Below are 72089 nucleotides of genomic sequence, written 5' to 3'. Positions count from 1 at the left end.
TGTTCCATGATTCTCTGCTCTGTTGTTCATTTATCTTTTTGAGTCACTTTTCTCTTATTTTTAATAGTTTCAATTACTAGGTCTTCAAGATCAGTAGCCATTTCTTTTGGAATGTCTAATCTCTACTTAATCCCATTCAATGCAATTGATTTTTTAAAATCATCAGACACTATGGTTCCAAGCTTATCCTTCACATGTCTACTTGTCTTGTTTGAACATAAGGAAAGTAGTTAGAATAATTGTTTCTATGTCCTTGATGGCTAATTCTGACATTTTTGGCAGTTTTGGTCGGTTTTGACAATTGAATTTTCTTCTCCTTATGGCATGTTTTCCTGATTTTTGGCATGTATGGTAATTCTTTATTAGATAACAGGCATGTGAATTTTAACAAATGTGTTACTAGGTATTTTCATATACTTGTATAAGTATAAAATGTCCTATATATATAAAGTACATATATAAAACTTCATATACTTATAGGTATTTTCATAGACATAGGTATAAGTATAAAATGTACTATATACATAAAGTATATATATAAAATCTCATATACTTGTAGGTATTTTCATAGACTTATAGGTATAAGTATAAAATGTACTATATACATAAACTATATATATAAAATCTCATATGTTTGTAGGTATTTTCATATACTTATATGGTATGAGTATAAAATGTACTGTATAATAAAGTGTGTATGTGTAAGACTTCATATTCTTATAAATATTCTTGAGCTTTGCTCTGGAGCACCATTAAGTTACTTGGAAATTGCTGCCTCCATCTGAGTCTTGCTTTGCAGATTTGCTAGTTGTAACAGGAGCAGGGTTTATTTTAGGGCTACTGAGGCAAGGCCTTTCTGTGTGCGCTACCCAATGCAATGCATCATGAATCTTGAGATTCTCTCATTTGGGTGATGGGAACAGATGGCATTCCCAGCCTTGTGTGAGCTTCAAGCACTGTTATCTATAATTTATTCAGTATTTCTTTCCCTCCCTCAAATTATTTCCTCGTGTGTGTACTGATTAGTTCTCAGCTAAGTAACTGATAGTCTTCCCTGGTGGCTCAAATGGTAAAGAATCCACCAGCTTGTAGGAGATATGGGTTTAATCCTGAGTCAGGAAGATTCCCTGGAGAAGTGAATGGCTACCCACTCCAGTGTTCTTGCCTGGAGAATTCCATGGACTGAGGAACCTGGGGGGCTGCAGTCCCTGGGGTCGCAGAGTTGGACACGACTGAGCAACCAACACTTGCACTTTCACAAGTAACTGAAGAGGGATTTTCTGCAGATCTCGGGGTTCTTTCTCTGTACAACTCACTGTCTTTAGCATTCTATTATGCAAACTTTAGTTGCCTTGCCCTCTCCAAATTTTTAGCTCCATTTCCTTTAGGAAGTCCACTAAACATTTCCTGAGTCTTCCCTTGCTGCACCGTGGTCTAAGAACTTAAAACAGAGAGCTGGGGCAATTTTAGGGCTTATTTGTTTTTAGCTTCTCAGGAACCACTGTCTTTTACTGCCTGACGTAAAGTGTCTTGCAAACTACTATTTCATATATTTTGTCCAGCTTCTCTTGTTTCCGGCAGGAGGATAAATCTAGTTCCTCTCAGTCTATGTCAAGCAGAAGTGGGAGTTTTGGAAGGGACTTTTAACTGGATGAATAAAACCTATGTTCTAAAATTGTCCGAATTATATTCATCCTATTACATTGTATTTAAAGCAACTTTGAGGCTTTATCTTATACTACTTGCAACGAAAAAATGGGTAGGCTTTGAAGCTGGAAAAATCTAGATTTGAATCTTAGAACTGCCATTTAATATTTAATAGATATGTGGTTTAATAGACCTGTAAGTTCCCTCAACCTCAGATTGATAACCTTATTTGATAAAATAAGGTGGAAAAAGTTTACGGGAAACACAAAGATTCTATGCATTACAGTTTTTTTTAATAGCAAAAAATTGGCAATAGATAGGGTGATACTGAAAGAAATCAGAGCTAATTCATGGTTTGTACCTTCATGAAACACCTAATAAGAATGCTGCTGCTGCTGCTGCTAAGCTGCTTCAGTCGGGTCCGACTCTGTGCGATCCCATAGATGGCAGCCCACCAGGCTCCTCTGTCCCTGGGATTCTCCAGGCAAGAACACTGGAGTGGGTTGCCATTTCCTTCTCCAATGCATGAAAGTGAAAAGTGAAAGTGAAGTCACTCAGTCGTGTCTGACTCCTAGCGACTCCGTGGACTGCAGCCTACCAGGTTCCTCCATCCATGGGATTTTCCAGGCAAGAGTATTGGAATGGGGTGCCATTGCCTTCTCCATAATAAGAATAAGAGAGACCTATATTATTCTTGGGGAAAATGTTAATGACATACTGTTAAGTGAGTAAAGCATTTTGCTGAAAAACAAGTAGAGTGTGAGCTGATTTTTAATTTAAAAATTTCTGTGTGTGTGTTTACATGAGGAGAACACCATCTGGAAGGATATATGAACAATCTAAGTAAGTTGATGAGCTGGAAGTAGGGCTAAGGTTTTTTAACTTTGAAAAAACTTTTGAATACAACTTTTTTTAACCACTTGTATTTAAAAAATAATGAAAAATAGCCATTGGAAATCTGCTATGTAACACAGGGAGCCCAGTCTGGCACTCTGTGATGACCTAGAGGGATGGGATGGGGAGTCTGAAGTGGGCTCAAGTTGGAGGGGATATATATACATATAGTTATGACTAATTTGTGTTGTTGTATGGCAGAAAGTTAAAGTTAGTCACTCAGTCATGTCTGACTCTTTGTGACCCCATGGACTGCAGCCCACCAGGCTCCTCTGTCCATGGAATTCTCCAGGTAAGAATACTGGACTGGTGATCTATTTCACATGTGATAATATACATGTTTCAATGCTATTCTCTCAAATCATCCGACCGTCGCCTTCTCCCACAGTCCAGGTCCCATGTATGAGTCAGGGTGCTCAGGGCTGGTGCACTGGGATTACCCTGAGGGATGGGATGAGGAGGGAGGCGGGAGGGGGCTCAGGATGGGGCACACATGTGCAGCCGTGGCTGATTCATGTGAATGTTGGCAAAAACCACCACAATATTGTAAAGAAATTAGACTCCAATTAGGATAAAAAAAAAGTAGAGAGAAAGCAAACTGTGATGGAGGGAATCAGATCAGAGGCTGTCTGGGGATACGCATATAGGAACGGATTAACTGTAATGGACCAGGAAGGAATTTTTTGGGGTGATATCAATTTTATGTTTTGATTTGGGTGGTGGTCACATAATAATATACATTTCTCATGAATTACTGACTTGTACAAAGTACACATTTTACTGAATGTGAATCATACCTCTATAAAAGTGACTACATTTTTTTAGACAAAACACAAAAAGAATACTGGCGTGGGTTGCCTTGCCCTTCTCCAGGGGATCTTCCTAACCCAGGGCTTGAACCCAGGTCTCCCGCATTGCAGGCAAACTCTTTACCTACTGAGCCACTAGAGAAGCCATACGGCAGAAACCAACACAATATTGTGAAGCAATTATCCTCCAATTAAAAAAAATGGACACATATTAATTTCTTTTTGCAACAAAAACAGATAGCAGGAGTAAAGTTCAAGAGAAATAGTAGACGCGCCTGCCACAGTTCACACTGTCTGTCCACTGGCCAACAAGCCGCAGAAGCACAGACATAGTCCCGGGAGGGACCAGAGTGCTGGATAAGAGGAGCCTGGGAAGGCCTCTTGCAGGTTTAGGCCTGTGCTGGGTGAGTCTAAGAAGGCTTTAGGAAGTTATTTTTAGGAATTCAGTGATTGCATATTTTGGTAATTTGTACCTAAGAGGTGAGAAAATTAAAGTGAGTAAAGAAGGAGCATTTACTCATTTCATTTGGAAAAGGGGGACGTTTAGCTGTTTTTCTGGTTGCTAAGAGTGCTTATCTCACTCTTATTTCAGACAAACTCACAGGGTGGCCCTTGTTTCTGTCTTGGCCCGTCTCAGTCATGGCCTTGTGTGTTTATTGCTCAGATTCTGTGTGGGTTGTTTATGTTCAGTTGGGAACATTTTTAGCTAATATTTTAGCTGTCATCTTCAGGGACATTCTATGATTTATCCATGCCATTAGTAATTTTCTCTCTCCATTTATAGTTTCTTTTGCTGATGATAAGATGGCTCTATTCAATCTTAGGGTTAATTATGCTAGCATATTGGCACTAATCCTTCAGAGTTTACTCTCGTCCTCATATTCCAGAATTATGCAAAGCTAAATAGGAAACATGCAACCTGTTTTTTGATTTTCTTCCCAGACTAGGGCAGGCTGGCTACCCACCAGATGAATTCCCCACAGAGAGAGTTCATAGCTAAAGTCTATGAGATTACTACTTGTTCCCTTGAGTGTCTGTGACTACAGGTGCTGAGACAGGATCAAAGGAAAAAAACCTTTATTAATTAGTTTTCTGCTGAAGGAGAGAGGAGTTTCCCACAGGGGAAAGTTTTCATGTTGCAAATCTTCAGAGAGTTCTTATCGACTCTGAGTGTGTGTGTGTGTGTGTGTGTGTGTGTGTGTGTGTGTGTGTGATGAGTTGTTCTTGTATTATCTGTCATACCCATGTTGAAAGTACTTGTTACTACTCATTGGAGTAGGAAATGGCCACCCATTCCAATATTCTTGCCTGGAAAATTCATGGACAGAGGAACCTGGTGGGCTATATGCTATAGGACCGCAAAGAACCAGACATAACTGAGCAACTGAACACACACACACACACATCACTTATTACTTTGAACATTTATCTAGAATTTATGAGTGCCAGGAACTACAATTTCTATGCATTATCTTTTCTGTTCTTAACAAAGAAGTGAACAAGCACATTGAAAAATCTCATGAGATACGTGTTACTAGGAGAAAGAAGGCTTGAAAAATCAGCTAACTTCCAAAAAAACACTTCTGGGGAACAGCATGGTTGGGACATAAACCACATTCCAAAAGATTCTAAATCCTGTCCTCTTAAATTAAAATAAATAAATTTAAATTAAAAAAAAAACTTGCTTTCTAGTTCAGTTCAGTTCAGTTCAGTCGCTCAGTCGTGTCCAACTCTTTGTGACCCCATGAATCGCAGCATGCCAGGCCTCCCTGTCCATCATCAACTACCGGAGTTCACTCAGACCCACGCCCATCGAGTCAGTGATGGCATCAAGCCACCTCATCCTCTGTCGTCCCCTTCTCCTCCTGACCCCAATCCCTCCCAGCATCAGAGTCTTTTCCAATGAGTCAACTCTTCACATGAGGTGGCCAAAGTACTGGAGTTTCAGCTCTAGAATCATTCCTTCCAAAGAAATCCCAGGGTTAATCTCCTTCAGAATGGACTAGTTGGATCTCCCTGCAGTCTAAGGGACTCTCAAGAGTCTTCTCCAACACCACAGTTCAAAAGCATCAATTCTTCGGTGCTCAGCCGTCTTCACAGTCCAACTCTCACATCCATACAGGACCACAGACTAGACGGACCTTAGTTGGCAAAGTAATGTCTCTGCTTTTGAATATGCTATCTAGGTTGGTCATAACTTTTCTTCCAGGGAGTAAGTCACTTTTAATTTCATGGCTGCAATCACCATCTGCAGTGATTTTGGAGCCCCCAAAAATAAAGTCTGACACTGTTTCCACTGTTTCTCCATCCATTTCCCATGAAGTGATGGGATCAGATGCCATGATCTTCGTTTTCTGAATGTTGAGCTTTAGGCCAACTTTTTCACTCTCCACTTTCACTTTCATCAAGAGGCTTTTTAGTTCCTCTTCACTTTCTGCCATAAGGGTGGTGTCCTCTGCATATGTGAGGTTATTGATATTTCTCCCGGCAATCTTGATTCCACCTTGTGCTTCTTCCAGTCCAGCGTTTCTCATGATGTACTCTGCATAGAAGTTAAATAAGCAGGGTGACAATATACAGCCTTGACATACTCCTTTTCCTATTTGGAACCAGTCTGTTGTTCCATGTCCAGTTCTAACTGTTGCTTCCTGACCTGCATACAGATTTCTCAAGAGGCAGCTCAGGTGGTCTGGTATTCCCATCTCTTTCAGAATTTTCCACAGTTTATTGTGATCCACACAGTCCAAGGCTTTGGCATAGTCAATCAAGCAGAAATAGATGCTTTTCTGGAACTCTCTTGCTTTTTCCATGATCCAGCAGATGTTGGCAATTTGATCTCTGGTTCCTCTGCCTTTTCTAAAACCAGCTTGAACATCACGAAGTTCACGGTTCACGTATTGCTGAAGCCTGGCTTGGAGAATTTTGAGCATTACTTTACTAGCATGTGAGATGAGTGCAATTGTGTGGTAGTATGAGCATTCTTTGTCATTGCCTTTCTTTGGAATTGGAATGAAAACTGACCTTTTCCAGTCCTGTGGCCACTGCTGAGTTTTCCAAATTTGCTGGCATATTGAGTGCAGCACTTTCACAGCATCATATTTCAGGATTTGAAACAGCTCAACTGGAGTTCTATCACCTCCACTAGCTTTGTTCGTAGTGATGCTTCCTAAGGCCCACTTGACTTCACATTCCAGGATGTCTGGCTCTAGATTAGTGATCACACCATCATGATTATCTGGGTCATGAAGATCTTTTTTATACAGTTCTTCTGTGTATTCTTCCCACCTCTTCTTAATATCTTCTGCTTCTGTTAGGTCCAGACCATTTCTGACCTTTATTGAGCCCATCTTTGCATGAAACGTTCCCTTGGTATCTCTAATTTTCTTGAAGAAATCTCTAGTCTTTCCCATTCTGTTCCTTTCCTCCATTTCTTTGCATTGATCACTGAAAAAGGCTTTCTTATCTCTTCTTGCTGTTCTCTGGAACTCTGCATTCAAATGCTTATATCTTTCCTTTTATCCTTTGCTTTTCACTTCTCTTCTTTTCTCAGCTATTTGTAAGGCCTCCCCAGACAGCCATTGTGCTTTTTTGCATTTCTTTTCCATGGGGATGGTCTTGATCCCTGTCTCCTGTACAATGTCACAAACCTCATTCCATAGTTCATCAGGCACTCTATCTGTCAGATCTAGGCCCTTAAATCTATTTCTCACTTCCACTGTATAATCATAAAGGATTTGATTTAGGTCATACCTGAATGGTCTAGCGGTTTTCCCTACTTTCTTCAATTTCAGTCTGAATTTGGTAATAAGGAGTTCATGATCTGAGCCACAGTCAACTCCTGGTCTTGTTTTTGTTGACTGTATAGAGCTTCTCCATCTTTGGCTGCCAAGAATATGATCAATCTGATTTCGGTGTTGACCATCTGGTGATGTCCATGTGTAGAGTCTTCTCTTGTGTTGTTGGAAGAGGGTGTTTGCTATGACCAGTGCATTTTCTTGGCAAAACTCTGTTAATCTTTGCCCTGCTTCATTTCTCATTCCAAGGCCAAATTTGCCTGTTACTCCAGGTGTTTCTTGACTTCCTACTTTTGCATTCCAGTCCCCTATAATGTAAAGGACATCTTTTTAAGGTGTTAGTTCTAAAAGGTCTTGTAAGTCTTCATAAAACTGTTCAACTTCAGTTTCCTCAGTGTTACTGATTGGGGCATAGACTTGGATAACTGTGATATTGAAAGGTTTGCCTTGGAGTGAATAGATATCATTCTGTCGTTTATGAGATTGCATCCAAGTACTGCATTTTGGACTCTTTTGTTGACCATGATGGCTACTCCATTTCTTCTGAGGGATTCCTGCCCGCAGTAGTAGATATAATGGTCATCTGAATTAAATTCACCCATTCCAGTCCATTTTAGTTCGCTGATTCCTAGAATGTCGATGTTCACTCTTGCCATCTCTTGTTTGACCACTTCCAATTTGCCTTGATTCATGGACCTGATATTCCAGGTTCCTATGCAATATTGCTCTTTACAGCATCAGACCTTGCTTCTATCACCAGTCACATCCACAGCTGTGTATTGTTTTTGCTTTGGCTCCATCCCTTCCTTCTTTCTGGAGTTATTTCTCCACTGATCTCCAGTAGCATATTGGGCACCTGCTGACCTGGGGAGTTTCTCTTTCAGTATCCTATCATTTTGCCTTTTCATACTGTTCCTGGGGTTCTCAAGGCAAGAATACTGAAGTAGTTTGCAATTCCCTTCTCCAGTGGACCACATTCTGTCAGACCTCTCCACCATGACCCGCCCATCTTGGGTTGCCCCGTGGGCATGGCTTGGTTTCATTGAGTTAGACAAGGCTGTGGTCCTAGTATGATTAGATTGACTAGTTTTCTGTGAGTATGGTGTGTCTACCCTCTGATGCCCTCTTGCAACACCTACCATCTTACTTGGGTTTCTCTTACCTTGGGTGTGGGGTATCTCTTCCCGGCTGCTCCAGCAAAGCACAGCCGCTGCTCCTTACCTTGGACGAGGGGAGCTTTCTAGTGAAGCGTGAAGTTAAAGCATCTACAATTCTAGTATCTACAATTCTACATATGTAGATACTTAAAGATATTGGGCTCCATCTGATATTAGTGAATGATACCTCTAGGACTAGAATGTAGTAATTGATACTTTAAAAGCTTTTCCTGGTCATTGAATGCTGCTAGCCACAGACTACTATTTAGAGACCATAAGGACAGGCTATATCCTCACCTAACTTCCAGTTAGAAAGCTGTTCATAGTAGTTTTTTTAATCATCATTCATCCATCCATCCGGCCATTCAATATTCATAGACTACCTACTGCGTCTAAGGCTCTATACCAGATGTTAAAAGGTCATGAAAGAAAGTGTATTTCAACTGCTTATAAATGACAGTGAAGATCTTATATTTAATAAATAATTTATGTAAGAAGTGATAAATAAATAATATTTATTGATACAAGAGAAGCGCTATGGGTTCAATGGAAGGAGAAATTACTCCCAGGGCAGAAATTGGCAGGAAATGGTGGTGAGATAATGGTATGTGGGAGCATCCTTTTTCCTTACATCACAGCAATTAATAGGCATTGTTATTCTTTTTCAGTTTTTGCCAGTCATATTGGGGTAAGGCGGCTATCTTACTGTCACCTTAAATTTCAGTTCCATGTTAATAAGTTGAGCAACTTTATGTTGTTTGGCTCTTTGTTTTGATTTCTTAAAAACTGGCACTGTTCGTGTGGTGTAGAGAACCTGAAATCAAGGATTAAACCTGAAGTATTTTTTTCCTATCCCTTTTAGGGCTTCTCTCACCTCTTGGTTCCTCAGGCTGTAGATGAGGGGGTTTAACATGGGGATCACAACCCCATAAAACACAGAAGCCATTTTTTCTTGCTCTTGAGACTTTGCGGTGCGATGGTGCAGATACATGTAAGAGAGCGTCCCACAGAAGATGGTGACAGTGGTCAGGTGGGAGGCACAGGTGGAGAAGGCTTTCTTCCGCCCTGCAGCAGAAGCGATCTTCAGGATGGCAGCCAAGATAAACACGTAGGAAAAGATGACGACGGACACGGTGAACGTCAAGTTAAACCCCACAAAGGCTGCTAGCACCATGACGTTGAAATAAGTGTCGGAGCATGAGAGGGCCAGAATTGGGGGCTCATCACAGAAAAAGTGGTTAATTTTATTGGATTTGCAAAAGTCCAGTGAGAAAGTAAAACCTACATTTACAGAGGCATTTAGGAAACCCATTAAGTAGGAACCAATCAAGAGTTGAATGCAGACCCTCCAGGACATGAGTGCTGGGTAGTGAAGAGGGTCGCAGATGGCCACGTAACGGTCCACTGCCATCGCCGCCAGGATGTAGCTGTCGCTTGTTATAAAAGCCCCATAGACCAGTAACTGCACCAAACATCCCACGAATGAGATGGATTGTTTTGTGCCCGCAAAATTCTGCAACATTTTGGGCGTGATAGCAGAGGCATAACAAAGATCAACAAAAGCCAAATTTTGGAGGAAAAAGTACATGGGGGTGTGAAGGGAAGAGTCAGTCTTGATGAGCAGGATCATGCCAATGTTACCCACCAGGGTGGCTGCATAGATCACCAGAAATACTGTGAAGAGGACGTGCCAAGATGTGCGCTGACCAGCGAATCCCAGGAGAAGGAATTCAGTCACTCTGGTGCCATTGTTCTGCTCCATGGCTGGCAAAATTAAATATCAGTTGAAAAGTGGCAAAGAAAGAAAAACAGAGAAAGGGAAGGCCATTGTGATTCTTAGACTAATTTTGCAACTGGAAATGCCATAATGCTTGGTTTTTCAGTGGAATCAAAGCATATTTCCCGTGGCATAATTTACTTGGACTTTAAAGGCTAACATACAGGTGGCCGAAGCTAGCTCCCCGACTTCGAGAAGTTGACACACCATTTTGGGAAACGGCCATGGACCCGAAGCTGTGTTCTCAGCTTCTGGTTCATAAATACATCTTCAAAAGATCATATAGAAACATTTTTATTTATTTTTGCTTCCTTTTACTCACCATATAATTTTATTAAAAGACTACAATATACCAAAAGACAAACTCTTTTATCCAAAAATCTTGATGCATCCGTAGAATTCTGTGCAGTTTCGCTCCACTTTCCTCCCTGTCTGCATCTTACATCTCTCGTTTCCTTGCTATTACTCACCCAGCACCCCCGACTCCTCTTGTTCCTGCTCTCCTCCATTTCTGGCTCCTCCAGCCTGGCACATTCCTCCTCCTGCCTTAAATACTCTGCGGTCCATTTTCTATTTCTATCAGCATTTCCACTGCCAGCTCTTACTTTTCTGGTGGTCTCAGTTTGAATGACTCTTCCTCCAGGATTGTTTTCACGCAAATGTATCATTTCCTCCTGCCACGGGTCTTGTTCCTTAGGATCTATATCAGTTTTAGTAATTATTTGTAAGATTATTTCTACAGCTTTGCTTGATTTCTATTTTCCCATAGATTGTAGGTTCCAAGAACACAGCCGTGAGGGAAAGTTCCTACCTCTACAAACGGGTTAACTGGATACGTGAATAAACGAGCGAGTGAGGCGATCAATGAATGAAGAGATTTATGAGATGTAGGAAAATGTAGACGCTGCATTTATTCATTTTTCTTTAGTATGCCTCTTTGATTCAAAGAGCTAAAACACACAGCTAGGATCAAAAAGAAGTCAAACATTCACGCTTTCTTTGGTTTATTTTGCTTTTGAATACTTGCCATGTGTTTCCTCTGGAAGTAGTTGCTGACAAACCAGCTCGGCGCCTGTGCCTTCAGGACTGCCATTGCCCTGGCTCGGTTACCGCAACATAACGTCTCTCACTGTCCTTGGCAGTTTTCTTTGCTGTAAAGTCTACTTTGTGTGATATCAATATAGCCACCCTTTCAATCCTTTGATTAGTGTTTTCACACTAATCTTCCCCTTTCTTTTAACAAACATAGATCATTTCTTTGAAATGATACAGAGCATATAGTTCCATCATGTTTTCCTATCCACTTAACTCTTTCTTTTAATTGAATTAAAAGGAAGAATCTTGGAATATAAAGAAATGAGAGAGAGCGTGGAAAGCGAAGATACAGATAAACACAGTAGACTTACCTTCTCTTAAGTTTTATAAACTATGTTTGACAGCTAAAATAAAAACTTTGACCCTGGATAATGTGGTTCTCAATGTATGTGGAAGGAATATTTATGACAAGTATTAACACATTCCAAATAGAGAGAGTAAAGAGATGCAAAGGGAAATAAGGTTTCCACATTCACTCAAACTGATAAAATGTTTTTGACAAAAGACTCATTTCCAGAGTGTATAAAAAACTGTCAATCTCAACATTAAAAAATAACAAAGCAAAGTAAAAGTGGGTAATGACATAGGTGATTCACCAAAGAGGGCTACAACAGATAGGTAAGCACATGAAAAGATATCCAATATCAGCAGACAAAAGGAAAATGCAAATTTAGAATACAATGAGATATCACTACACATCCGATGGAGTGGCTAAAATAAAAGAGTGATGATACCAAAAACTTGTTTCATAACAGCTTCATTTGTAATAACCCCAAACTGTAAACAACCAAAATGTCCTCCAATAGGTGACTGGTTAAAGAAATGGTGGTACATCCATACTGTGAAATATTGCTCATCAATAAAGAGACGTGGATTGTTGACACTCTCAAGCCACTGGATGAATGCCAAAAGCATTATGCTAAGGGAAAAAGAGCCAATCTTAACGAAGGTCACATAGCATCAGATGTTTCCTTCTATCTAATATTTTCAAAATAACAAAATTATAGGGATGGAGAACAGATTGTCAGAGTGGTATCGGGAGGGGATTGATGTGATTACAAGGTGAAGCATGAGGGAGGTCTATTGGAATCTGACATAGGGTATATACACATCTTGACAGTTGTGGTCGTAGAACAGATCAACAGATGTGATCAAATGGCATAGAGCTGTACACACACAGTCACATATACCAATATAAAAATCCTGGTTTGATGTCATACTATAGTTATGTAAGATACAGCCTTGGAAGGGAAACTTGGTAAAGAACACATGGGACCTCTCGGTACTATCTGTGAAACTTTTTGTAAATGCATGCTTATTTCAAAACAAAACTTCATGAAAATGAAGAAGGGGAAAAAGTAAAGCCTGTTTTACAGTATCGTGAAGATCAATAAGTAAATTTATGTAAACTTCCCAGCAAATGGGCAGGTATTGAATTAGTGTTCATCAAGTAGCCATCATAACACATGCAAATAATACATTAAGGATGTAAATACTGACTGACTGACCTATTGATTGATCGAGTCATTTCATTATTTAATCACTGATGTCCTTATCCAGGCAACTGAGTTCCCTCACTCCATTTCCAGTCTATTCATCCCGGTCCTGGGGCACATGGAACTTTGGCTCTGACCCTTCTCTCAGCCACTTCCTGGACACACAGCAATGATATGCAGCTGATGCTGAAAAATGGAAATTATGTGGCTTTACTTACTTAGGAGCAGCCTCCAGATTCTCTTCCTGCAACTGGTGGAGGCTGATGGCTCACCAAGTCTCTCTGTGTGGTTCCTTCCCATCAGGGAGTTTCTAGCTGGGGCTTAAGGGATTAATGCTACGTCCCTTGGGAGCCTGAGGTTCTGACACTGAGCTTTCCATCTCAGTGGAGAAAATGGGAAAACAGTGTTTAATAGCTATTTTCTGCTGAAGAAAAGTTCAGTTTTCCAGAGGGGACAGATCCATTGTGTGTTCCTGCCAGCAGGGACTCTTTGCTTTTGTTTTTGAAGGTGGTCCTGCTTCTGACAAATTGCTTTTTATTTTGCTTCTCTGCCTCCCTCTCCTCCTTGTCTTCATCCTCCCCGCTCCTTTTTTCCCCTTTGCTCTTTCCTTCCTCCCTGCTTCTTTCTTTTTTCCTTTTCTCCTGCCTCCCTCCTCCTGTCTCCTTGCCTTGTGTGTGTGTGTGCGTGTGTGTGGTGGGGCAGGCGTGGTGGTAAACCATCTGGTCCACACGGTTAATAATTCAGGTGTGTAAAAGTGCATAGAGTGAGAGCCGAGTCTCCTTCTACCCCTTGGTTCCCAATCTCTAGTTTGCCTCTCTGAAGATCACCACTGTTAAATTCTTCTTTTTTATTTCCAGATACAAACATTGCATTACACTTGTAAACATGTTAATATTTGTGTTCTTTATCTTCGCTCACACAAGTGGCAACATACACACATCGTTTTCAGTGCATATTCACTTAATACCCCTGAGTAACAAGGTGTTGCTCTTATTCAGCCACTCAGTCGTGTCCAGCTCTCTGCGACCCCATGGACAGCAGCACGCCAGGCTTCTCTGTCCTTCACCAACTCCTGGAACTTGCTCAAACTCATGTCCGTTGAGTTGGTGATGCCCTCCAGCCATCTCATCCTCTATTGTCAAATCTCACTCTTTTTCATGATTGTATTTCATGGAATAGCAGCATTCCTTAATTTATTCAGACCACTGTCACGCACTATTGGCAGACAAATATGGTTTCCAACCCTACTAATAAAAACAATGCTATAATAAATGTACTAGTGTGCATAATTCTGAATATACCTTTAGGACCTGAAGGTATTTAAGCGAGGAATCTCTGAATCTCTGGGTAGTTATTATCCAACTGCCCTCCAGAAGGAGGTGCTATCAATTAAAATCACTTCTAGAAAAGCCAGGGTATTTCTCCAGATATCCAACCCCATGCTGAGAAACTTTTAAATACTCTGTCACCAGATAGATGAAAACAGTACGTCTCAGTCTGTCTTTTTCTTCTATGAGTCAAGTTGAGCATCTTTCCACATGTTCACGAAAAAGTAACATTTCTTGTTCTGTGAATTATCTGTTTACCTATGCTGCCCTCTTGATAAAGTGTTTTGTTTGATTTTATCCTGATATTTTGAGTCAAGTACCCTTCCTTATAAGAACTGCAAATATGTATGTCCCAATACTCATTGTTTTGCTTTGCTAGTGTGGTGTTTTGCTATGAGAAAACGGAATCTCGTAGAAGTTTACTTTGCGTTTTGTGCCATGTTTATAAAGGCCTTCACTCCAAGGTTTAAAAAATTAAACATTTCCTTTTATTGTCTTTAAAATGTAAACAATAAAACTATTTAAAATTTATTTTTATGTAGTATGTGAGATGTTTCCAGTTTTACTCACCCCAAATATCTAGTCATTTAAAATACTATTTACGGCATGATCAATTATATGACATAGGAGCAGTATCGCCACTGTCACATAATAATTTATCTTATGGATTTGAACCTATTCCTGGCCTTTCATATCTGTTGTATTGATCTTCCAGTCTCCCCATGTTTCAGTATCACATCATTTTATTATAGCTCCATAATGTCTTAGTAGCTGGCTGGGTTATTTTTGCCTTATTATTTTTTTTATAGCCCCTAAATTTTTGACCACCAGTGTTTGTCATTTTCTTCACACAAAATGCAGAATCAGTTTGCAATTTACTACCATTCAACAAAATATTCTATTTGTTTATTTATTGGGTTCATATCAAATTTGTATTAACATATGAGGATCTGCCAAGGAATGGGAGAATGTTTCAATTTGGTGAAGTCTGCTTTTTATAGATTTCTTCATGAGCTGTTTTTCATTTCTTTTTAAGTTTATTTTTGGGTCTTTCCAAGGAGAAATTTATGTTCTTCCATAATTTATTGTTTTAAGCATTATTATTAATTTATGTGGAGCAACTTTTAACTAGACTTCTTGCTGAATTTCCCTGTTGTTTATAACAGTTGATTCTCTGGGTTTTCTAGAAAAGAATCATGTTATTTAAAAACAAATATATTTTGGAAAATCATCTTTGTTGAGGCATGATTTACATACAATAAAGCATACTCATTTTAAGGTCTTTTTTTTGAGTTTAGAAAGTATATATCCACGAGATTATTACCAGACTAAAAGTAAAAGAAGTTTTCATCATAAAAAAAATCTTGTGCTTTTCCCCAGTCATTAACTCTTTTACAGGAAACCATAGATATGATTTCAGATTTAGCTGTGTTGTTGTATGTATGCATAATTCATTAATTTCTATTGCTGTGTTGTATTCCATTGAATTCATATTCTACAATTTGTTTATGTATTTAATTCACCACTTAATGAACATTTTTCTTGCTTCCACACTTGGATATTAAGAATAAAGATGATTAAGAACATTTTTATGTTTTGAACATATGTCTTCACTTCTTGTGGATAAATAAGGAGTGGAATTGATGGGTCATGTGACAAGCATTTATTATTTCCTTCATGTTGGCCTTGAGTTTCATTTGCTTCTTTTATTTTTTAGCTCCTTAACAGTGTTCTTGCCTGGAAAATCCCATGGACAGAGGAGCCAGGCAGGCTACACTCCATAGGGTCACAAAGAGTTGGACATGACTGGAGCAACTTAGCACTCACACAAGCAATGGTATAATACTTGATTATTGACTTGGGATATTTCTTCGTTTTTAATGTGACATTCACAGCTATAGATTTCCCTCTGAGTGCAGCTTTCACTGCATCTCATACGTTTTGTTATATTGTGTTTTTGTTTTCACTCAATGCACTCATCATTAGAGTATTTTTAAATTTCCCTTTGATTTCTTCTTTTACCTGTTGGTTAGATTGTGTTGCGGGATTGCTGCGTAGAGCTCCCCTGATAGCTCAGTTGGTAAAGAATTCGCCTGCAACTCAGGAGACCCTGGTTAGGTTCCTGGGTTTGGAAGATCCCCTGCAGAAGGGAAAGGCTACCCACTCCAGTGTTCTGGCCTAGAGAATTCCATAGTCCATGGGGTCACAAAGAGTCGGACATGACTGAGCGACTTTGACTCACTTGTGAGTGTTCCAGTTTTTCTTCTGTTTTGATTTCTAGTTTCTTTCCATTGTGGTCAGTGATAAGACTTTGTGTGATTTCAGTCTTTCAAAATTCATCGACATATGTTCTGTGGTCTAACGTATGGTTTATACTGGAGAAATGTTCCATATGCATAGACATTCTATGCGTTAGACTTCTGTTAGTTCTGATGGTTTTGGGGCCTCTATTTTCTTAAGGACCTTCTATATAGATTTTTGACTTTTTTTCACTGTCTGATATTGTTTTATGCTTTTTTCATAATAAATTACCTTTTTATTGGCATAAAGATAGTTGATAAAGTCTTTTCTGATTTATTTACTTATTAATTGAAAGACAATTGCCTTACAGAGTTTTCTTTTCTGTCAAACCTCAACATGAATCAACCATAGGTATACATATATCCCCTCTCTTTTGAACCTCCTTCCCATCTCACTCCCCATTCTGCCCCTCTAGGTTGACAAAGAGCCCCTGTTTGACTTTTCTGAGGCATACAGCAAATTCCTGTTGGCTGTCTATTTTACATATGGTAATGTGAGTTTCCCTGTTACTCTTTCCATACATCTCACCCTCTCCTCCCCTCTCCCCATTTCTATATATCTATTCGCTATGTTTGTTTTTCCATTGCTGCCCTGTAAATAAATTCTTCAGTACTGTTTTTCTATATTCCCTATATATGCATTAGAAGATGATATATATCTGTCTCTTTCTGACTTACTTCATTCTGTATAATAGATTCTAGGTTCATCCACCTCATTGGAGCTGACTCAAAGGTCCTTTGTCAGCTGTTTCTTTTATTTGCTCAACTTTCTGTGGGTTGTCTTTTCACCTTGCTTATAGTTTCCTTTGCTGGCAAAAGCTTTTAAGTTTAATTGGGTCCCATTTGTTTACTCTGGTTTTTATTTCCATTACTCTAGGAGGTGGGTGGTAGAGGATCTTGCTTTGATCTCTATCATCGAGAGTTCTGCCTATGTTTTCCTCTAAGAGTTTTATCGTTTCTGGTCTTACATTTAGGTCTTTAACCAATTTTGAGTTTATCGTTGTGCCTGGTGTTAGGAAGTGTTCTAATTTCATTCTTTTACAAGTGGCTGTTCAGTTTTCCCAGCACCATTTATTGAAGAGGCTGTGTTTGCCCCATTGTATATTGCCTCTTTTGTCAAAAATAAGGTACCCATAGGTGTGTGTGTTTATTTCTGGGCTTTCTATCTTGCTCCATTGGTCTATATTTCTGTTTTTGTTCCAGTGCCATGCTGCCTTGATGACTGTAGCTTTGATTCCTCCAGCTCCATTCTGCTTTCTCAAGATTGCTTTGGGTATCCAGGGTCTTTTGTGGCTCCATATGAACTGTGAAATTTTTTGTTCTAGTACTGTGAAAAATGCCATTGGTAATTTGATAGGATTGCATTGAGTCTGTAGATTGCCTTTGGTAGTAAAGTCATTTTCACAATACTGATTCTTCCTACCCAAGAACATGGAATATTTCTCCATCTGTTTATGTCATATTTGATTTCTTTCATTAGTGTCTTATAATTTTCTGTGTACAGTACTTTTGTCACCTTAGGCAAGTTTATTCCTAGATGTTTAATTCTTTTTGTTGCAATGGTGAATGGGATTGATTCCTTAATTTCTCTTTCTGATTTTTCATTTTTAGTATATAGAAATGCAAGTGATTTCTGTGCATTGATTTAGTATCTGCAACTTTGCTAAATTCACTGATGAGCTCTAGTAATTTTCTGATTCTATCTTTAGGGTTTTCTATGTACAGTATCATGTCATCTGCAAACAGTGAGAGCTTTACTTCTTTTCCAATCTGGATTCCTTTTATTTCTTTTTCTTCTCTGATTGCTGTAGCTAAGACTTCCAGAACTATGTTGAATAATAGTGGTGAAAGTGGATACCCTTGTCTTTTTCCTAATATTAGGGGGAATGCTTTTTGTTTTTCACCGTTGAGAATGTTTGCTGTGGGCTTATATATGGCTTTACTATGTTGAGGTAGGTTCCTTCTGTGCCCATTTTTTGAAGAGTTTTAATCATAAGTGGGTGCTGAATTTTGTCAAAGGCTTTTTCTGCAACTGTTGTGATTATCATATAGTTTCTACCTTTCAATTTGTTAATTTGGTATATCACATTGATTGATTTGCATATACTGAAGAATCCTTGCATCCCTGGAATAAACCCAACTTGATCATGGTGTATGAGCTTTTTGATGTGTTGCTGAATTCTGTTTGCTAAAATTTTGTTGAGGATTTTTGCATCTATCTTCATCAGTGATATTGGCCTGTAGTTTTCTTATTTTGTTTTGTCTTTGTCCAGTTTTGGTATCAGGGTGATGATGGCCTCTTAGAATGAGTTTGGAAGGGTTCCTTCCTCTTCAGCTTTTTGAAAGAGTTTTAAAAGGATAAATGTTTGATAGAATTCTCCTGTGAAGCCATCTGGTCCTGGGCTTTTGTTTTTTGGGAGATTTTTCATCTCAGCTTCAATTTCAGTGCTCATATTTGGGTTGTTCATAATTTCTATTTCTTCCTGGTTCAGTCTTGGAAAATTGAACTTTTATTAGAATCTGTCCATTTCTTAGAAGTTATCCATTTTATTGCCATATAGTTGTTCATAACAGTCTCTTAATCCTTTGTATTTCTGCATTGTCTGTTGTAACCTCTCCTTTTTCATTTCTAATAATGTTGACTTGACTCTTCTCTCTTTTTCACTTGATGAGTCTCTCTAAAGGTCTGTCAATTTTGTTTATCTTCTCCAAGAACCAGCTTTTAGTTTCATTAATCTTTACTCTTGTTTCTTTCATTTCTTTTTCTGTTCTTTCTGCTCTGATACTTATGATTTATTTTCTTCTACTAATTTTGGGGTTTTCCTGTTCTTCATTTTCCAGTTGTTTTAGGTGTAAAGTTAGGTTGTATATTTGATGCCTTTCTTGTTTCTTGAGGTAGGATTGTACTGTTATAAACTTCCCTCTGGGTACTGCTTTTGTTGCATCCCATAGGTTTTGAGTTGTCCTGTTTTTATTGTCATTGTTTCTAGAAATATTTTGATTTCCCTTTTGATTTCTTCAGTAACCTGTTGGTTGTTTAGAAATGTATTGTTTAGCCTGCATGTGTTTGTGTTTTTTACAGTTTTTTTTTTTTTTTTGGTAATTGATATCTAGTCTCATAGCTTTGTAGTGGGAGAAGATGCTTGACACAGTTTCAACTTTCTTAAATTTACTGAGGTTTGATTTATGACTCAAGATGTGGTCTATCCTGAAGAATGTTTCATGTGCATTTGAGAAGTTGTATTTTTCTGCATTTGGATGGACTGTCCTGAAGGTATCAATGAGATCCATCTCATCTAATGTATCTTTTAAGACTTGTGTTTCCTTATGAATTTTCTGTTTTGATGGTCTGTCCATGGTGTGCGTGGGGTGGTAAAGTCTCCTCCTATTATTGTGTTACTGTCAGTTTCTCCTTTTATGTCTGTTAGTGTTTGTCTTATGTACTGAGGTGCTCCTATGTTGGGTGCACAGATATTTACAATGGCTATGTCTTCCTCTTGGACTGATGCCTTGATCATTAGGTAGTATCCTTCCTTATTGCTTGCAATCTTCTTTATTTTAAGGTCTATTTTGTCTGATATGAGGATTGCTACTCCAGCTTTCTTTTGCTTCCCATTTGCATGGAATATATTTTCCCATCCTCTCATTTTCTGTCTATATGTGTCTTGAGGTCTGAGGTGGGTTTCTTGTAGACAGCACATATATGGGTCTTATTTTTGTATCCATTCAGCCTGCTTGTGTCTTTTGGTTGGAGCATTTAATCCAGTTACATTTAAATTAATTATTGATAGATATGTTCCTATTGCCATTTTCTTAATTGTTTGGGGTTGATTTTGTAGATCTCTTTCTTCTCTTGTATTTCTTGACTATATAAGTCCCTTTAACATTTGTTGTAAAGCTGGTTTAGTGGTATTGAATTCTCTTAAGTTCTGCTTGTGTGAAAAGCTTTTCATTTCTCCATCAATTTTGAATGAGATCCTTGCCAGGTACAGCAATCTTGGGTGTATATTTTCCCCTTTCATTATTTTATTTTATTCCCTTCTGGCCTGCAGTTTCTGCTGAAAGACCAGCTGTTAAACATGTGGGGTTTCCCTTGTATGTTACTTGTTGCTTTTCCCTTGCTGGTTTTAATATTCTTTCCTGTGTTTAGTCTTTGTTAGTTTGATTAGTCTTGGTGTGTTTCTCCTTCTGTTTATCCTGTATGGGACTCTTTGCACTTCTTGAATTGACTGACTATTTCCTTTTCCATGTTGGGGAAAATTTCAACTGTAATCTCTTCAAAATTTTTCTCATACTCTTTCTTTTTCTCTTCTTCTGGGACCGCTGTAATTAAATGTTGGTGCATTTGATATTGTCCCAGAGGTCTCTGAAACTATGCTCAGTTCTTTTCATTCTTTGTATTTTATTCTGCTCTTCAGAAATTATTTCCACCATTTTAGCTTAATATCTTCAGATATTCTGCTATTGATTCCTTCTAGAGTACTTTTAATTTCAGTAATTGTGTTGTTTGTCTCTGTATGTTTATCCTCTAAGTCTTCTAGGTCTTTGTTAATTGATTCTTGCATTTTCTCCATATTGTTTTCAATCATCTTTACTATCATTATTCTGAATGTTTTTTTTTTTTCAGGTAGTTTGCCTATTTCTTCATTTACTTGGGTATCTGTGTTTCTAGCTGTTTTTTTCCATTTGTGTAGTATTTCTCTGCTGTTTCATTATTATTATTATTATTTTACCTTATTGTGTTTCAGTTCTCTTTTTCCCAGGCTTCAAAGTTGAATTTTTTCTTCCTTTTGATATCTGCCTTCCTGCAGTTGGTCCAGTTGTTTGTTTAAGCTTCATATAGGGTGAGATTTTTGTTCAGTTTTTGTTGTTGTTTGTTTGCTTTTTGTTTGTTTGTTTTTCCTCTGATGGGCAAGGCTGGGTGATGTGGTAATCTTGTCTGGTGATGGTTGGGTTCTTGTTTTTGTTTGTTGTTTAGATGAGGCACCCTGCACAGGGTGCTGTTGTGAGCGAAATGACACAAAGACAAGACACACACACAAGAGACAGACAAAGACACAACTCCAGCTGGAGGAGAAAGAACTGCGCAAACAAGCTTGCGGTTTATTTTTATAAAGCCCCCTTGGCAGAATTCCAGATTGCATGACTAAGCCTTTTCAGTACTGCGCAGGTGCATAAATGTTATCATACAGCAAAAGGGGGTGAAATTCATGTTTACTGCAGAGTCTGTCCAGAGCCCGTTCTTTCTCCTTATCACAGGAAGGGAATGTTCCCTCGTTTACAAGGGACCATTAAACTCAAGGCTGTGTCCAGTCTCCTTGGCAGAACATCTTGTTTGCAAGCATGTTCAGCCCAAGCAGAGAGTCCCATTTGCAGGCACATCTCCACTTTCCCTATTGTGGCCGCATTAACTTCCTTCAGGGTGCTACTGGTGTTTGGGTGATGCCGAGTCTTAGATTCTAGTGGTTTCCCTTGTGTGAGTTCTCAGTGTCTGATACTCTGTAGGGTTCATTCTCTGGTGGTCTAGGGTCTTAGAGTCAGTGCTCCCACTCCAAAGACTCAGGGCTTGATCTCTTTAAGGACACAGGGAGACTCCTCCTCAAGGATTTCTCTAACATCTGCAGCAGTTGTGGGCCTTGAAGGGGAACATCTTGGCAGGTACCTTAATCCCACTGTAGGGAGTTTGTCCTCTCCCCGGTGTTGATTCCTTACTCCAACTGCCAAGTGCTGGTACAGCTGGTGCCACTTTGGGGAATTTTGAAGTGACGAGTGGTATCAGCAATTGCCAGGGCCTTATGCCGAAATCTCCCAACCAGAGTGGCAAGGGGGTTGGGGCAGCTGGCCACAAGCAGCAAAGCCCGTGGAAGGCTCTCCCAAAATTGTTACCTAGTCCAAGCTTGTACTGCTTACAGCACCATAGGGCAAAAAATCGAGAAACAAGTTGTTGGGACAAGGAAGAGTTTATTTAGAAAGCCAGCAGACTAGAAAGATGGTGCACTCAGGCCCCAGAGAATCATGTTCAGTTTAAAGTCTTATATAGTAATTCTAATGCCTGTGCTTTTCAGGGATGGTTTCTATTGACTGTTTTCTCTGTGATGGTGACATTTTTCAGTTGATCCTGTTAAATGTGTATTCTTCATCATGTGTGGCCACTGAAGTTCCTGCTCAGCTTCAAAGTGTGAAAGTGAAAGTTTTAGTTGCTTCAACTCTTTGTGAGCCCATGGACTGTAGCCCTCCAGGCTCCTCTGTCCATAGGATTCTTCAGCCAAGAATACTGGAGTGGGTTGCCATTCCTTTCTCCAGACAGTATTCCTGACCCAGGGATCAAATCCAGGTCTCCTATATTGCAGGTAGATTCTTTACCATCTGAGCCACCAGGGAAACCTCTAATTTAGCAGTCAGATAATGATTAGCAAGGGATTTATTTAAAAGCCTGGAACCAACAAGTGTCTCAGACTTCGCCAGGGGTCTCTGACTGTGTGTTTGGGTATGCCCTCAACTCTCTTCCAGGTAGATTACAGCTCCATCCTAGCCTTCACTTCCTGCTTGAGTGTATCCTCAAGATTACCCAGAGTGACAGCTTAAGACTTCCTTAGTTCAGTTTTGAACAAGCACGCAGCCCCTCCTGATGCTCTAGATCTAGATTCTCAGGACTGTGGAACTTTGAAGTACCCTTATGGCTATTTCATGCATGAGGTGGTTTTTTTTTTTAAAACTATTTATTTAGAAGGTTTCATTTGGTCTTAGTTGCAGCTTGTGGGATCTTTTGTTATTGTGGATGGCCTCTCTAGCATGGGGTCAGTAGTTACAGCAAGTGGGCCTAGTTGCTCTTTGGCATGTGGAATCTTAGTTCCCCGATCAGGGATTGAACCCATGTTCCCTGCATTGCAAAGTGGATTCTTAACCACTGGAACAGCAGGAAAATCCCTGTGTTCACGAGCTTTTTGTTTTAAGCCTTTTGGATTTGCCTATTGTTTGCCTTAACTCTTGCCTATATCCGTGTGCTGTGCTTAGTCACTCAGTTGTGTCTGACTCTTTGCAACCCCACGGGCTGTAGCCCTCCAGGCTCCTCTGTCCACAGGGATTCTCCAGGTAAATTCTACTGGGGTGGGTAGCCTATACCTTCTCCAGGGGATCTTCCCAACCCAGGAATCAGACTGGGGTCTTCTGCATTGCAGGTAGATTCTTTACCAGCCGAGCTGCCAGAGAAGCCCAGGCAGTTGCAGGATTAAACAGTTAATTGTCTCTGATTGTTTTTGACAAATGACCCCAGAAAAAAGGCTCTTTGCACTGAGTGAGCTTCAAGTCCGGACAAATAATGACAGCCGGGCAAGTAGGGCCTTCCAGAGAACCACCATATGGGCCAGAGGACAACAGTGCTCTGTGAATGGGCTTTTCAAGAGCGCCAGCCCTGATCTGCTCCGACTGGCTGCCAGGCTGCTGCCTTTCAGTCGGCCTGCCAGCTGTTGGGTTTTAGGGCTTCCCAAGAGATGGGAAGGGAGCGGATGAGAATAGGGCACAGTAAAGCACCTCTAAGCTTGGCATTCATACTAAGCCTAAGTTGTGTTTTTTAAATAAAAGCTCCCTGGACTGCTGCAAGCCTTTTTTTAATTTCCAGAGTTCTGAAAAATTTGATTGTTATGTGTGTATATGTGTGTGTGTGTGTGTGTATGTGTGCACACCAGCATCCTAGCTGCTTTTATGGAGGAATGGATTTTCAGCAGATCTTACTCCGAGATTTTCACTGTCACAATTTGCCCATTTTAAAATAAACAGTTTCATCATTGGGTTAAAAGTATTCTTTATATATTCTTAACAGAGAGATTTTGTCATATATATATGATATATGCACATAATTTTATCATTTATATGATATATATAGTTTCATCATATATATAATTTTTCCTAGTTTGTGGTATATCTTTTCATTTCTTGATGTTTTTAGAAAAGCAAAATTTCAAATTTTAATGGTTTATTTACTCAATAATGAATTAGAAACTTGTTTAATCATTTGAGATGCTTTTCAATATTTTTCAGATACTATTGATACAACTAAGGAATGCTTTTGTATCTTATGAACACTTGATACATCTTCTGCTGCTGAGAAATGTTGCTTTACTTGTTGAACCCTGTTGAGTTAGTTATTGGTGTTAAAACTAGAAACACTTTTTTCCAACTTCTTTTAGGGCTTCTCTCACATCTTGGTTCCTCAGGCTGTAGATGAGGGGGTTTAACATGGGGATCATAACCCCGTAAAACACAGAAGCCATTTTTTCTTGCTCTTGAGATTCTATGGTGCGATGGTGCAGATACATGTAAGAGAGCGTCCCATAGAAAATGGTGACAGCGGTCAGGTGGGAAGCACACGTGGAGAAGGCTTTCTTCCGCCCTGCAGCAGAAGAGATCTTCAGGATGGCAGCCAGGATAAATATGTAGGAAAAGATGACGACGAACACAGTGAATGTCAAGTTAAACCCCACAAAGATTGTTAACATCATGATGCTGAAGTAAACATTGGAGCATGAGAGGGCCAGAATTGGGGGTGCATCACAGAAAAAGTGGTTAATTTTATTGGATTTGCAAAAGCTCAGTGAGAAAATAAAACCTACATTTACAGAGGCATTTAGGAAACCCATGAAGTATGATCCAACTAACAGGTGAATGCAGACCCTCCGGGACATGAGTGTTGGATAGTGGAGAGGGTCGCAGATGGCCACGTAACGGTCCACTGCCATCGCCACCAGGATATAGCAATCACTCGTTATAAAAGCCCCATAGACCAGTAACTGCACCAAACATCCCACGAATGAGATGGATTGTTCTGTTCCTACAAGGTTTTGCAACATCTTAGGGGTGACGGCAGAGGTGTAGCAGAGATCAACAAAGGCCAAGTTTTGGAGGAAAAAGTACATGGGGGTGTGAAGCGAAGAGTCAGTCTTGATGAGCAGGATCATGCCAATGTTACCCACCAGGGTGGCCGCATAGATCACCAGAAATACTGTGAAGAGGACGTGCCAAGACTTGTGCTGACCAGCGAATCCCAGGAGAAGGAATTCAGTCACTCTGGTGCCATTGCTTTGTTCCATGGCTGGCAAAATTAAGAATCAGCTGAAAAGGTGTGAAAAAAGACCAGAGAAAGTTAAGAGGACTGTGATCATTTACCTAATTGTGAAGCTTGAAATGCTACAGTATTTAATTTCACAGTTAAGTAAGAGAATAATTTTCATGACATAATTGACTTAGATTTTAAAGGCTGGACATAGACCTTGTCATCCATAGTTTGGGGAAGTGGTCATGGACCATTGTCTACATTCTCAGAATTCAGAGTAATTGGTATTTCATCAACATATCAATTCAGGAACAAGTGAGATATGCTTAAATATGCTTTTACTTAATCATGCTTTTGTATGCATTCCATATTTTAATTAGAAATCCACATTTGCTTAAGTAATGATGACTATATTTGAATTCTTGACATATCTGATCTTGCTCCCCTTTATCTCCATATTCTCATTTTACCCCTTATCTCACCCTTAGTAACTGTTCTCTGGCATGATGGACTCATGGACCTGTAGAGGCCCATAACCCTTTATGGAAGTGTTTATCAAGTATATATGGGTATATATCAAGTATATATGGGTAAAGAATAATTTTCTTTGTAAAATTTCCAACCTGTTGTGGCTTAATATTTTTGTAAATGGCAATAAAAAATTCTTAGCATTGTTAAAATTCTGTAATAGTTTTATATGATCCATCTCACTTTTTGTCATTGCTCCATCATAGAGTGGAAACAGAGAGTCCAAGGACTGCTGCTGGTCCATGGACCACACATTGAGTAGCACTGGTCTATGATGTCCATCCATCCTGATTTACCTACATGCTTTCCTAGTGATGAAGAGCAGATTGCCTCCAGCTCGTCTCTACTACAAATAACTCAGTATGATAAATTTTCTAGGGTGCTATGCTGCTGCTGCTGCTAAGTCACTTCAGTCGTGTCCGACTCTGTGCAACCCCATAGATAGTAGCCCACCAAGCTCCGCTGTCCCTGGGATTCTCCAGGCAAGAACACTGGAATAGGTTGCCATTTCCTTCTCTAATGCATGAAAGTGGAAAGTGAAAGTGAAGTCGCTCAGTCTCCTCCGTCCATGGGATTTTCCAGGCAAGAGTACTGGAGTGGGGTGCCATTGCCTTCACCGAGGGTGCTATAGTAGGGGCAAAAATTTTGAGTCTGAGGGTATGCACACATTTAACTTGACCAATTATTCCAGATCATTTTCCATGATGGATGCCCAGCATACACTCCTAACTGTGCACGGAGGTTCCTATGTCCTCACACCCTAGTGAACATTGGTATTTTCCTAATACTTTTTGGTCAGGAAAATATATATAAACTGATATCTAATTTTAATTTTTTTCCTTAACCTAAAATGACTTTGCTCACTGTCTAATATTTTTAGAATTTTGGGTTTCTGTTTTTCTGTAAATTGCCTATTAATGCTTTTTCCAAATGTTTCTATGATTCAATTTATGAAGGCTCTTTTTAATGTAGATTTGAATATTTTGATGTTGACTTGACAAAGATTTTTTTCACATTCTATCTATTATCTTGGTCTTTGGTATTTTTCACAGATCAGAAGTCCTTAAATTTAAAACAATAATCCATCATTTTTGTCCTTATAGTTTTTCCTTCCTTCTGAAAAAAAATTGACAATGTCTATTCCTGCCTCTAGCTCATACACCCAGGAGAGTCAGATGTAATAATAAAATTTATTTTCCTCTTTATACTGGGTGGCTGGTACATAATATTTGAGCCATAATATTTCATAGGATACATGTAATTAGAAAATAGTTATTTTGTATTTACTCAATTTTTTTTAATAGAAAAAGCAGGCTAAGTGGGCAGAGAGTGATAGTAACTGATGTGTGTGGGTTTGTGTGTTTGCATGTGAAATATTCAAACATTATTTGTCTTTTTTTGGGAAACAAATTCTTTAATGGTTTCCAGTGTTTTTTCTTCAAATGAATTTGAAGGATTTAAAAATTATAATATTAAAAAACAATCAATTTGTTAGCTTCTAAGTCATTAAAGATATTTTTGATGGTAAACAACGATCAGATTTTTTTAAAGTTTTTTTTTTTTAATTGAGGTATAGTTGATTATTATATAAGCTTCTGGTATGCAACATGGTGATTCACAATTTTGAAGGCTATTTTCCATTCATAGTTATTACAGAATATTGGCTAAATTCCCTGTGCTATACAATATATCCGTAGCTTATTTTATACATGGTAGTTTGTACCTCTTAATACCTTACCCCTATATTGCCCCTCCTCCCCAAATATTCAAATATTCTGAAACAATTAACTGGTTTTATTTGTTATTTTAAAATTCACTCTCACAGGGACTTCCCTGGTGGTCCAGTGGTTAAAAATTTGCCTTGCAATGCAGGGGGATGCCATTTTGATCTCTTATCGGGGAACTAAGATCCCAGATGCCACGGAGCAACTAAGCCCAAGCACCACAGCTACCGAGCCCTGTGCCGCAACCGAGAGTCCACGCACTGCAGCGGAAGAGCCCGCGTGCCCGCGCTGCCAAAGAAGCAAATACATACAAAAAGAACAGACTTTCCTCACACAGACATTTGGCCTAATTATGCTACGGGAAAATTCTACAAATATTTAGGACAAAACTGATTCTATATTATATAAACTTTTCTTGAAAATCACAATAAAGAACATTCTCTAACTCACGCCAAAATAACCTTGAAGCCAAAGTAAATAAAATATGACAAAAACATTGGAATGAATCTCATTTGCAAATATAGGCACAAACAGCTTTAAAAAATACACATTCACTAATCAAACTCATTTATACATTAAACAAACAATTACTAGGGTCTCAAAGGGGCTCTGCTGCTGCTGCTGCTAAGTCCCGTCAGTCGTGTCGAACTCTGTGTGACCCCAGGCAGCCCACCAGGCTCCCCCGTCCCTGGGATTCTCCAGGCAAGAACACTGGAGTGGGTTGCCATTTCCTTCTCCAATGCATGAAAGTGAAAAGTGAAAGGGAAGTTGCTCAGTCGTGTCCGACCCTTAGCAACCCCATGGACTGCAGCCCACCAGGCTCCTCCGTCCATGGGAGTTTCCAGGCAAGAGGACTGGAGTGGGTGCCATCGCCTGCTCCACAAAGAGGCTCTAGTAAGTAGTTATTCTCTTCCTTTCCCAGTATTTAGACAAACAGAGACATAAAAGATGGTGAGTAGGTAGAAACCATATCACTTTTAGATACCCGGGGAAAGACTTTTAAATTTATTAGTGAAATATTTGTTGCTAAAAGACACTGTAAGTAGACAGGCTTGTCCACTCAGTCTTGGTGGTGGTGACTGGGGCATGCCTCTTGCACATCCTGGGGAAGCATCTCTGAGGCACAGGGGCACTGGGCTTCAGCAGGCCGGCTGCTCCTGAGGATAAGTGCAGAGCAGAGCATGCCAGCTTGTCTTCAGGTTTACTAGTCAGACACATCACTCCATCTTTCTAGGAACCGTGTGAATACAATGGTGTTGGAATGGCCACGATCAGCTCCCTTTGCAGGAGAGAAACATCAGAAGCATGGAAAAAATATTTTCCGTCAACAATCAAGATGAAGTTGTATCAACATGATATTCCCCTTCAAATTATTTTCAATGAAGTGCTTGAGAGAATTTTATGCCCACCTTCACAAACATAAAATTTATCTAGAAAAGAGCTAAAAAATAGCTAAGATGATTTCAGTAGACAAAAAGAAAAACTTGTTCTATCAGATGTCAGAACTGATTATAAAGCAATAATAATAAAGATGGTGCGGTTTGGGGTGTGAAGGTAGGTAGACAGGCCAATGGAACCAAAGAGAGAAAATCCATGAACAGACGTTCAAGTCTCTAGAAGCTCCATGTATGAAAACAGTAGTAGGTCCATCAGTGAAAAACGGTCTGCTAAATTGTGGTCTATACATGCTTATACATATGAAAAAATTATATTGCTTTTCTACTGTACATTTTATCCAAATGGATTAAAAACTTAAACTACAAAGCTGTGAGAATATAACATAGCAGAATGTCTATGACTTAACTACGCAGTAGAAATTTAAATAAGACATAGGGTCACAAAATGTAAAACATGGAAAGTTCAACTATATCAAATATAAAGATAGCAACATTATTAATAAAGGAAAGACCAGATACTGACTGAAAATTACTCAGGTAAATTGGTTTGAAGCACATATAAATGTTAAAGAATTCATATCCAGTGTATTTAAGTAATTTCTATAAATTGCTCCAAGGGAAAAAAATCACAAAACTTATAATCAGGATAATTATAGAAGGAAAACTTAAATGGCCAATAGAAATATGGATATATGCACAACTGAATAGTAATCAGATAACTGTATATTAATACTGCATGGAAATGTAATTCTATACTCCTCAGTCTAAAATGCACATTTAGGTGAGAATGTGGTGGGAATGTAAATTAGCACAGTCATATTGGAGACAAATTTGGGTATATTAGTAAAATTAAATATATGTCTCTGTATGGTCCAGAATTTCCAATACAGGTACATATGCTAGGTAAATATTTGACCACATAAGCAAGGATACACAGATACACTTAACCATACATATGCGTGTAAGGATATGCATGAATATGTGCATATGTAGGTGTATACACAGATTCTTCGTAGCAGTATTCTTGAACATGGAAAAGTATTATTTATTAAATGAATCAGTGAGAATAGACTGTGTGTGCTTAGGTTGCTCAGTTGTGTCTGACCCTCTGCGATGCCATGGAGTGTAGCCCCACCGGTCTCCTCTGTCCGTGGAATTTTCCAGGCAAGAATTCTAAAATGGGTTGCCATTTCCTACTCCTGGGAATCTTCCCAACTCAGGAATTGAATCCACGTCTCTTGGGTCTCCAACATTGGCAGGAAGATTTTTTAGCACTAGCACTACCTGGGAATTACATGCAAATTCACTAAATTGGAGCAATACTGTCCATGTGGATAAATATCTCAAAGATCATGCTAACTAATTAAAAAAAAGCAAGTTTCAGAAGTTAGAAGGAGGCTACATGAGTAGTTCTTATATTATTTAAAATATATTTTTATGCCTTAAATATTGTGCAATGACAGAAGTGCCTCGGAAGAAACCCCACATCTGCAGTCAGTAATGCCAGGCAGAGCTGTGGCTCCACAGATGCGATGCTCACTTTGGGAGAAGAAGGGGCCTTTAGTGGTGGGGGCTGCAGGAAATGAAACCTGTGAACAGACTGGGACAACGCTGTCCTGAAGGAGCAAGAAATAGCTCTCTCCTTTCAAATTTCAGCGTGGAGGGAAGACTTAGCATGATAAGTGTCAGCTACCTCCTCAGGAAACTTTGCTGTGAAACAGACTAAATGCAACCCTTTCAAGGAGGCATCCATCCTGTGGGTGACTGCACTCGTCAGAGGAAGCTAGCCTAGGTCATGAGTCCACTTGCTGGGGGCCAGCGTGAGGAACTCTGCCCATGGCAAAGGTCATGAGGAAGGAGGCTTGGCATACGCAAAGGCGTGATCAAGCCTCAGGAAACCCCCTGTTCCCGAGCATCTAACCCAAAACCAGAGTCTGTTTTATGCTCTCACCTACACCTCTGACTTTACGGGGGCTCTCCCCCATAACCGTTTCTCTCGGAGAAGGAGTAAACGTGCAGCTCCAAGGCAATAAAACTTCCTGGGCGTGACAAGAGTGTTCCAGTTTACGGACTCCTCTGAAGGTTATCTAGCCCACCTGTATAGGTTCATCCGGCCACATGTGATTGTTTACAGCCTCCCAACCTGAGAGGCACGAGATGTTTTACGCTTACTAAAGGCAAACTCTTTTGGGGAGTTAGAAATTATTAGTATAGTGGGTTGGTTAGGAATTATATTGGCGAAGGGTTTTTCATTTGTTGTGTCAACAATTGCTGCTAATTCCCTGCTCTGGGTGGGACAAGGATGTCTCAGGTCAAACCTCTCTGCTGACAGACTAGCTTGTGTGACAGGATTATCCATACTCCTGCCACATGATTGTTTACTACCTCTTAACCATAAACAGCACAGAGTTTTGGAGTATTTTGAGAGTCTTAATTAGCATAGGGCTTTTTCTTCTTGTTGAGTCAATGATTGCTGCCAGGCCTCTATATCCTTAGGCACCTGGGAATATATTAATCAATGTATTTGGAATATAGCAAAGGAAATACAGTAGTTTCTGATGTTAGCAATACTAGGCTTTTTGAGTTAATGGATTTTCTCTTTTGTAATAGATCGCTGTACTTTGTTATAAATCACTGTGTCCTTGCCATGTAAAAATGTAACTTTATCATATCTTAAGACTAAATAGATCTTAAGGGGAGTATTGGTGAAAGGATTTTCAGTTGTTGGGCTGATGTTTGCTGCTAAATCTCCATGTTCCCTACCCTTAAAATGAATATAACTAGCATATAGGAAGAAATAAGTGTTAACCTTTAAGCATATAGGAAGAAATAAGTATTAACCTTCAAGCATATAGGAGAAATAAGTATTAACCTTTAAGACTAATCATGTTAACCTTTCATTAAATAAATTCCTTTCTTGATTGTAACTCACTACACCCTCACCCTATAGGAATGCAACTTTATTTGGAGGGTGGTGCCTGGTTTGAGAAAAAACACACTTGGAAAAAATAAGTTTTTTGGTTATCAGAAAGAAAGGATCATAAAATGTCAGCAGGTCTCACTCATGGCCAGAAGATGATGTAATATCCCTAAGACCTTTTTTTATACATTTATGTGAAGCACCTGATTTTGATAAAGGTCAGGACTGCTGACCCCCGCGTGACTCTGTATTCATCCCTATGTGTAACAAAAGGTATATAAGCAAACCCAAAAATAAAGAAATCGGATCAGTTTCTGGAAAGACTGATTCCCCCATGTCACTTCTTTCTTGCTCCTGTTTTTCTGGCTGAATTCCCATCTGGAGCATGGATGCTATTCCACGTAATTCAAGTTATTCAGCCTCTTTTTCTCCACTAATCTTCCTACTACACTATCCATTTCTAATCTCTGTATATCTGTGATTAAATATGTATTTTTCCAAAGACGCCGACTCCGTCCCCACCTTTGAATCACCCTGGATCCACGGGGGCTGGACCCCGGCATCCACTGAAACCAGAACCTTGATGAGATAATGACATTTACCATATTAACTTAATCTATTTGAATTCAAGTAGAATGTATGATATGAGAGGGGGTATTTTTTAAGAGTTATGAAACTCCAGTACAAGGCGTAAAACATGTATGCACATACTTAAACCCAGCACCCGAGTATTTTGAATGTGCTTAACCTATACTGAACCCTGAGGCTTTTGAAGCTTCATTTCCATTCCTCGCTGTGCAGTAGAAAGGAGACAGACTGGCCCAGAGTTGAATTCCGGCTGCACATATAGAGACAGTACGTGCAGTTCCCTCGTCCTCAGTTCCACTGCCTATAAAACAGAGCACGGGACGACCTACAAGGCAGTAATGTCCACTGTGACACCACACGCATTAGCACAAGTTTGGAAATGGGATTTAATAAATCAAAGTAGATACATATTATGAGCCTAAACGTAGTCTAAGAACTATGAGTTGAATATATACTCTCATGGAAAGGTGCTCATGTCGCATTAGCAAATGAGCAAAGGATGTTTCAGAATAGTATGTAGAGCTGGGCCCTTCCAAAAGAAAATTTTCTTTCACGCTCACTTTCATTTTCCTTATTTATCCATGGAAAAGTTCAGGAAGAATTCACACAAGACTTCTAATGGTATCTTTGGGCATGGGAGTGGGGAGAGAGAATCCTTTAAATTTATAAACTTTGTCACCTTTTCTTTTTAAAATAGCTTTAATTGCTTTTGAGATTAATAAAAAAAGTAAGAGAAAGAAGCTAATTCTGCTTTGTAATGGTGACTTAGAATGAGATGATTTATATAAAGTTCCAAGCACAGGACCAGGCTTTGAATGGGCACTCAAAACTGGTCATAATATCACAAGCAAATAATATGCTAAAGCCATTTGCGACTCATTCATTCACTCGGTTAATCTCTCAATCATTTGTTGACTCATATCCTTCTTGGGCAAACTCAGCCTATTTCACTCCATTTTTCATTACGCCAGCAGGGATGAAGCCTTTATTCCTGGTCTTGGGGTGAAACTTACTAGAACATTGGCTCTGACCCTTTGGTCCACCATTTCTAGCACACACTGGGATAACACACGGCTGATTTTGAAAAATGGGCTGAGCTCTGTTTTACTTACACGGAAACTGCATCCAGATTCTCTTTCTGCAGCTGGTAAAGGCTGATTGGCCACCAAGGCCTCTGTGTGCCTCCTTTTAACTGGGGAGTTTAGAGTTGGAGCCTAAGGGATCAGTACTTGCTCCCTTGAGAACCTGAGCTTCCAGAAGCTGTAATGGAATTGGAATAAACAATGTTAGTAGCTATTTTCAGCGGAAGAACATTTAAGCTTTCTCTAGAGAAGATACATTTAATCATGTTACTGTCATGAGGGATCCTGTGTGTGTGTGTATGTATGTGTGTGTTGCCTTATTATTGAATTAATTTTTTATGAGTCAGGTTGAGCAATTTTTACTATATCTAAAAATTTGTGTTCAAGTCTATGAACTGACCTTTCATTCATTCTTTTTTATTGATTGCTGCAATATGAGTGCTTTGATTAATAGTAGCTCTAGAATAAATTTAAGAATACTTTTGAGCAGAGCCATCTTTTATTGGTTTCTGAGATTAAGTGAAATGCTCTCAGTGTTTTCTGATAAATATGGTCAAATCTTTTGGTTGAAGTATTGTACCTTTTATTTAATCACTGGGATTAAAAATAAATGTTTAATTTTAACAAATGTTTTCTTTATCTTTTGACATGATTTCATGATTTACTCTGAAAATTAATGCATTTTTATACTAATAGATTTTATAATATCAAAGTATTCTCTTCTTCTATAATACAACTAACCTGGTTGCAGTATGTTATTTCCTACTTCGCTACTGAGGTTTTTTTCTTTGTGTACTTGCATTTTTATTGGGCTTCCCAGGCGGCACTCTTGCCTGGAAAATCCCATGGACGGAGGAGCCTGGTAGGCTGCAGTCCACGGGGTCGCTGAGGGTCGGACACGACTGAGAAACTTCACTTTCACTTTTCACTTTCATGCAGTGGAGAAGGAAATGGCAACCCACTACAGTGTTCTTGCCTGGAGAATTCCAGGGACGGGGGAGCCTGGTGGGCTGCCGTCTATGGGGTCGCACAGAGTCGGACACGACTGAAGTGACTTAGCAGTAGCAGCAGGTGGCACTAGTGGTAAAGAACCCGCCTGCCAAAGCAGGAGACACAAGAGGTGTGGGTTCGATCCCTGGGTTGGGAAGATCCGGTGGAGGAGGGCATGGCAACCCACTCCAGTCTTCTTGCCTGGAGAACCCCGTGGACAGCGCAGCCTGGCGGCTGGCGGGGCGCCTACACAGCGTTACACAGAGTCGGACACGACTGAAGCTGTGTGGCGCATCTGCGCGTTTCTCTTATGCACTTTTACATTGATGTTTGAGAGTAGCACTGGCCTATCATTTCTGAGCTGTTTTTGCTAGCTTAGTCATAGAATTTATTCTGAAACATCCCTTCTTTCCCTATGTTCTCCAAGAGTTCAACCATCATTATCTATTTTTTAATAATTGTGAATAACAGGTTTTTTTGGGGAAGAAGATTGTACTTTTATTATTTTATTTCTTCTGTTAATTATTCTTTAATCTCCTTTGTGGTAACTTTTTTTTTACAATCAGTCTTCCCTTAGAAGAACCATTCATTCTATCAGATTCTCTAACACATTTGTATACTGCTGGGTTATGTATTCTCTTAGCGAAAATTTTTTTCTTTGTTTTCCAGCATTATTTTTCTTGATAAATTAGCAAACGATTTATCCATTTTATTGTTACCTTTAGCTTTAGAGAATGTTTCTGAATTTATTACTGCTGTCATTTAAGAGATTTTAAATATTAATCCAAAAATATTTATTACTCTTTCTTTATATTATTTTCTCATGTCTAAAATGTATGGTTAATTAATTCATTCAGTTTAGTTCAGTTCAGTCGCTCAGTCGTGTCCGACTCTTTGCGACCCGATGGACTGCAGCACGCCAGGCCTCCCTGTCCATCACCAACTCCTGGAGTTCACGCAGACTCACGTCCATCCAGTCGGTGATGCCATCCAGCCATCCCATCCTCGGTCGTCCTCCTCCTGCCCTCAATCTTCCCCAGCATCGGGGTCTTTTGAAATGAGCCAGTTGTTCACTTTAGGTGGCCAAAATATTGGAGTTTCAGCTTCAATATCAGTCCTTCCAATGAGTATTCAGGACTGATTTCCTTTAGGATGGACTGGTTGGATCTCCTTGCAGTCCAAGGGACTCTCAAGAGTCTTCTTCAACACCACAGTTCAAAAGCATCAATTCTTCAGTCCTCAGCTTTATTTATGGTCCAACTCTCACATCCATACATGACTACTGGGAAAACCATAGCTTTGACTAGACGGACCTTTGTTGGCAAAGGAGTGTCTCTGCTTTTTAATATGCTATCTAGTTTGGTCATAGCTTTTCTTCCAAGGAGCAAGTGCCTTTTAATTTCATGGCTGCAGTCACCATCTGCAGTGATTTTTGGAGCCCAAGAAAATAAAGTCTGTCACTGTTTTCATTGTTTCCCCATCTATTTGCCATGAAGTGATAGGAGTGGATGCCATGATCTTAGTTTTCTGAATGTTTAGTTTTAAACAAGCTTTTTCACTTTCTTCTTTCACTTTCATCAAAAGCCTCTTTAGTTCTTTGTTTTCTTCCATAAGGGTGGTGTCCTTTGCATATCTGAGTTTATTGATATTTCTCTTGGCAATCTTGATTCCAGCTTGTGCTTCATCCAGCCCAGCGTTTCTCATGGTGTACTCTGCATATAAGTTAAATAAGCAGGGTAACAATATACAGCCTTAACGGACTCCTTTTCTAATTTGGAACCAGTCTGCTGTTCCACATCTGGTTCTAACTTAATTTATTATTATTTCTTATTTATTAACACTGGTATTTATAGAGCTATGCAAATTTGAAAACTCCTTGTTGTTTATAGACATTTTTGCAACAATTTGTGAAATATTATTTTATGAATATCTGGAAACGTTTTCATATCTTCAACCTAAGATTTGTTTAAATGAGACTTTTCTGTGTTTAGTGGTATAATTTTAGGTGTTTTTACTTTAAAGTTTTATTATTAAATTGTAGATCTAGTTCTTTGAATCAGAAGATATTTTATATAATCTTTCCAATTTTTATAATTTCTTGTATTTCTGTAATTTTCATGGGCACATAAATAAGAAAAAAGATAGGAGGAAGGAAGAAAAGAAAGAAAGAAGAATATATTTGAATCAGTTCTAATGAGGTGGATGAAACTGGAGCCTATTATACAGAGTGAAGTAAACCAAAAAGAAAAACACCAATACAGTATACTAACGCATATATATGGAATTTAGAAAGATGGTAATGATAACCCTGTTTGTGAGACAGCAAAAGAGACACAGATGTATAGAACAGTCTTTTGGACTCTGTGGGAGAGGGACAGGGTGGGATGATTTGGGAGAATGGTATTGAAACATGTATATCATATATGAAACGAATCGCCAGTCCAGGTTTGAAGCATGATACAGGATCCTTGGGGCTGATGCACTGGGATGACCCAGAGAGATGGTATGGGGAATGAGGTGGGAGGGGGGTTCAGGATGGGGAACACGTGTACACCCATGGTGGATTCACGTTGATGTATGGCAAAACCAATACAATATTGTAAAATAATTAGCCTCCAATTAAAATAAATAAATTTAAAAAAATAAAAATAAAAAAAGAAAGAAGAAAAAAAACAGAAAGATGTTTTCTTGCTTTTGAGTTACTGTTAACTCCACTGACAAAAATCAGTTCTCATAGGAAATCAGACTGTGTTGTGTCTAATGCGGTGTTAATGGTCTCAAAAAGACAGCAGGAAAAAGTGTTTCTAATCGGACCTCTGAAGTCCACAAGGCAACTGTGACTGAGTCTTTTACGTGACTGCGATCTTTTCTCACCAATGACATAGTTTTCCTATTGTATTTCTCCCCTCTCTTGAGCAATGTTTTCTGAGATATACAGTTGCTGATCTAGCTCTGCTTTCTGAGAGTACCTAAACCTAAAGAGTACCTGCTCCCATCTCATCCATACGTGGATGCATTCAGCAAAGCCCATACTCTAGAAAAAGCACTTCCCCTCCCTTCTATAAAAAGCTTCCCTCATAGCTCAGTTGGCAAAGAATCTGCCTGCCATGCTGCAGACATGGGTTTGAGTCCTGGGATGGGAATATTTCCTGGAGAAGCAAGTGGCACCCCACTCCGGTATTCTCCCCTGGGAAATCCCACGGACAGAGTGGGAAAGACTAGAGATCTCTTCAAGAAAATTAGAGATACCAAGGGAACATTTCATGCAAAGATGGGCTCGATAAAGGACAGAAATAGTATGGACCTAACAGAAGCAGAAGATACTAAGAAGAGGTGGCAAGAATACATGGAAGAACTGTACAAAAAAGGTCTTCACAATCGAGGTAATCACGATGGTGTGATCACTAATCTAGAGCCAGACATCCTGGAATGTGAAGTCAAGTGGGCCTTAGAAAGCATCACTGAGAACAAAGCTAGTGGAAGTGATGGAATTCCAGTGGAGCTATTTCATTTCCTGAAAGATGATTTGTGACAGTGCTGCACTCAATATGCCAGCAAGTTTGGAAAACTCAGCAGTGGCCATAGGACTGGAAAAGGTCCGTTTTCATTCCAATTCCCAAGAAAGGCAATGACAAAGAATGCTCAAACTACTGCACAATTGCACTCATCTCACATGCTAGTAAAGTAATGCTCAAAATTCTCCAAGCCAGGCTTAAGCAATACATGAACCGTGAACTCACTGATGTTCAAGCTGGTTTTAGAAAAGGCAGAGGAACCAGAGATCAAATTGCCAACATCCACTGGATCATGGAAAAAGCAAGAGAGTTCCAGAAAAACATCTATTTCTGCTTGATTGATTATGCCAAAACCTTTGACTGTGTGGATCACAATAAACTGTGGAAAATTCTGAAAGAGATGGGAATACCAGACCACCTGTACTGCCTCTTGAGAAATCTGTATGCAGGTCAGGAAGCAACAGTTAGAACTGGACATGGAACAACAGACTGGTTCCAAATAGGAAAAGGAGTACCTCAAAGCTGTATATTGTCACCCTGCTTATTTAACTTCTATGCAGAGTACATCATGAGAAACGCTGGACTGGAAGAAACACAAAGTGGAATCCAGATTGCTGGGAGAAATATCAGTCACCTCAGATATGCAGATGACACCACCCTTATGGCAGAAAGTGAAGAGGAGCTAAAAAGCCTCTTGATGAAAGTGAAAGTGGAGAGTGAAAAAGTTGGCTTAAAGCTCAACATTCAGAAAACGAAGATCATGGCATCTGATCCCATCACTTCATGGGAAATAGATGGGGAAACAGTAGAAACAGTGTCAGACTTTATATTTTTGGGCTCCAAAATCACTGCAGATGGTGACTGCAGCCATGAAATTAAAAGACGCTTACTCCTTGGAAGAAAACTTATGACCAACCTAGATAGTATATTCAAAAGCAGAGACATTAACTTTGCCGACTAAGGTCCGTCTAGTCAAAGCTATGGTTTTTCCTGTGGTCCTGTATGGATGTGAGAGTTGGACTGTGAAGAAGGCTGAGCGCCGAAGAATTGATGCTTTTGAACTGTGGTGTTGGAGAAGACTCTTGAGAGTCCCTTGGACTGCAAGGAGATCCAACCAGTCCATTCTGAAGGAGATCAGCCCTGGGATTTCTTTGGAAGGAATGATGCTAAAGCTGAAACTCCAGTACTTTGGCCACCTCATGTGAAGAGTTGACTCATTGGAAAAGACTCTGATGCTGGGAGGGATTGGGGTCAGGAGGAGAAGGGGACGACAGAGGATGAGGTGGCTGGATGGCATCACGGACTCGATGGACGTGAGTCTGCATGAACTCCAGGAGCTGGTGATGGACAGGGAAGCCTGGCGTGCTGCGATTCATGGGGTTGCAAAGAGTTGGACATGACTGAGCGACTGAACTGAACTGAACAGTCCTTGGGGTCACCAGAGTCGGACACGACCTAGTGACTAAACCACTGTCTCCCTTCTTACTGAGTTGCCCACAGCTTCTGTGTAGTGTGCGCTGCAGAAGTAAAATTTTGACTCCTAAACTTTTTGTGTTCTTTTTCTGGGCTTTAATAATATAGAGTTTCTGAATATAAATTTTTTCTCATTATGTCAAATAGCTCTTCTGTAACTTTATTTAAAATTTTTTCTTAACTTTGTATGTCATGGAAAAAATACATTTACTATGATTATGTGTTTTTTGTCCATGTATTTCCTTTTTTCTACTTTACAAATGTCAAAGTAATATTGTTTAATACAGAGATTTTTCCATGAACTTTTCTGCATAGTCCAATTCCTCTATGCAAGGCATTTTCAGTCATTGCATTTAAGAATGTTTCTATAGGAAGACGTATCAGGATAATAAAGCCTGAAGGTTGTCTGTCTCCAGACAGTTTAGGGTAGTAAAGGTGAAGACCCCTCCCTCCTCTCAGGATATGATTTGCTAATCAAATCAGGACATGATTTGATTTTCAAGTCCAGATTGAATTTAGGGTTTCTCTATGCAGAGGGTATTATGGGCAGGTCACCAGGAATTCCAAGAGAAAAATCAGAGTTTCCTGCTTCTGGGATTCGTCTTCTATAATGCACCCTGCTGCATGAGCTGGTGCTCTCTGAATTTTCTTGGTGTTGTTTGGGTTGTGATTTGCTCCCAGTAGGTGCTTCCTGCCTCAGTCCATAATTTGGAATATCTGGGAATGCTGGGAAAGGCAGTGAACTCCCATCCTGTCTGTCAATCCTCTAGTTCACAGCTTCCTGTGGTTTAACTGATTAATGACATTGAGAGATGAAATAGAACATGGGATCTCAGGCTTTCAGTTAACATGCTTGTCCACAGGACGGGGGTGTGATTGATTCTGCTTGTGGATAGAACATATGTGTTTAAGCCCAGGTATGACTTCTTGTGTTAAACCTGGTTTCTTTCGCCTCTCTCCACTCTTAGAGATAGTGGGAAATAAGGCTTCATTTCTGGATAAATGAGTTTGATCTGTGGCACCAAATTCTGCACTGGATTTGTACCCTTGCAAGAGGGTACACTGGGGATTCAATTATATTTAAAACAAAAATTTTGTAAGAATAAATGGCTATGATCCATATTTGCTGGATTCCTATGTTACTTTCCTAGTTGGTTAGAGACCATGTGTAGAAAGGAGGGATACTGACCCATAATGTCTGAATATGTATGAGGATTCCTTCAATTGTCCTTTTCTCCCCCTCTTTCTTTTCAGCACATTTTCTCCAAAGAGATGGAGAGCATCTTTAAATGATTCATTGCAATACTAAACCAGCTTAGTTACAGAAAATAGCACGAGTAACAATACCTCTTAAGAGAAACCAGAAAAAATTTTTGAATTGGTATCTTTATACTACTGTTGTTGCAGGTACTTTACAACATTGACTAACACATTTCTTTATTGCTCTTTTCTATTTTAACAGCAAGATATTTGAAAAAAGGCTCCTCAGAATGTACAAAAGCAATATCAAAGATCTCTTTAGACGCCTTCTCTCTAAGTTTGCTTTAGTCGCTGAGTTGCAGCCCTATAGACTGTAGCCCACCAGGCTCCTCTGTCCATGGGATTTCCTAGGCAAGAATACTGGAGTGGGTTGTCATTTCCTTCTCCAAGGGATTTTCCCAACTAGGGTGAGAACCCACATCTCAGGCAGATTCTTTACAATTGATCCACCAGGGAAAGTCTTTATGTGAATTAGAAGGTTATTTGATCATTTAAGATCGGAAGGTTGATCATTTTTCAAAAGCTATTGATACAATTAAGGAAATATATTTTATATAATTTTTTGTTTGTATCTCACAAATATCTTCTACATCTTCTGCTGTTGAGAAATAAGAGAGAACTGTCAGTTGCTCATTGAGCAATGTTGAGTTAGACATTGATGTTGTCTAGAAACACTTCTTTCCAACTCCTTTCAGGGCTTCTCTCACATCTTGGTTTCGCAGACTATAAATGAGGGGATTTAACATGGGGATTATAATGCCATAAAACACAGAAGCCATTTTTTCTTGCTCTTGAGATTCTATGGTGCGATTGTGCAGATACATGTAAGAGAGCGTCCCATAGAAAATGGTGACAGCTGTCAGGTGGGAAGCACACGTGGAGAAGGCTTTCTTCCGCCCTGCAGCAGAAGAGATCTTCAGGATGGCAGCCAGGATAAATATGTAGGAAAAGATGACTACGGACACAGTGAATGTCAAGTTAAACCCCACAAAGACTGTTAGGAACATGATGTTCAAGTAAATACTAGAGCATGAGAGGGCCAGAATTGGGGGTGCATCACAGAAAAAATGATTAATTTTATTGGATTTGCAAAAGTTCAATGAGAAAGTAAAACTTGTGTTTACAGAAGCATTTAGGAAACCCTTGAAGTATGAACCAGTTAAGAGTTGACTGCAGACTCTCTGGGACATAACAGTTCCATAGCGAAGTGGGTTACAGATGGCCACATAGCGGTCCACTGCCATAGCAGCCAGGATGTAGCAATCACTTGTTGCAAAAGCCCCATAGACTAGCAATTGCACCATACATCCTATGAGTGAGATGGATTGCTCTGTTTCTACAAGGTTTTGCAGCATTTTTGGAGTGATAGCAGAGGTGTAGCAGAGATCAACAAAAGCCAAGTTTTGGAGGAAAAAGTACATGGGGGTGTGAAGGGAAGAGTCAGTCTTGATGAGCAGGATCATGCCAATGTTACCTACCAGGGCGACCACATAGATCACTAGAAATACAATGAAGAGGACGTGCCAAGACTTGTGTTGACCAGCGAATCCCAGGAGAATGAATTCAGTCACCCTAGTGCCATTGTTTTGTTCCATCACTAACAAAATCAAATATTAGCTGAAAAGGTGCAAAGAGAAGATCAGAGAAAGCTAAGAGGATTGTGATACTTTAATGCTGTATTTAATTTCAGAGCTTCCCTGGTTGCTCAGATGGTAAAGAATCCACCTGCCAATGCAGGAAACCCTGGTTCAGTTCCCTGGAGAGGGGAATGGCTACCCACTCCAGGATTCTTGCCGGGAGAATCCCATGAACAGAGGAGCCTGGTGGGCTAGAGTCCATGGAGTTGCTAAGTGTTGGACATGACTGAATGACTAAGCACACACATATTTAATTTCATAGTGAGGGGGGTCAGAGAATATTTTCCATGATTTAATTGAATTAGATTTTAAAGGCTGAAAGTTGACACCTAACTTAGACATTGCCATTGATAGTTTGCGGAAATTGCCAAGGACCAGTAGCTGTGTTTTCAATATGCAAACGGATAGTACTTCATACATACATCAATTCGGGAACACATAAGAACATCATTTTATTTAATTAAGCTTTCTTTTATATTTCCTATATTTTAATTAGAAATACCAATTTGCCTAAATACTAATCATTATATTTGAATTTGACATACCCATGGGGTTCTTTATTATCTTGTTTCCACTTACCTCCATATCTTCATTTTTTTCTTTTTCTTCCTTGTAGATCTTCTCTGTCATGATGGCTTCATGGAATTGTAGAGCCCTTTGTAGAATGGTTTATCAAGGTATTTACAGTAAAGCATAATCATCTTTATAAAATTTCCAATCTGTTGTGGCCCCGTGTTTGTAAAAGTCAATAAATAGGTCTCAGCATTGTTAAAATTCTGTAATAGTTCTAAGTGCTCCCTCCACTTTCAGTCATTGTCTCACACAGTAGAAGCCGAGAGTCCAAGGACGGGTGCTGGTCCATGGACCACACAGCGGGTAGCACTGCTCCACGGTGTCCATCCATCCTAGCTTACCATGTGTTTCCCTGGTGATGGAGGGCAGACTGCCCACAACTTGCCTCCACTGTAGTTAACTCAGTGAGAAAGTTTTCCAGGGTGTACTCCTAGGGACAGAATTTTTGTGTCTGAAGGCATGCACACATTTCATCTTCCAAGTTTTTCCAGATCATTTTACATGATGGATGCACCAGTGTACCATCTTGCTAATTGCACATGTGGGTTCCCACATCCTCACTTCTGAGTGAGCATTGATATTTTCCTAACTTTTTTTGTGGAAAATAAGTGTAAAGTGATGTCTTATCTTTCCCTTTTCCCCTTTAGTTACAAGCAGATTTGATCATTATCTAATAGTCTTAGAATTTGGGGATTTTATTATTTCATAAATTATTTGTTAATTGTTTTTAGTGAATGTTTCTATTGAATTGATTTCACATGTTCTTTGTTTATCCAAGATGTAAATCTCCTCTCGGTTGACTTGGTAAATATTTTCTCACATTCTGTCATCTTTGATGTCCTTCAAAGACCAGAAAACCTTACATTTAAAATAACTATCATTTTTTTTTTTGCCTTATGGTTTGTTCTTTTAAAAAATAATTGAAGGAAGTTCTTTCTTTCCTAATTCATATCTCCAGTGGAGTAAAAAGCACTTATCATATTTTTCCATTTGAACTTGATTGCTGGCATATGGTGATTGTGGCATCATGACATTTTATATCAGACAAAAAATTTTAAATGCTATTTGTGCTTTCCAATATATTTAAAAAAAATAAAGCCGGCTACCAGGATAGGAAGCAACTCTAGTCACTGTGTGTGCACGTTTGTATGTGTCTTTGTGGGGATGAGGTGTAGAAAATATTTAATTACTTTAATTATATGTGATTTGACTTGACATTTAAATACCTACACACAAACACCAGGTCCAGTTATGTTACAGGAGTTCTACCAAACTTTATAAAACTAATAATTCTAATATATACAATTTTTTCCTGTGAGTCTCAAAAAAAAAAATCTGCTAGTCATTTCATAAGGCTAATATAACCTTGACATGCATTTAAGTAACTTTTGAGGAAAAAAATTAGAAGCAATTTCATTTACGAGTGTAGACACAAACAGCTTTAATAATATACCTTCAATAACCAAATCCACCCATACACTGAACGGACAATTGCTAAGGTCTAAAGGAGGTTCCTGATCATTGAGGAAGGCTTTCTTATCTCTCCTTGCTCTTCTTTGGAAACCTGCATTCAGATGGGTATATCTTTCCTTTTCTCCTTTGCTTTTCGCTTCCCTTCTTTTCACAGCTATTTGTAAGGCCTCCTCAGACAGCCATTTTGCTTTTTTGCATTTCTTTCTTTCTCCCTGTTTCTTGTACAATGTCACGAACCTCCATCCAAAGTTCATCAGGTACTCTATCAGATCCAGTCCCTTAAATCTATTTCTCACTTCCACTGTATAATCGTTAGGGATTTGATTTAGGTAATACTTGAATGGTCTAGTGGTTTTCCCTACTTTCTTCAACTTAAGTCTGAATTTGGCAATAAGGAGTTCATGATCTGAGTCACAGTCAGCTCCTGGTCTTGCTTTTGCTGACTGTATAGAGCTTCTCCATCTTTGGCTGCAAAGAATATAATCAATCTGATTTCAGGGTTGACCATCTGGTGATGTCCATGTGTAGAGTCTTCTCTTGTGTTGTTGGAAGAGGGTGTTTACTATGACCAGTGCATTCTCTTGGAAAAACTCTTATTAGCCTTTGCCCTGCTTCATTCCATACTCCAAGGCCAAACTGGCCTGTTACTCCAGGTGTTTCTTCCTACTTTTGCATTCCAGTCCCTTATAATGAAAAGGACATCTTTTATGGGTGTTAATTCCAGAAGGCCTTGTAGGTCTTCATAGAACCGTTCAACTTCAGTTTCTTCAGTGTTACTGGTCAGGGTATAGTCTTGGATTACTGTGATATGGAATGGTTTGCCTTGGAAATGAACAGAGATCATTCTGTTGTTTTTGAAATTGCACCCAGTACTGCATTTTGGACTCTCTTGTTGATCATGATGGCTACTCCATTTCTTCTAAGGGATTCCTGCCCACAGTAGAAGATATAATGGTCATCTGAGTTAAATTCACCCATTCTAGTCCATTTTAGTTCGCTGATTCCTAGAATATCGACATTCACTCTTGTCATCTGTTTGACCACTTCCAATTTGCCTTGATTCATGGACCTAACATTCCAGGTTCCTATGCAATATTGCTCTTTACAGCATCAGACCTTGCTTCCATCACCAGTCCCATCCACAACTGGGTGTTGTTTTTGCTTTGGCTCCATCTCTTCATTCTTTCTGGAGTTGTTTCTCCACTGATCTCCAGTAGCATATTGGGCACCTACTGACCCAGGGAGTTCATCTTTCAGTGCCCTATCTTTTTGCCTTTTCATACTGTTCATGGGATTCTCAAAGTAGGAATACTGAAGCAGTTTGCCATTCCTTTCTCTAGTGGACCACATTTTGCCAGACTTCTCCACTATGACCCGTCCATTTTGGGTGACCCTACAGGGCATGGCTCATAGTTTCATTGAGTTAGACAAGGCTGTGGTCCATGTGATTAGATTGGTTAGTTTTCTATGGTTGTGGCTTTCAGTCTGTCTGCCCTCTTATGAAGAAGGATAAAAAGCTTATGAAAGCTTCCTGATGGGATAGACTGACTGAGGGGGATACTGGGATTTTTTCTGATGTGTGGGGCCGTGCTCAGTAAATCTTTAATCCATTTCACGCAAAGATGGGCTCAATAAAGGACAGAAATGGTATGAACCTAACAGAAGCAGAAGATATTAAAAAGAGGTGGCAAGAATACACAGAAAAACTGTACAAAAAAGATCTTCATGACCCAGATAATCATGATGGTGTGCTCACTCACCTAGAGCCCAGACATCCTGGAATGTGAAGTCAAGTGGGCCTTAGGAAGCATCACTATGAACAAAGCTAGTGGAGGTGATGGAATTCCATTTAAGCTGTTTCAAATCCTGAAAGATGATGCTGTGAAAGTGCTGCACTCAATATGCCAGCAATTGGGAAAACTCAGCAGTGGCCACAGGACTGGAAAAGGTCAGTTTTCATTCCAATTCCAAAGAGAGGAAATGCCAAAGAATGCTCAAACTACTGCACAATTGCACTCATCTCACATGCTAGTAAAGTAATGCTCAAAATTCTCCAAGCCAGGCTTCAGCAATACGTGAACTGTGAACTTCCTGATGTTCAAGCTGGATTTAGAAAAGGCAGAGGAACCAGAGATCAGATTGCCAACATCGCTGGATCATTAAAAAAGCAAGAGAGTTCAAGAAAAATATCTATTTTTGCTTTATTGACTATGCCAAAGTCTTTGACTCTGTGGATCACAATAAACTGTGGAAAATTCTGAAAGAGATGGGAATACCAGACCACCTGACCTGCCTCTTGAGAACTCTGTATGCAGGTCAGGAAGCAACAGTTAGAACTGGACATGGAACAACAGACTGGTTCCAAGTAGGAAAAGGAGTGTGTCAAGGCTGTATATTGTCACCCTGCTTATTTAACTTATATACAAAGTACATCATGAAAAATGTTGGGCTGGAGAAAGCACAAGGTGGAATCAAGATTGCTGGGAGAAATATCAATAACCTCAGACACGCAGATGACACCACCCTTATGGCAGAAAGTGAGAAGAACTAAACAGCCTCTTGATGAAAGTCAAAGAGGAGCGTGAAAAATTTGGCTTAAAGCTCAACATTCAGAAAACAAAGATCATGGCATCCGGTCCCATCACTTCATGGCAAATAGATGGAGAGAGTGGAAACAGTGGCAGACTTTATTTTCTGGGCTCCCAAATCACTGGAGATGGTTACTGCAGCCATGAAATTAAAAGATGCTTGCTCCTTGGAAGGAAAGTTATGACCAACATAGATAGCATGTTAAAAAGCAGAGACATTACTTTGCCAACAAAGGTCCATCTAGTCAAGGGTATGGTTTTTCTAGTGGTCATGTATGGATGTGAGAGTTGGACTGTGAAGAAGGTGAACACCAAAGAAGTGATGCTTTTGAACTATGGTGTTGGAGAAGACTCTTGAGGGTCCCTTGGACTGCAAGGAGATCCAGCCAGTGCATCCTAAAGGAGATCAGTCCTGGGTGTTCATCGGAAAGACCGATGCTGAAGCTGAAACTTCAATACTTTGGCCATGTGATGCCAAGAACTGACTCATTGGAAAAGATCCTGATGCTGGGAAAGATTGAGGGCAGGAGGAGAAGGGGATAACAGAGGATGAGGTGGTTGGATGGCATCACTGACTTGATGGACTTGAGTTTGGGTAATCCTGGGAGTTGGTGATAGACAGGAAGGCCTGGGATGCCGCAGTCCATGGCATCGCAAAGAGTTGGACACAACTGTGCGACTGAACCGAACTAAACTGAAGTGAAAGGAGGTTCCAGAGAACAGCTATTTTCTTCTTTTCCCAAGATTTGAACAAGTTGAGAAATAAAAATTAGTGTACAAATGAAGACCATTATATCACCTACTGACATGTGGGGGGAAACTTTCAAGTCTCTTAGTCAAGTTACTTGCTCCTAGTGAACACCACAAGTTACCAGGCTTGTCTGCTCATCTTGGTGGTGGTGACTGGTCTTGCCCCTTGCAAGTTCTGGGGGAGCAATTCTGAAATGCTGGGGGGCATTGGCCTCAGCAGGCTGGCTGCTTCTGAGGTTGAGGGCAGAGCCGAGCATACCAGGTTGTTCTCAGATTTACCAATCATATACGTCACTCCATCTTTCTAGGAAGTGAGTGAATAAAATGATATCTGAATGGCGGTGATTACACCATTTGAACTCCCATTGTAGGAGAGAAATATCAGAAGCAGGGAAAAACATTTTCTATCAGCAATCAAATCCAAGTTGTATCAACATGAAATTTCCTTCGTATTTATTTCAGTGAAGTACTTGAGAGGATATTATGCCCACTTTCACAAACTCTTAAAATTTATATGAAAGAGAAAAGAACTTAAAAATAGCTAAGAGACTTTTAAAGGAAAAAAAGTGGGGAGTTGTCCTAGCAAATATCAGAAATTTCTATAAAATAATAATAATAAATACAGGTGGTACTAGTGGTACAAAGAGAACAATGGAATTGTGAAAAAGAGATCATAAACAGACCTACAAGTCTCTGAAAGCTCAATGTATGAAAACAGTAGCATGTCCATCAATGAAAAATGGTCCAATAAACTGTGGTGTGTTAGTGCTTGTACTTTGGAGGAGGAAATGGCAACCGACTCCAGTAGTCTTGCCTGGGAAATTCCATGGACAGAGGAGCCTGGTGGGGTACAATCCCTGGGGTTAAAAAGAATTGGACGACTTATCAACTGAGCATGTAAATGCATATACATATGAAAAAATTATGTTGTGTTTCTACTTTTAATTTTACCAATTCCAAATGGCATTGAATTAAAGGTGTAAGGGTATATCTTTTTACCCTTATATTATAGTTATAACCGTGTAAGGGTAAATCACATTTGAATATCTATGACTCAGCTATGCAGTAAAAGTTTTAAATAAGACATAAGTGCACAAAACACAAAACATTAAAAAGCTTCGCTGGTGGCTCAGATGGTAAAGAAATTAAACATATCAACATTATAAAAAAGAAAAGACCAGATACTGACTGGAAATTTGTTCAGTTAAATTTGTTTGCCACACATATAAATAGAAAAACAATTAGTATCCAGTATTCTTAAATAATTTCCATAAATTGTGCTGAGGAAAAAATTCTCCAAAGATATAATCAGGATATTTACAGATGGAAAAACTTAGGCAATTGATATAAGGACATAAAAGGATATAACTCCTAGTAGTACAATATATTAATACTGCATTGAAATATAAATTTAGACTAAAATGCAAATTAGAGGTGAGAATGAGGACTCACATTCCAGGTGGGAATATAAATTAGAATAGTCATATTGGAGACAAGTTTGGAAATATTAATAAAATTAAATGTATGCCTTCCTTAGGTTCAAAATTTATATTATAGATACATACCTGGATAAATTATTGGCCATATAAACAAGAATATACATACATGCACATGTGAGTCTATGCATGAATATGGGTACATATAAATGTAATTAATACACATGGGAAGGTCCATAGCAGCATCTTTGAGCATTGGAAAAAGTAAACTATTAAGTAAATCATCAAGAATTCAGTCTATTGGTGCTATAACATCTATGTAGATAAATTTCTGAAATGGAAAGTTGCATAATAAAAAGCAAGCTACAAAAGTTTAGGTGGTGGATGGATGAATGGCTGTTTCATTTTGTTAAATGTATTGTTATGTTCCTTGAATTTTGTGCAATGACAGAATTTCCTCACAAAAAACCCCCACATCCCCGTACATCAGTAGAGGGCTCCTTGCTCTGGAGTTAGTAAAACCAGGCAGAGCTGTGGCTCCACAGATACGATGCTCAGTTTGGGATACGAAGGGGCCTTTAGTGGTGGGCTTCCCTGGTGGCTCAGATGGTAAAGAATCTGCCTGCAATGTGGGAGACCTGGGTTCAACCCCTGGGTAGGGAAGACCGCCTGGAGGAGGGCATGGCAACCCACTCCAGTATTCTTGCCTGGAGAATCACCCTGGACAGAGGAGCCTGGTGGGCTACGGTCCTTGGGGCCGCAGAGAGTTGGACACGACTGAGTGACTAACAGTTTAGTGGTGGGGAGTGTGGCAAACCACACCTGTGGTTGATGTGGACAATTTGTTTTTTTCAAATATCTTGAGAAATGAGCAGAATGGGATAACTCTGTAGTGAAGGAACAAAAAACAATAAGTATAAGTTATGTCCTCAGGAAAATTTACTGTAAAATGGATTAAATGCAACACTTTCAGGGAGGCTTCCATCCAGTGGGTGACAGCACTTACCAGAGGCAGCTAACACTCATCACAAGTAGACCTAACTAGAGTCTTGATGAGATAATGACATTTGCTTTGTTAACGTAATCATTTTGAATTCAAATAAAATTCATGACATGAGGATGTTTTTAAGAGCTGTGGAATGTTAATATAAGGGTTACAACACACAGGCATACTTACGACACACACACGCACAGACACACATGAGCGCTCATGCCAAGTACCTGAGTGTTTTGAACACGCTTAACCTATGTTGAAACTTGGTGCTTCTGAAGCTTCATTCACATTCAGTGCTGTGCTCTGGGAAGGAAATAGGCCGATCCGGGTTTGAGTTCTGGGTGTACTGCTTCATACGGACAAAGCAGGCAGCTCCCCTTGGCCTCAGTTCCACGCTCTAGAAAACGGGGGGCACAGGATGACCTACAAGGTGATAAGGCTCACTGCCTCACAGTTTGGAAACAGAGTAAAATGAACGAGTAATTCGTATGATGAGCCAGGACATCGTCCGGAAAGTGTGAGACTTGGGAAGGTGCCTATGTCACACTGCCCACTGGACAGAGCGAGCTGCAGAATCGTGTGTAGAGCTGCTGCTGCTGCTAAGTCGCTTCAGTCGTGTCCGACTCTGTGTGACCCCAGAGATGGCAGCCCACCAGGCTCCCCCGTCCCTGGGTTTCTCCAGGCAAGAACACTGGAGTGGGTTGCCATTGCCTTCTCCAGTGCATGAAAGTGAAAAGGGAAAGTGAAGTCGCTAAGTCGTGTCCGACTCTTCGAGACCCCATGGACTGCAGCCTACCAGGCTCCCCTGTCCATGGGATCTTCCACGCAAGAGTACTGGAGTGGGATGCCATTGCCTTCTCCATAGAGCTGGACCTTTGTAAAAATAAAATTTTCTTTCACTCTTTTCTTTTTCTTATTTTCTTTGTTAATCCATGAGCAAGCACAGGAAGAGTTCATACCAAACTCCTGACGATCATCGTTAAATGTGAGAGTAGAGAGAGAACGTCTTTAAACTTGTGAACTTCATCACCTTTTCATTTTGTTTATTTATTTTTTAAATTTAAGTTTATTTATTTTAATTGGAGGCTAATTACTTTACAATATTGTATTGGTTTTGCCATACATCAACATGAATCCGCCATGGGTGTACATGTGTTCCACATCCTGAACCCCCCTCCCACTTCCCTCCCCGCACCACGCCACCTTTTCATTTTAAAATGTGCTGTGCTTAGTCGCTCAGTCGTGTCTGATTCTGCGACCCCATGGTCTGTAGCCCACCTGGCTCCTCTGTCCATGAGGATTCTCCAGGCGGGAATACTGGAGTGGGTTGCCATGCCCTTCTCCAGGGGATCTTCTCAACCCAGGGATCGAACCCAGGTCTCCCGCATTGCAGGCAGATTCTTTACCATCTATTGTTTTAGAATAGATTTATTTATTTTGAAAAAGAAGAGTATGAGAAAGAAGCCTGCTTTGTGATGATGTGACTTTAAAGTATAAAGTGACTGATGTAAAGTTCCCAGAACAGGGCCGGGCTTTGAATGGGCACTGAAAACTGGTCAGAATAACACATGCAAATAATACACTAAGTGCATATTGTAATGTGCGTTCATTCATTCGTTTAACTTTTCAGTCATTGGTTTATTCATATCCTCAGGCAACACTCAACCAAGTTCAGCCCCCTCACTCCATTTCCACCATGTCACCAGGAGTGAAGCCTTTATTCCTGGTTTCAGGGTCAAACTTACCAGGACTTTGGCTCTGACCCTTTGCTCCACAATTTCCAGCACACACTGGGATGACACATGGCTGATTTTCAAAAATGGGCTGAGTTCTGTTTTACTTACAGTTTCATCCAGATTCTCGTTCTGCAACTGGTACAGGCTGATTGCCCACCAAGGCCTCTGTGTGCCTCCTGCTAAATGGGGAGTTTAAAGCGGGCGCCTAAGAGATTAGTACTTGCTCCCTTGAGAATCTGAGCCTTCAGGGGCTGTAATGGATTCAGAATAAACAGTGTTCAGCTGAAGAACATTTATGCTTTCTCTGGAGAAGATACATTTAATCATGTTACTGTCACTGTGGACTTTTTTGTGTGTGATGTCTTGTTATAGAACAACTCCTTAAAATTCTTTCTCATTATAAATCAGGTTAAACAATTTTCACTATGTCTGAAAAATTGCATTCAGGTCTAGAAAACTGACCTTAATCAGGTTTGTCACCATAATCAGCAAAAAACGTGGCTACATGAAAAAAGAAATCCAATGGTAACATAAGCTTAAGGGCTGCTGTTGCAGCTGCTCAGTCTCTTCAGTCGTGTCCGACTCTGTGCGACATCTAACGGGACAAATAATATTTAGCTCAGTGGTTAAGAAACCGCATGCCGATGCAGGAGACACAGGTTCAGTCCTTGGTTTGGGAAAATCTCCTGGAGAAGGGAATGGCAACCGAGTCCAGTATTCCTGCCTGGAGAACCCCATGAACAGAGCAGCCTCATGGGCTAGTCAGTGGGCTGCAAAGAGTCCCACATGACTGAGCGACTAACACTTTCAATTCACTTTCACTCTTATATTACCACTTTGAGCATTTTTTTTAAATTTGGAGAAAACAATGACTCTTGACCCCTTCTTCCATTTTTTCCCCTAAAAACCGGATATATTAAAAAAAAACTCAGCCCTGGATAATAGCATCCTTTCTTCCAATTATACTTTGCGCCATTAAAATATTTCAGTTAACAATCGTGGAATAAGAGATTTTGAGTAGTGTTTGGTTATGAGGTTGCTAAGGTTAAACCTTTAATCAGTGAAAGAAGAAAGCTCGATTTAGTCAGTCTATAGCTTCTTGATTAAGACGTGGCTTCTAAAAGTTGAAGAAATTAAGGAAATGCCTTGTTCCCTAGTTCATCTAGAAAAGAATATAGCCCCACTGACACTTGATCTGGAGATTTCTTTTGAATTGCTGGCTTCCAGGACTCTAATACATTTGTGTTGTTTTTAGTTCAGTCGCTCAGTCATGTCCAAGTCTTTGTGACCCCATGGACTGCAGCATGCCAGGCCTCCCTGTCCATTACCAACTCCTGGAGCTTGCTCAAGCTCATGTCCATCAAGTCGGTGATGCCATCCAACCATCTCACCCTCTGTTGTCCCCTTCTCCTCCCACCTTCAATCCTTCCCAGCATCAGGGTCTTTTCCAATGAGTCAGTTCTTCGCATCAGGTGGCCAAAGTACTGGAGTTTCAGCTTCAGCATCAGTCCTTGCAATGAATGTTCAGGACTGATTTCCTTTAGGATGGAGTGGTTGGATCTCCTTGCAGTCCAAGGGACTCTCAAGAGTTTTTCCGACACCACAGTTCAAAAGCATCAATTCTTCAGCGTTCAGCTTTCCTTATGGTCCAGCTCTCACATCCGTACATGACTATTGGAAAAACCATAGCTTAGACTTTGTGTTGTGTTTAAGCCACTAAAATTATGGTAATTTGTTGTAGCAGTGACAGAAAAATAATATACCCCTAATGGTAATATTTTGCAAAACTGTAATAAAATATCACAACCAGATTATCGACATTGATGCATTCCACTGATTTTATCCAGATATCCCCAATCTGCCCCATACCTATTTGCGTGTATGTGTTTGTAATAATTTCTAAAAAATTTTATGATCCATAGTGATCCTGTACTCTCCATCACAGTCAAGACACTAAACAGTACAAACAAGAATCCCATGTGTTCCTTTACAGCACGACCTAACCTCACCCTACCCCTTCTTCACTCATTCCTAACCCTGGTAACCCATTAATCTGTCCTTGATTACTACATTTTTGTCATTTCAAATATGCTATATAACTTGAACTACACAGCGTACAACTCTGTGGTTTGGCTTTTTCACTCAGTATAATTCCCTGGAAATTAATCGAAGTTGTGTGTACCAAGCTTTCATTCGCTTTTATTTTTGAGTGATTTCACTTTTTAGGAGGGCATCCCCTTGATGACGGAGCTTTAGGCTTCTGCTTCATGAACACGTGCTTAGTCTTCATCCCGTTTTGACCTCTAGCTACCCTTCCAGGTGGTTCTCTCAAGTTCCCAGGCTGCTATGCTAGGCTGGGAATAAGTCCTGGTTCCATTCCTCCAACTGCTTTGGAAAGAAGGTGAACAGGTCAATTATAGTATTATTTTCTTTCTTTTGAGTGATCTTGGTGCTCCTAAATCTCTTGCTAGAGACTATCCGATTCAATTATGGGTGTCCCATGATTCTATACTAGTAAGTGTTTAAAATTGTATGAAAATATATAAATGAATGCACAAAATACTGATTTATTTAAGAGTGGGGTTTATATTTTCTACTTCCCTCAGTCTAGTCTCGAACCACCCCGCCTAAAGTATAAAGCTCATGTTTATGAAAAATACATGGTTATGCAACATCAGACCATTACTGGTCTATGTAATGCCAGAAAGGAAGGCTCTCTCTTGGACAAGGGCTAATGGCTGCTAACTGTTCGTATGTCAGAACTGACATCAACTTCAGAGATTTTGCTGCTTTTGTTTATTTGTCATGGAGTTTGTTTCCTTTTGGGATTTCTTTCACCTCTATTGAGAGCAGAGCACTGTGTGACTCTGTATTTTGAGTGTTACTTCATATTTGGCCACATAAACTTAAACAGGTGCACTAAATTTTTCTTTGCTTTATCATCTCCCTCCTACCAGCTTCATTGAGATATAACTGACAAAATTTGTATTCATTTAAGGTATATAATTTGCATTTGGATATAGGTTGTGACATGATCACAATAATTAAGCTCATTAATAGATTTATCACTCACATATTTCTTTTCTTTTTTTTTTCTTTCATTCCTTCCTCTTTCTCCCTTCTTCCCTCACTCCTTCTTTCCCTCTTTCCTTCCTGTGGTGACAATGCTTAAAATCTTTTCTCTAAGCAACTTTCAAGTATATGGTACTGTATTTTATCTATAGTCAAAACTCTGTGCATTAATCTCCAATTTTCCCTCCAAGATCTCAGCACACCCTCTGTCTGTGTTCCATGATTCTCAGTTGCTGTCTCTGGCCTTTGAAGATACATGGGCCTGCCGTGGAGAGAAGGTTGCTTCCTTGATAGACAAACTCTTTGCTGGGCAGATTCTGGTTCTGCTCCCCTGACTTCATGTTACCATTACTCTTTTCTTAGAATTTAGGAAGGAGAGTGTATTTGAAAAGATATATTTTCTTTTTCTTTTTTGCCCAATAATTCTTGTGTTATTTAATAGTAAGTACATTTTTTCTGGCCAGTTCATTAGACTGGCTGGTATTATTTTGTGTGAAACCTGCTCTTTTATCTAGCTAACATGGCATCTTTAGAGTCATCTGAGGGTTTTGATCACTTAACCTGAATCTATCTACTAAAGCTCTTTTTTTTTTTTTGCCAAGAGTCTGTCTTCCTGATTTAGAGCACTCTTGGCCTTTTCATTTTTTCTCATTTAAATAAATGAATGATTACTGTCATTTTAGATCTATCTACATTCCAGGTTTTCTATTGCTATGGAGTAAGATATAAAAAGACATTTGCTCTTTGGAAAGAAAGCTATGAGAAAGCTAGATAGCATATCAAAAAGCAGAGACATCACTTTGCTGACAAAGTTCCATACGTTCAAAGCTATGGTTTTTCTAGTAGTCAGGTATGGATGTGAGAGCTGGACTATAAAGAAGGCTGAGCGCTGAAGAATTGATGCTTTCGAACTGTTATGCTGGAGAAGAGTCTTGAGAGTCCCTTGGACTGCAAGGAGATCGAATCAATCAATCCTTTAGAAAATCAACCCTGAGTATTGGAAGGACTGATGCTGAAACTGAAACTGAGGCTCCAATACTTTGGCTACCTGATGGGAGGAGCCGACTCACTGGAAGAGATCCTGATGCTGGGCGCGATTGAGGGCAGGAGGAGGTAAAGGACAGGAAGCATGGCGTGCTGCAGTCCATGTGGTGGCAAAGAGTCAGACACAACTAAGCAACTGAAGAAAAACCACAGTAATAGTCTGAGTGATAAGGCACTTTTCAAAGGAGTACATTTATTTTGCATTTCAGGTTATGCAATAATTGGGATAGAACCAATGAGAAGTCTCCATGTAGACAATTTAGGGAATGTGTTTAAATGAATAGGAAATTATGAACCTCAATTTTAATATTGATTGAGCTTCCCAGGTAGCACAGGGGTAAAGAATCTGCCGGCTAATGCAGGAGACACAACAGACACAGGTTTGATCCCTGGGTTGTGAAGATCCCCTAGAATAGGAAAAGGCAACCTCATCCAGTATTCCTGTCTGGAAAGTTTCATGGACAGAGGAGTCTGGCAGGATGCAGTCCATGGGCCCTCAAAGAATTGGGCACAACTAAGCACTTAGCAGCACAAATGCAAAGCTGGGGTTTTCTACTCTTTAAGATTATATCTGAACTATATTTGAAATAACTATGTACTTTGTCAAGTCTACACACTTTATATCTTGTAATCTCAAAATAAGAGATCATATTATAAAAAGCCCCTTTTCATGGGTAGTATGGGATATGGTCCTCAAACTAAAACCAAGGGAAAATAAGCCCTATAATATGCTGCTGAATTTCCTGCATTCAAAGAAATTGTCTCCTGGAGGTAGCATTGGGGCTTCCCTGGTTGCTCAGTCAGCAAAGAATCTGCTTGCAGTGTAGGATGCCCGGGTTCAATCCCTGGGTCGAGAAGATCCCCTGGTAAAGGAAATGGCAACCCACTCCAGTATTCTTGACTAGAAAATCCTATGGACAGAAGGAACCTGGTGGGATACAGTCCATGGGGTCGCAAGAGTTGGACATGACTTAGCAACTAAACCACAACCACAACCAAGATGTGAAGAAGTTGTCTAGTTCAGAAATATTAAATAGTAGTCAAACAGCTATACTGGATGCTCTGATGTACTGAATTTTAACAGTTTGGATCCAATCTGAAAAAGAATTTTTTCCATATGACTTTTAGAGTGTCTTTTACCTCCTTATTTCTCAGGGGATTCAACATGGGAATCACAATGCCATAAAATACAGATGCCACTTTCCTCTTTTCATGGGAATTATGCAAATAAGACTGTAAGTACATGTAAGAGAGGGTTCCGTGGAAAATGGTGACTGCTGTCAGGCGGGAGGCACAGGTGGAGAAGGCTTTTTCCTTTCCTGCATTGGAAGAGATCTTCAGGATGGCGTCCAGGATAAATGTGTAGGAAATGATGATGGCCAACACAATGGATGTCAGATTAAATCCCACAAAGGCAAGAATCAGCATGATGTTGATGTCAGTGTTGGAGCAGGAGAGGGCAAGAACTGGAGGAATGTCACAGAAAAAGTGATTGATGGTATTAGCCTTGCAGAAGACCAGTGAAAATGTAAAACCTGTGTGCACAGATGCATTTAGGGAGCCCATGATGTATGAACCAGCTACCAGCTGGATGCAGACTCTTCGGGACATGACGGTGGGATAGCGAAGCGGGTTGCAGATGGCCACATAACGGTCCACTGCCACAGCAGCAAGGAGGTGACAGTCACCGGTTACACATGTTGTATAAACCAATAATTGTACGACACAGCCCTTGAATGAGATTGATTTATTTTCTATTATGAAGTTTTGCATCATCTCGGGAGTGACAGAAGAGGTAAAACAGATATCAACAAAAGCCAAATGCTGTAGGAGAAAGTACATGGGCGTTTGGAGTCTGGAATCTGTCTTGACAAGTAGGATCATTCCAATATTACCACCATGGAGGCCCCATAGATGACCAGAAACACAGTGAAGAGGAAATACTGAAACTCATGTTGGACACCAAATCCCCGAAGGAAGAATTCAGTCACTTCAGTGCTATTTCTCAGTGTTATGAGCACAAAGAGTCTAGAAAGGATCAAGAGAGAGACCAGAAAAAGAAAAGAAATGACTTGTTGAATAGAAAATGTCCTTAACACTTTATGTCACTTTGTAAAAATCATATTCTCATGGTAGTCACTCACAACAGGGTTTATTTATTTCCAAAATTTCTTTCAATATTTTAAAATAAGAAATCACCACATAAAAACAATATATTAGCCATAGATTCATTTTCAAAACAAAGAAGTTTTCACAGAAGAAGATTCACTTTTAATATTTGGACTCTAAGAAACATAGATTGACATACATTTCGCCAAACCAGCCAGTTTATTTTCTGTAGCCCAGTGCTGAACATAGATGAAGCCTCGGAAGCACTGAGAGTCAGCAGCGGTTAAGCACATTCACTTTGCTTAGGCAGTTTCTTCATAGCAGAAAGGCTTATGGCCATTCTTCATAGTAAGCTTTTAATCAGCAAAGACCTTCATCATAAATGAAACAAAGAATTTCATACAGAGACAACCCAAGCTTAAAACATACACCTGTGTCAGATGTGGGTGGTAGGACTTGTACTAGTTTCATTAGCCCTTGAAAAGTCTTTCCAATGTCATATCTATACTTGAATTCAGAGTGATGAAAGTCAAGTTGATATAGTAAATGCAATAATAATTATCCTATCAAGATTCTGATTAAGTGGACCCCTGATCGCTTCTAGGTTCCTCTAATAAGTACTTATATCCATGGGTGGCTGCTTCCTTAAAAGTGTTGCATTTCTATTCTTTTACACAAAATTATCCTGAGGAAGGAACTTGCACTAACTTATTTCTTCTTGGCCCTCGTTAAACACTGAATTAAAGATAATGATTTCTTATTCTTACAATGAAGTTATCCAACTGTGGTTATTTCTCAAATGGTTTCAGAGAATCTGAAGAGCCCATATCAACAAGAGGCTTAGTCTGCAACATTTTTAACACTGAAAGCATCTTCTTACTCACCATCTTTTTATGGAGGTATGTTGCCTGACTTAGAGTTATTTATAAGATGAGGTTATTTTACCCAGTATATATATGAAGTAAGAGGACTATCTGGCTTTTAAAGAATATCAGTTAAAGGGAAGTGCATGGTAAGGATAATGGTACAAAGATAATGGACCAAACATATACAGTCATGAATATCACAAAAATTTCGCTAGTTAAAAAGATACTCATTTCAGGAAATTGAGCTGGGATTAAAATGATAAATGGCTGAGAAAAACTATAGGTTGCTGAAAATGTACATAAATTGTGTTTAATTATTGCTCTATGAAACTATGGATACATGTTTAATATTTGTGTGTTAATTGCTCAGAAGTGTCTGACTCTTAGTGACCCCGTGGATTGTAGCCCACCAGGCTCCTCTGTCCATGGAATTCTCCAGGCAAGAATACTGGAGTGGGCAGCCTATTCCCTTCTCCACGGGATTGTCCTGAACCAGGGGTCGAACTCGGGTCTCTTGCATCGCAGGTGGATTCTTTACAGTTTGAGCCACCAGGGAAGCCCTTATCCTTACCGTGAACCTGAATTCTTCACAAGCCAGATGGTCCTCTTACTTCATATACGTATCAGGGGAAAGTACGCTCATCGTATCAGTAGCTCCAAGCCAAGCTATGTACCTCTCTACGTGAGGTGATTAGTAGAAATGTACATTTAGTGTCAGGAACGTTGCAAACTAACCTATGAAATGGTGGGAAACTGAGTGAGAGAAAACATCACTTCATAAACTTATAAATCTCTGCACTGTTTTTTAATTTAAAAAATGCTTTTTATTTTTATTATTTTTTTAATTTTTATTTTTACTTTATTTTACTTTACAATACTGTATTGGTTTTGCCATACATTGACATGAATCCAAAATTTTTTTTGTTTTAAAACAAAGATGACCATTTATATTTTATGGATTAACTGATTTGCTAAGCCTTAAGTCTACCATTTTATACTTTTTTATGTGTCTTATTTCTGGTTTTGTTTGTTTGTTTGTTTGTTTTTGCATTTCTGTGGGTCACTTGAATTTTTTAAAGAATGTCACATTTATTTATAGTGTTTTTTATCACAGACATTTATATAACATTTTTGTGGCTACTTGAGAGATTCTATGATGTGTATGCATAGCTGGTCTTACATTTTACCAGCTTGAGTGAAATGCTGTATATATTGAGAATCACATTAGTCAAAATTAAGCTTTTTAGTTCTACTGTCAAACATAGTTTAGACTTCTCAAGAAAAAGTCAACTTTATTTATTCATACTTTTCTATTTCCTTGGCTTTCTTCTTTCTTATTGTTATAAGATATACTATCTAAACCCCAACTAAAAGAAATAACTTGATTAGGTGCATAGATAAGAATGACACAGATACTTGGTGCCAGAAACCTACTTCACATAGAATGATATATGTATGTTTCAAAGAGAAGAAAAAAGATATACTTGTTCCAAAATCAGTCAAAAAATGAAAGACTGGCTATATTAATAGCAGATAAATAGACTTCACAGCATAGAAAATTACCAAAGATAGTGCGATAGTGTGTAATGATAAAAGGGTTAATCTACCAAAAAGCAACAGAAATCCTAAGGGTATGAGTATCAAAGAAGAGAGATGCACCATACATGATGCAAAAACTGATAGAACTGACGGGAAAAACAGACAAGCACAGTTATAGTTGGATACATTAGCATTCTTCTCAACACTTGGTGGAACAAACTGGACAGAAAACAATAAGAATATGAAAAAACCCAACAGCACCATCAAACAACTGGATTTAATAGAATTTACCAAACATGCCATCTAAAAGAGAATATAAATTTTTTATAGCACCAGCAGAATATATGTCAAGGTAGACCATGTCCTGAGCTATAAAAAAATCCTTTAAAGATTTAAAAGAATTGAAATCATGGTGTATCTTCCCTGAACGTGATGGTATCAAACATGGTAGCTTTATCTACTATCTTTGCAACTTCCAGTGAATGCATTTTTATTCAGAATGACAGTATAAAAAAGGAGAAAAAAATGTAAAGCCTGCTGCACAATGATGTGAGGTTCAAGTGAGAAAATTTATGTAAATTCATCAGCACGAGGACGAGTATTGAATTAGTGTACATCAAATGGCCATCATAACCCATGCAAAAATACACTATGGGCATAGAGTATGGATGCAGTGATTGATCAATGAATTGATTCATCCAATTATTTGTTCATTTGTGAGCTTTCTCAGGCAACACTCAGTGCAACTGACTTCCCTCACTCCATTTCCGTTACATCACCAGTGATGATGGGGTTCCTTCTGGCCTTAGGGCAAAACATGATGAACTTTGACTCTGACCATTCCACCTGCCACTCCCCGCGTGCAGTGCAGTGGGACGTAGCTCTTTCTGCAACTGGTGGAGGCTGACTGCCAAGGCTCTCTGTGGGGTTCCTTCCTGACTGGGAGTTTATAGCTGGGGTTTGAAGGATCACTACGTAGCCTCAGCTTCTAGAGGCTGTGGAAGAACCAGAAAAAACAACACTCATTAATTATTCTCTGCTGAATAAAAGTTCATATTTCCAGTGGGGAGAAAATGTAATTTTGTGTTATTGCCTTTAAGGAGTTATTGGTTTCACTGTTGAAAGAGTTCCCTGTTAGTAGCAAATTACCTTCCTGGTTCTCTCTTGCTTTCTCCCGCTGTTTTGTCTTTCTTCCCTGTTTTTTTTTCTTTCCTCTTCCCTCCGCCTTTCTCTCCCGGCGTTGTTTAGCCTCCATATGTTTGTATTTTTAATAGTTTTTTTAGTTGACATCGAATCTTTCCACACTGTGATCAGAAAAGATGCTTGAAGTGATTTCAATTTTTTTTGAATTTACCAAGGCTAGATTTGTGGCCCAGGATGTGATTTTTCCTGGAGAAGGTTTCGTGTGCACTTGAGAAAAAGGTGAAAATCTATATTTGGAGGTGAGATGTCCTATAGGTATCAATTAGGTCTAACTGGTCTATTGTATCATTTAAAGTTTGTGTTTTCTTGTTAATTTTCTGTTTAGTTGGTCTGTCCATAGGTGCGAGTGGGGTATTAAAGTCTCCCACTATTATTGTGTTATTGTTCATTTCCCCTTTCATGCTTGTTAGCATTTGTCTTACGTATGGCGGTGCTCCTATGTTGGGTGCATATGTATTTATTGTTGTTATATCTTCTTCTTGGATTGATCCCTTGATCATTATGTAGTGTCCTTCCTTGTCTCTTTTCACAGCCTTTACTTCAAAGTCTATTTTATCTGATATGAGTGTTACTACTCCTGCTTTCTTTTGGTCTCCATTTGTGTGAATTATCTTTTTCCACCCTTCACTTTCAGTCTGTATGTGTCCCTTGTTTTGAGGTGGGTCTCTTGTAGACAACATATAGAGGGGTCTTGTTTTTGTATCCATTCAGCCAGTCTTTGTCTTTTGGTTAGGGCATTCAACCCATTTACGTTTAAGGTAATTGTTGATAAGTATGATCCCATTGCCATTTACTTTGTTGTTTTGGGTTCAAGTTAATAAATCTTTTCTGTGTTTCCTGTCTAGAGAAGATCCTTTAGCATTTGTTGGAGAGCTGGTTTGGTGGTGCTGAATTCTCTCAGCTTTTGCTTGTCTGTAAAGCTTTCAATTTCTCCTTCATATTTGAATGAGCTCCTTGCTGGGTACAGTAATCTGGGCTGTAGGCTTTTCTCTTTCATCACTTTAAGTATGTCCTGCCATTCCCTTCTGGCCTGAAGTTTCTACTGAAAGATCAGCTGTTATCCTATGGGAATCCCCTTGTGTGTTATTTGCTGCTTTTCCCTTGCTGCTGTTAATATTAGCTCTTTGTTTTTGATCTTCATTAATTTGATTAATATGTGTCTTGGGGTGTTTCACCTTGGATTTATCCTGTTTGGGGCTTTCTAGTTTTCTTGGACTTGGGGGGCTATTTCCTTCCCCATTTTATGGAAGTTTTCAACTATTATCTCCTCAAGTATTTTCTCATGGCCTTTCTTTTTGTCTTCCTCTTCTGGGATTCCTATGATTTGAATGTTGGGGTGTTTAACATTATCCCAGAGGTCTCTGAGTTTGTCTTCATTTATTTTAATTCTTTTTCCCTTTTTCCTCTCTGATTCTTTTATTTCTACCATTCTATCTTCTACCTCACTTATCCTGTCTTCTGCCTCCGTTATTCTACTGTTGGTTCCCTCCAGAGTGCTTTTGATCTCAGTTATTGCATTATTCATTATATATTGACTCTTTTTTATTTCTTCTGGGTCCTTGTTACACCTTTCTTGCATCTCAATCCTTGTCTCCAGTTTATTTATCTGTAACTCCATTTTGTTTTCAAGATTTTCAATCATTTTTACCATCATTATTCTGAATTCTTTTTCAGGTAGACTCCCTATTTCCTCCTCTTTTGTTTGGTTTGGTGGGCATTTATCATGTTCCTTTACAATGCAGTACATTTATTTTACATTTCAGGTTTATGCAATAATTGAAACCGAACATATGAGGAGCCTCTTTGTAGACAATTTAGGGAACTTGTTTAAATGAATTGAAAACCATGAACTACAATTTTAATATTGATTATATACAAAATTGGGGTTTTCTCATCTTTAAGAATATATCTGAAATATATTTGAAATAACTATATACTTTGTGATGTCTATTCATACTTATATGTTAAATAATCTCAATAAAGTCCCTTTTCATGGGTAGTGTGGAACATGTTTCTCAAACTAAGTCCAAGGGAAAAGCAGAGATGAGATGAGATGAGATGTGATGATGATATGTTTCTATGAGACGTTACTATGTTGTATGCTAAGTTGCTCAGTCATGGTCAACTCTTTGTGACCCCTTGGATGGTATGTAGCCTGCCAGACTCCTCTGTCCATGGAATTCTCCAAGCAAGAATACTGGAATGGGTGGCCATTTCCTTCTCCAGTTACTATATTACTTTCATTCAAAGAAATTATCTGTTGAAGAAAGAAGCATTAGTTTAAGATGTGAGCATTTTCTCTATTTCAAAATTTTAAATACCATTTAAACATCTCTACTGGATGACTTGATGTACTGAATTTTACAATTTGGTCCAACCTAGAAGAATTTTTTTCCATATGACTTTTAGAGCTTCTTTAACCTCCTTATTTCTCAAACTGTAGATCAGGGGGTTCAACATGGGAATCACAATGCCATAAAACATGGAAGCCACTTTCATATTCTCCTGGGAATTATTAGAATGAGGTTGTAAGTACATGTAAGAGAGGGTTCCATAGAAAGTGGTGACTGCAGCCAGGTGGGAGGCACAGGTGGAGAAGGCTTTTTTCCTCCCGGTAGTAGAAGACATCTTCAGGATGGTAGTGATGATATTTCCATAGGAAAAGATGATAACCAACTCAGTAAATATTAAATTAAATCCCACAAAGACAGCAAGTAGCATGGTGTTGATGTCAATGTTGGAGCATGAAAGGGCAAGAATTGGAGGGACATCGCAGAAAAAGTGATTGATAGTATTACCCTTGCAAAAGACCAGTGAAAATGTAAAACCTGTGTGCACAGATGCATTTATGAAGCCCATGATGTATGAACCAGCTACCAACGGAATGCAGACTCTTCGGGACATGACTATGGGATAGTGAAGCGGACTACAGATGGCCACATACCGGTCCACCGCCATAGTAGCAAGGAGGTAGCAGTCACTGGTTGCAAATGTTGCATAAATCAATAACTGCATGACACAGCCCTTGAATGATATTAATTTGCTTCCTACTATGAAGTTTTGCAGCATCTTGGGAGTGATAGCGGAGGTATAACAGATATCAACAAAAGCTAAATGTTGTAGGAAAAAGTACATCGGTGTTTTGAGTCTGAAATCTGTCTTGATGAGAAGGATCATTCCAATATTACCCACCATGGAAGTCACATAGATGACCAGAAATACAGTGAAGAGGAAATACTGAAACTTATATTGTGCACCAAGTCCCAGAAGAAAGAATTCAGTCACTTCAGTGGTATTTCCTTCTGGCATGAGTAAAAAAGTCTAGAAAGGACCAAGATGAGGACCAAGAACAGACAGGAAATCTTTGTGATTTGTTGAGTAGTAAAAGGTCTTAACTCTTCATGTCACTTTGTAAAAAATAGATTTTTATGGCAATCACTCATAACAAGGTTTATTTCTTTCCAAATATTTCTTTCTATTTTCTTGATAAGAAACCACCACATAAAAGTAACGTGCAAGTCTTGGATTCCGTTTTGAAACAAAGAAGTTTTCACAGGAGCAGTTTCACGTCTAAAATCTGTGATTCTAGGAAACATAGATTAACATACATTTCAGATATCTAAAGTTTCATAAAGCAATAGTCAAACATAATTACATACATTTCAAGCAACCTATAGTTTTCCTCAGCCATTTATTTTTTAAACCTAGTTTTAGATCTTGAAATTAGTAGAATCTTAATTAGACAAAGAAATTTTTGAGATTTATTCATGACCATATATGTTTGAAGGCCTCAGAAAATCTGTACCACTATTCTTACCATGCACTTCCCTATACGTGATATTCTTCACAGGCCGGACAGTCCTCTCATTTCGTATATATATCAGGGTAAAGAAATCTCACTTTAAGTAACTCTAAGTCACCTATATACCTCCATAGTTGAGGTGGCTAGTAAGGGTGTGCTTTTAGTGTTAGGGACTTTTCTGGTGGCTCAGATGGTAAAGTGTCTGCCTACAATGTGGGAGACCCGGGTTCAATTCCGGGGTTGGGAAGATCTCCTGGAGAAGGAAATGGCAACCCACTCCAGTATTCTTGCCTGGAAAATCCCATGGATGGAAGAGCCTGGTGGGGTACAGTCCATGGGGTCGCAAAGAGTCAGACACGACTGAGCAACTTCATTTTCTTTAGTGTTAGGAATGTTACAGACTAAGCCTCCTGTTGACATGGGCTCCTCTGAAGCTCCCATATGGGTTTGCTGAACTCTTTTGAGAAGTCAGCCCAGTGCGATAACTTTGTTGTAAGGACAAGAAACTATTCTCTTCAATTCAATTTTTAGTGTAGGCTGAGAAGAGATAAGTTAGTGCAAGTTCCTCCCTCAGGTTAATCTGGTGTAAAATAGATGAAATGCAGCCCTTTTAAGAAGCATCCAACCATAGATACAAGTACTTATTAGAGGAAGCTAGAATAGCGCAGGTGTCCACTTAATCTAGAATCTTGATAAGATAATTACTATTGCGTTTACTATATCAACTTGACTTTCATCACTCTGAATTCAAGTGAAGCATAGATATGACATGAGGAAGACCCTTTTAAGAGCTGATGAAACTAGTGGGAGTCCCACCACTCTCATCTGACACAGAATGTGTATGCTAAGTTTGAGTTGTCTCAGGATGAAATTTTTTGTTTCATTTATGATGAAGGTCTTTGCTAATCAAATAACTACTATGAAGAAAGGCCAACTGCTTGAGCAATTGGGTGTGCTTAATCTCTGCTGGATCTCAGTGCTTCTGAGGATTCATTTTTGTTCAGCATTGGGCTGTGGAAAGGAAACTGACAGATTTGAACTTGAATTTTTATCCTACCAGTTAATAGAGACAAAGGATGTATCCCCCTTCAGTCTCAGTTCCTCTGAAACATGGGTAATCCCAGAACTACTTAGAAGTTAATGATATCCACTGAACCACCATTTACAAGAGCAAAAATTTGGAAATCAGGTTAACTAGCTCACCTCAGATTCATATGATGGATCAATACGCAGTCCAAAAAGGACTTTATATTTATCTCAGAGATAAATATACACTCATAAAAAAGTGTCCCTTTATATTATCAAGTGAGAAAAGCAAAGTGTAGAGTAATAGGTCGAGTTTATGACCTTTTAAAAACCAAACTTTCTCTCATGCTTTCATCTTCTTTATTTCTTTAGGCAAAAAGGTCAGGAAGAATACACAGCAAGCACTGAATAATAAGTTTCAGTGAAGTAAGCCAGAAAGAAAAACTCTTTAATTTATCCGTAGTTGTGGCATCGAATGAAAGAAAATCTCACTTAAACTTGTAAACTCGGCACTTTGCTTTCATTTTAAAGGGGAAATTCAGGACGTTAATTGTTTTATAAATAAAATGACTGTTTACATGCTATGGATTTACTGATTTGCTAATGCTGAAGTCTGGCATTTTATATTTCATTTTTCATTTCTGGTTTTGTTAATTTCCATATCTCTGGGCCACTTGAATTTTTTTGAGAATTCAATTTTGACTTATCTATAGCTTTTTTTTTTTTTAAATCACATATCACTGCATAACTTTTTTAGTGGCCACTCTAGAGATTCTATTGCATGTACACATAGCTGCAGTTACATTTTACCAGTTTGAGTGAAATGTGGAGTACACTGAGAACTATATTAGTCAGTGTTAAACTTTTTGCTTTTTAGCAAAAGCAAACATAATTTAGAAACCACAATAGAAAGTAAATTGTATTTAGCCATATTTGTGCTCTTTGCTGGCTCTCTCTTCTTTTTTGTTGTTACAAGATTTACTATTTAAACATGAAATTAAAGAAATAATTTGACAGGGTGGATGGAAAAGCATGACACAATTAACTGCTGCGTCCTCAAACCTGCTTCAAATGAAATGACATACGTACATTTTAAGGAAAAGAAAAATTATATACTTGTGAAAACATCAAACAAATGACAGGTTGGCTCATCTTCATCTGTTAATAGCAGATAAAGCAGACTTTGTGGCAGAGAAAGCTACCAAGAATAGCAAGAGACATCATGTAATGATAAATGGGTTAACCTGTCAAGAGGAAGTAGCAATCCTAAGGGTTTTGCTGTTCTTTAGTTGCTAAGACATGTCCAACTCTTTTGCAACCCCATGGACGATAGCCCACCAGACTCCTCTGTTCATGAGATTTCCCAGGCAAGAATACTGGAGTGAATATGGCCATTTTCTTCTCCAGGAGATATTCCAGACCCCGGGATTGAACATATGCCTCCTGCATTGTGGGTGGATTCTGTACCACTGAGCCACCAGGGAAGCCATCCTGAGTATGGGCTCCAAACAAGAGAGCTACCATATACATGATGTAAAAACTGTTAGAAATGAAGGGAGAAATAGACAGGTACATAATTATAGTTGGGTACTTCAACATTTTTCTTCCAATTCTTGGTAAAACTAGTCAGAAAGCAACAAGGATACAGAAAAACTCAATAACGACCCCAATTAACCAACTGAACGTAATAGACATTTACCAAACACTCCACCTAAAAGAGAATATACATTTTTTTCCAGCTCCAGAAGAATATATATGTCATTCAATTATTTGTTCATTTATATGCTTTCCCCGGCAATGCTCAGTCCAACTGAGTTCTCGCAGTCCACTTCCATTACATCAGTGGAAGTGAGGGGAATCCTTCTGGTCCTGGGGTAAAGCACAGTGAAGTTCTGGCCCCTTTAATTCTGCCACTTCCTGCACACACTAGGATGATACATGGCTGATGTTGAAAAATGGGATTACTTTGTTTAACTTACACCGATGCTGCTTCCAGATTCTCTTTCTGCAACTGGTGGAGACTGACTGCTCACCACGTCTCTCCATGTGGTTCCCTCCAATCTGGGAGCTTATAGCTGGGGCCTGAGGGATCTCTACTGGGTCCCTTGGGAACCTGCACTTCCAGGGCTGTGACAGAATTGAAATAAACAACATTGATTAGTTATTCTCTGCTGGATAAAAGTTCATATTTCCAGATGGGAGAAAATATAACTTTGTGTTACTGCCTTTTGGGACTTGGTTTCTTTGTTAAGAGCCCTGAGTGTTAGTTGCTCAGTCGTGCCTGGCTCTTTGTGACCCCATGGACTGCAGTCCACCAGGCTCCTCTCTCCATGGGATTTTCCAGGCAAGGATAATGGAGTGGGTTGCCATTTCCTTCTCCAGGGGATCTTCCCAACCCAGGGATCAAACCTGGGTCTCCTGCACTGCAGGCAGATTCTTTACCCACTGACCTATGAGGGAATCCCCATTGTTGACAAATTACTACACCTCCCTTCCTTTCTCTTTCTCTGTTTTTCTCTTCCTCCTTGTCTTCCTTCTCCTCCCTTCCCTTGTTTCCTTTCCTTCCTTCCTTTCTCCTGCCTGTCTCCTTGCCTTCCTTTTTTGGGGGGTGGTGGTGGTGATGAGGTGTAAAACAAGCCATCCAAATGGTTAAAAATGCAGATGTACCAAAGTGGATAGAATAAGACACAACTCCCCTCTATCCCTTGATTCCTAATCTCTAGTTTCCCTCCCTGGAGAACATCACTGTCCCAACTTCTTTATTCTTCCAGATTAGCCTTGTATTGCATTTGCAAACATACCAATATTATATTCTTTATTCCTCAGCCATGCAAATGACAGTGTATCACTCACATTTTTCAGTGGCCTGCAGTTCACATAATATTTCTGGGTGATCTACATGGAAAGGGAAATCTCACTTTTACCTTATTGCATAGTACTTCATGGAACAGCTGCATTGCTTAATATGTTTAACCAAACTCTCTCCCCTATTAGTAGATATTTAGATGGTTTTCAATCTTCCCTAAAAAAATATACAATACATATATTAGTGTGCATGTGTGAACTATGTCTCTAGGATTGAAAGATATTTAGGAGACGAACCTCCAAGTCAAAGGGCATGGACAGTATAAATGTTGATAGATATTGCCCAACTGCCCTTCAGAATAAGGTTCTGTCCATTTAAATCACGTCTAGCAAATCTAAAGTGGCTATTTCTGTATATCTTCTCTAACAAAATGCTAAGATATGTTATTAAACTTTGTCACTGTGATAAGTAAAGAGCAGTAGGATTTAGTTTTGTTTACAGTTTTCTACTACAAACCAGACTGAGCAACTTTTTCAATGTCCAAGAAAGATTAGTATCTCCTCTTCTGTGAGTTATCTGTTTACATATGCTGCCCTGTTAAAAATTTTTGATTTTACAATGATGTTTGGAGTCAAGAGCTCTTCCTTGTATAATCTTCAAATATTTATTTCTCAATATTAACATTTAATACTGCTGTTGTTCAGTTGCAGAGCCACATCTGACTCTTTGTGACCCCACAGACTGCCACATGCCAGGCCTCCCTGCCCCTCACCATCTCCCAGAACTCGCTGAAGTCCATGTCCTCTGAATCAGTGATGCCATCCAACCACCTCGTCCTCTGTTGCCCTCTTCTCTTTTTGCCTTCCACCTTTCCCAGCATCAGGGTCCTTCCCAGTGGGTCTGTGTCTGGTTCTGCCACTAGCTGTGATCTTGGGTGTGTTATTTACGTCTTGAGCCTTAACTTCCTCACTTGTAAAATGAGGACAATGAAAGTGCCTACTTCAGAAGGGTTGTGAAGGTTTAAATAAAATCAAGCTTGCAAAGCTCTTAACACTCATTAGCTAGTCTTTAAACCCTTGCCTTCAGACAATTTATAGTTTGAGACCATGGAAATGAGACTAACTTTAGAGACCAGCATTGAGAGGCAAATACTGTGAACAGGAAGTCAGTTCAGTTTAGTCGCTCAGTCATGTCCGACTCTTTGTGATCCCATGAACCGCAGCACACCAGGCCTCCTTGTCCATCACCAACTGGAAGAGCAGGGGGCAGTCCAGGAGGATTTCCTGTAAGAGTGAGGTGTGTGCGGAGCGCGTGGGAAGGTTGGGAAAGCAAATGGGACAACTTAAGGGGACTTGGAGGTGGGAATCAGATGGGTGTGCTTTTTGGACAGAGAGGAGTTCAGACTGCCCAGCAGGTAGGAAGAACTGCTAAGTGGTCCAGGAGACGGGGGATTGTTGTGCCAACTCTGGGAGGTCCAGTGAGAATCTCACAGGGCAGACACAGCCTGTGTTGGCAAGAGCCTCACAGTCCTAGAAAGTGCTCATGGGCTCTGATTAAAACTTGGATGGCCAGGGAAGCTGAAATGTTCTGCCTTTTTATCAAACCCCAATTGTACTTCTTGGGGCTGCTTAGTGGGTGGGTTTCATTGCCATGTCTCAGTTCTGTTTTACCAAGTGAGGAATCCTGTCCCCACCCTCTCTTCCCTGATCAGAAAAGCAACTGCAATAATTTTTCAGACATGAAAAAGCAGAGACATTACTTTGTCAACGAAGGTCTGTCTAGTCAAGGCTATGGTTTTTCCAGTAGTCATGTATGGATGTGAGAGTTGGACTATAAAGAAAGCGGAGTGCTGAAGAATTGATGCTTTTGGACTGTGGTGTTGGAGGACTCTTGAGGGTCCCTTGGACTGCAAGGAGATCCAACCAGTCTATCCTAAAGGAAATTAGTTCTGAATAGTCATTGGAAGGACTGATGCTGAAGCTGAAACTCCAATACTTTGGCCAACTGATGCAAAGAGCTGACTCATTGGAAAAGACCCTGATGCTGGGAAAGACTGAGGGCAGGAGGAGAAGGGGACGACAGAGGATGAGATGGCTAGATGGCATCACTGACTCGATGGACATGAGTTTGGGTGGACTCCAGGAGTTGGTGATGGACAGAGAAGGCTTTGAGTGCTGCGGTTCATGGGGTCGCAAAGAGTCGGACACTACTAAGTGACTGAACTGAAGTGAACTGAACTGACTTGTGGGAAGACTGGTGATAACGTAACCCCTGCCCAGTGACAGGCACTGAGCAGCATCTTCTTGGCCAGATGGCACCCATTCCCAAGTGGGGCCCTTCTTGCCATGACATCAGCAAAATGCTTTCCGTTATTCCTGGAATTGGAGGAGGGTTAACCTTCCACATGCAGTGCTTCTCTCCTCATTCTGAGGAGATTATTATTACTACAAATAATTGCAAGATAATTATTTTGTAATAATAACATATGACAACCCTGGAAATCAGATTATTCTTTCTCTCTAGCTTTGTTACTGGTGCTGTTTGTTGTTCTTAATGTTTGTGTTTAGTGACTTATCTGAATGAATCCTGTAAAAATTATATTCCTTTTCATG

At 39.5% G+C, this 72089-nt stretch overlaps 4 protein-coding genes and 1 pseudogene across 4 annotated transcripts; all 5 read right to left on the bottom strand.

Annotated features, from left to right (window-relative positions):
* Nucleotides 1-9121: 9121 nt before the first annotated feature.
* LOC138093053 (olfactory receptor 5AK2-like) lies at nucleotides 9122-10063 on the bottom strand. Its single transcript, XM_068989140.1, has one exon. The coding sequence runs from the start codon at nucleotides 10061-10063 to the stop codon at nucleotides 9122-9124; it is 942 nt and encodes a 313-aa protein (XP_068845241.1).
* A 14390-nt stretch (nucleotides 10064-24453) lies between these two features.
* Nucleotides 24454-25383, bottom strand: LOC138093046 (olfactory receptor 5AK2-like). Its single transcript, XM_068989133.1, has one exon. It carries the CDS (start codon nucleotides 25381-25383, stop codon nucleotides 24454-24456), a length of 930 nt encoding a protein of 309 aa, XP_068845234.1.
* Nucleotides 25384-41488: 16105 nt separating this feature from the next.
* Nucleotides 41489-42418, bottom strand: LOC138093052 (putative olfactory receptor 5AK3). Its single transcript, XM_068989139.1, has one exon. It carries the CDS (start codon nucleotides 42416-42418, stop codon nucleotides 41489-41491), a length of 930 nt encoding a protein of 309 aa, XP_068845240.1.
* Nucleotides 42419-57203: 14785 nt separating this feature from the next.
* On the bottom strand, nucleotides 57204-59744 carry LOC138092285 (putative olfactory receptor 5AK3; annotated as a pseudogene).
* A 4460-nt stretch (nucleotides 59745-64204) lies between these two features.
* On the bottom strand, nucleotides 64205-65152 carry LOC138093048 (putative olfactory receptor 5AK3). The gene has a single exon (XM_068989136.1). It carries the CDS (start codon nucleotides 65150-65152, stop codon nucleotides 64205-64207), a length of 948 nt encoding a protein of 315 aa, XP_068845237.1.
* Nucleotides 65153-72089: the final 6937 nt, after the last annotated feature.

Source organism: Capricornis sumatraensis, chromosome 16 (assembly GCF_032405125.1).
Source record: "Capricornis sumatraensis isolate serow.1 chromosome 16, serow.2, whole genome shotgun sequence".
Lineage (NCBI taxonomy): Eukaryota > Metazoa > Chordata > Mammalia > Artiodactyla > Bovidae > Capricornis > Capricornis sumatraensis.
This window is presented reverse-complemented; position numbering and strand designations above follow the sequence as displayed.

Bases quoted from the DNA above. Each gene is read 5' to 3' on its own strand.
- LOC138093053 (XM_068989140.1), bottom strand. From the start codon at position 10,063: ATGGAGCAGAACAATGGCACCAGAGTGACTGAATTCCTTCTCCTGGGA.
- LOC138093046 (XM_068989133.1), bottom strand. From the start codon at position 25,383: ATGGAACAAAGCAATGGCACCAGAGTGACTGAATTCCTTCTCCTGGGA.
- LOC138093052 (XM_068989139.1), bottom strand. From the start codon at position 42,418: ATGGAACAAAACAATGGCACTAGGGTGACTGAATTCATTCTCCTGGGA.
- LOC138093048 (XM_068989136.1), bottom strand. From the start codon at position 65,152: ATGCCAGAAGGAAATACCACTGAAGTGACTGAATTCTTTCTTCTGGGA.